Source organism: Aythya ferina (genome assembly GCF_964211825.1).
Source record: "Aythya ferina genome assembly, chromosome: 2".
In the NCBI taxonomy this organism is placed as follows: domain Eukaryota; kingdom Metazoa; phylum Chordata; class Aves; order Anseriformes; family Anatidae; genus Aythya; species Aythya ferina.
In genome coordinates this window covers 26,908,376-26,980,464 of record NC_140297.1, presented here as the reverse complement: position 1 = coordinate 26,980,464, position 72,089 = coordinate 26,908,376, and the positions used below count along the sequence as shown (strand labels likewise).

At 40.7% G+C, this 72,089-nt stretch overlaps 1 protein-coding gene across 1 annotated transcript; it reads right to left on the bottom strand.

Moving 5' to 3' along the window:
* Positions 1–33,359: 33,359 nt before the first annotated feature.
* Positions 33,360–59,156, bottom strand: SDHAF3 (succinate dehydrogenase complex assembly factor 3). Its single transcript, XM_084507672.1, has 2 exons — positions 58,948–59,156; positions 33,360–34,201 (listed from the first exon to the last, which is right to left on the bottom strand). The coding sequence occupies exons 1-2, from the start codon at positions 59,116–59,118 to the stop codon at positions 33,998–34,000; spliced, it is 375 nt and encodes a 124-aa protein (XP_084363798.1). The 5' UTR covers positions 59,119–59,156; the 3' UTR covers positions 33,360–33,997.
* Positions 59,157–72,089: the final 12,933 nt, after the last annotated feature.

Below are 72,089 nucleotides of genomic sequence, written 5' to 3'. Positions count from 1 at the left end.
GGCAGGCATTTCACCCTCTCCTTTTATCAGTGTCTTGCACTCCTCTGCTGCAGGTTTGAGCAGATGGAGTTTGGAATTTCAATCCACCAAATCAGTAGAGCTGCCTGTGTAAGAGCGAGGTAAAGGAGGAGGAATTGGGACCATTGGACTAAAACACACCCAGTAGTGACTGAACTAATGTTGAGGAAAGTAGAACATATTTTGTACTTCTTTGCTGTTGCGAATATTGCAGCCACCCTTTTGCATTTGCTGGTCTTTCTGTTGTTTCTCATGGGCTGTGGTGCCAGGCAAGGCAAGCAGGACTGCAAAGGAGAGACAAAATGGTGACAGCTACAAAGTACCTGTCTGTATGAATGCACATGTCCCCTGATAGGTGCAGTGTTATTTATGGTGGAAATAATTTCTGTTCATCTAGGGCCTGGAGCTCTGCTCATTTATGTAACTTTGATATTCAAGGGCTGAAATTGCCTTAATAGAGCAGGGAAAGGATATTTTAATGTAACATTTCATATCTGCACACTGCTTGCTCTGTACAGAGGCATCTGTGCCAACCCAAATGGAGTCCTTGGAAGTGCCTGTCTTCTAGATAGATGGAACTACTAGAGTATCACGACTACTAAAATTGCTTGGATATTAGATTCAGATAATGTTGCCAGTGCTCAGAGATCGTATTCAAAAAGAGGAAAACAACAGGCATACTAACGCCCTGCCTTTCTGAAGAATATCAAGCTTTCACTGTAAAGGTACTATGTCATTTGTTTGTTTACCTAGTGAGATCTAATCAATATTAGCTTCAAAAATCAGCTTGGGTAATATTAGCAGTTGGCATCAGAATACAACCCATACAGTACGTGGCTCATGAAGCCCTTTGCTGTGGGAAGATCCCATTTTGCCTTCTTAAAACTAATTGCCAGAGGTGCCACTGACAATAGCCAGGCTCATCAGCCAAAGCCAAAGTGATGTGATGTGCACTATAGCCTGGGTACTCCACGGCCTCCCAGCCTCTTCTGGTCTGCCCCAGCTTGCAGAGGCAGAGAGCTGTACAACTCCCTCAAAGGAGAATCCTTAGAGAACCTCTAAAAGAAGAACCCCATGAGTAAGCCTAGTCCCAGCCCCCAAGAGCCTGGCAGAGCACAGTGGGGAGAGGATGCATCACTGATCAAGAGAAAAAAATGTTCTTCAGCCTTGTCAACTGGAGAAAGGATGGGAGAAGAGCTGCTGTTTCTCCTTATCTGGTGACAAATTGGAGGATACTTCAATTACCTCTCCTGCCCCATCTTTTGACCCCAAATGGCACTGCTGATGAACTGGTACCATTTTATTTTAATGTACACAGTCTGAGAACGTAGCTAAAGCTAACAATGGAAACTAACTTTTTTTTTTTTTTTTTGAGGATTTTTTTCCTGATTGACCTAAAATGATTTTTTTCCAGAATTTTCTTCCACAATAAATTTTAACCTTAGTTTTGCTTCATCTCGTATCTTTGTTTGTTGAAGACAGAACAAAACTACAGAGATACCACTGAAATGGAAACATGATTCCCTCCCAGCTTAAACACCTCTGCTCTTCCCTGAGGAAAATTCTTTCAGCAAGAAGTCACAGCAGCTCAGCTGTCCTAGCTTTAGGACAGAGGTAAACTCAGCCAAAACAATTGCTTGGAGCTGAAACCTTCCTTCTCACAGGCAACCCAAGGATTTCTTTCTCCTCAGCTCACGTTGTCTTTGGAGGACTCTTCCTTTCTTCTCTCTTCAGTGGATAGCAAAGGCAATATTTGCTAATCTATATTTTTCAGAAATGGTTGAGGCAACAGTCACAAGCTGAAGAAAGGGGAAGGCCAGTTGCATACAGGAAAAACAAATTCACTACAAGGGTGGTCAAGAACAGGAGTACATCATCCAGAATTGTGAAGTCTCCAGACTTGGAGACATCCAAAGACCAACTAGAAATGGCCCATACAACCTTGAACTTGCTTTGGAGCAGGGCGTTGGAGGAAATGGCCTCCCTTCCTACACAATTCTGTGATCTTAAAAACCAGTAAAATACAAAAGTTTTTTTTTTTTTTGCCTGATGTATTCTGATACCGTGCAACAGGCTTTTAAAATTATAAAAATAACATTAGGTAAATAGAACTTCCCCCAGTTCTCGGCTGCTTTTGCAACAATAAATCTGTTAAATGTTATTTTTCATTGGAAGACCATGAATCAGTGTCCTTGAAAATACTCTATCCATTTTGTCAACAAACCTTAGTCCGTCTGGTTTATGTTAGGCACGCTGGTTTTATTAAATAAAACTTTGGATATGCTATCTATCCAGCAACAAAGAAAACCATTGCTAAAGACAATTGGCCCAGTCTGATCTCTTGTCCGTGTAAGTGAAGAGCAACTTCACTGAAGTCAAATGAATTTATACTGGCATAATAGTAGTTCCTTGGGGAACCAAATGAATCTTGGCTGTCCAAGGCTGTTTGACAATAGAGAATAGCAGCTCAGCAGAAGCTTATAATTTTATAGTGTTTACTTCTATAGTCCCTGGCAGGGCAGAATACCTCTGCAATTCATGATTTCATGCATAGGTACATTGGGTCAACAGCACAAAGTCATTTCTGGCAAGAGAAAGACCAGTTCACCAGGTGGTAATGGGAATTGCTACCACGAATAGGCAAAGCATTCAGGATGTTTGGTGTAGGGCGGCTCAGAAAACAGTTGATCTCATCTACCTTTCTTTTATTTTCATTTCTTATGTCTGTACTAAAGTGAGTTAGCTCTATCACTACCTGAGCCAATAAAGATGTCTAAATGCAAGACACACCTGAAACCACCACAGCAAGCCTTGAGGTGCCAAGGAGGAAAGAATACTTTTGGGGCTCCTTCCATTCTGTGGGTAAAATTTAATAAAGCATCTGCTTACAGGCTATTGATGACTTGCTTTGCTGAAGGCAGATGGAAGGAATACAGCTGTTTTACTTTGGGGAAGGACGTTGACAGGAAAGTGGTACAGACACCAGCTTGTGATAAGTTTCTGTATTGGTCTGAGTTTTCTGCTAAGATTAAGTCCACTCTTAGTCTATAGAGTCATTGTAGTCATTATAAATCTAATCAACATGCTGGAATCGATGAAAGGAAAAACAATTGAAGCAGACATTATTTTTTTTTACTTTTTTTTCTGGTCAATGAGAGCTGAAGCAGAATGCAAAGTTCTTTTGCAAATTGATATAGACAAAGGGGTTTAAGACTAGAGCATTGGTAGTGTGCATGCTGCCTCAGGAAAACAGCAGAAAATTCTTTTATTGTGGGAAATAAAAGATCTTCACCATTTATTAGGATTTCTTCTGAAATATAAAACCTTATGTCAATTTAGGTTCAAGAAATGCACTGCTTTGAAACTTCTGTAAATCTTCATGAGGAAAAGAATATATGTAATGACTTCAGAAAACAGGGCTGAAAATAACCATTCTACAGATTTGTAGAAGCTTATTTGGAGGAGGAAAGAGGGCTGTAAAAGATTGCCTCCATGAAAATAGCCTCGTAAAGAACTCTGCATTTTTAAACTAAATCAGCTGAAGTTCTGTGTGTCTTTAAGAAAAGAATCCAAACTCTTTTTTTTTTTTTTTTTTTTTTAATATACACTTTTTTTCAAGCATATTTAGACTAATTTAAATTACAAAAGGTCCTTTCTGGCTGAACAACAGCTTTCAGTCTCTAAAACCACCTTTGTTACAATATACTTTCATACAATTCAAGAGTGTTTTTTTTTTGCAGGGCCCAAAGCTAGCTTTAGTCATCACTGGGTCCTGCAGCATGAACCATTATACTGTATAGAAAATATACATATAAACTCATTCTGCTTCTGGTGGTAGTTCTGGAGCCTTCTTTTTTTGTGGTTTGTTTAAATTGCTTTTTCTGTTATTTGCTCACATTGCAGCTGGTGTTTTCCTGATGCTGTGCTCCTTCAACATTCAGTGTCTAAGAAGAGAAGGATCATCACCAAGACTGTGATGGTGGCCAGTGGAAGGGGTCAGGTCCGTGCAGTTCTGCCTGGTTTTTGCCAGGATAAGTGGCAGAGACATTACTTTTGCAGCTGGGGGCTACTTGTATCAATGGTCCCCAGCTGAAAACACCCCTGCCCCCTGAGACACTGGGTTTATCCACACGCGAACTGCGGTTAGGTTAGCAAAGTACTGGTTACCCCTTGTTCAAAACAATCCTATTAAGTGTCAAAGCAAAATCTCAAAGGCAGCATTTGCACAGAACACCTCAGCTCTCCTGCTAACAACAAGATATGTTTTAGAAAAACAATAGCACCTTTGAAGTACTTCTTGAGTGTTCTAACAATGCACAGGAAAGTGCAAGAGCACTTAAAGTGTGGATCCATTTGAGTAATGCAGCATGTGCATCTGACAGCGTCAGGTTGCTGTGGAGAGCCCTGAAATGATTCTAACTTTCCTGTCTCAGTAAAGAGCCAGGAGAGCCTTGATTTCCAAAAACAAAAGGCAGTTTACTGGTATCAAGAGCTAATATGGTATTATTGACCAACATAAGCTCTGTTCCTATTGATGTAGGTAGAAACCTGCTTTTGAAGTTATACCTCCAGTATAAGAGTCTGGCTTCAGTCATTAACATCTTAGCCAAACACAGACTATGTCCACCTAAAAAGCTACAATGCAGGCAGGAGGAGGGGAGAAATTATAATGAAAATGATATAACCATTTCTCAGAGCTCATTTGCCCATCCTAATAATTCAGGCAATTATTCTTGTGGAATTTGGCTGGATATTGTACATGGGCAGGTCAGCTCTCCTCCTATCCCCTAAAAGAGCTGCTCAGGTTCAGACACAGTTAAAAAGCTTCAGCTGAGAGAAGTCATCTCATATGAAGGGTACGGTGTGACCTTGTAATTTAAAATTAGACATAATGCATAGGCAGATGAGAGCCAGCTGCTGGTGTGAAGGGCACACAGCTGTGGCAGGACAGTGCTGCACTCTCTCAAGCACCTCCTGGTTCCCAGCACAGCCCAGTGGCTTGAGCACATTGGGGCTCAAAAATTTCCTTAATCAGCTATTCCCTAGCTTTCTAAAAAGTATAGGTCATCTCTGAAGTTACGCCAGTCAAGAAAAAAGTTTTGATTTCAAAGTAGTTATTTTTCTTTTGAAGTTGTAAAATTTCAGAGGAGCTGGTGTTTTGTATGCAGTCTTAGCCTGCTCGGTGAATGCCATTATAGCTAGAAACAATCCTACAGAACTGATAAAATAAGACACTAATTGTTGTATTTATTCCCCTGTGAAGGTACACTCTGGCACTATTAATTGTACTTAGTCACAATCTGTTCATCATCTAATTGTTCTCCACAGAGCTGAAGAGAACCAAATATTTACTCACATGAATTTATTAATACTAAGTCATGAATCATAGTTCTACAAGGTGGTGTTTTTTTTTGTTTTTTTTTTGTTTTTTTTTTTAAATAAGGCAAGAAAAAAGTGCAGAAAAGGAGATGGGCAATGTGGAATAAGGTTTAGGAGTAGGGTTCAGGTGTTGGGCTGTCATGCAGGCTAGGGGCTCCCTGGAGTCCAGGGCCACAGGGGTCCCTTGGGAGGATGAGGACAGGGATGTGTAGCCGATGTCTGCCCCACTGCCCCAACCAGGAGCAAGGTAACTTAGTGGCACCAGAACTGCCCTGGCCCCAGACATCGCTGTGGGTGTCGTGGGCAGAGGTTCCCCAGCCTGCAGGAGCTTGTCCTGCCAGGGTGGTTGGTCTGAGACTGTCTCTGAAGAGGAAAGTTTGGCCCCAGCTGGCTTTGAGCTCTTGTTTTGGCCTGCCTGTGCACTCAGGGTGAGGTTTCTACTGCATTTAACTTTAATGCAGAGGAAGCTTTTCAGTGGCACCTCTGGAGAGACACCTTCTTTAAGACTAGCCTGAATTAAACACATGAGCTGGCACTCTGGTAATCAACCAGTAGGGTTAATTGGCTTTCCCTGCATGTCCTACAGGAAATGTACTAAAAATACTTTCCTGATAATAATGTGGGATATTCTCAAACTCTGAAGGCAGAGGCTTCGAGTCACTTATAACACACCTTTGATGTAAGGCTATGGGGTGAGCTAAAAGCTCACATTAATACTTGTTTCTTCCAGATAGATCTTTCCTTTTACACTTTACAGCATGGATTATTTGTTCCTATATGTGACAGGTGACTGGGTCATCTCACAGGGATAAAAATGCCTCTCTTGTCCTTTGATGACAAGGGACACTTACCTTTTAGTACACTGTAAAATATGTAAAAGCGACAGGCTTTGGGTCACTCTCTTTTCTTTAATCAGAAGATTCCAATTTGCTTTAAGAAGTTCAGAGTTTTTACAACTTTTAGGCTGAAAATAGTGCAGTCTCTCTAGCTGGGCAGAAGTCAAACTCAGAGTCAAAAAGTCGGTACAGGTGCCTCTGTATTACAAACTGAGCCCTACCCAGGCACACATACACCACAGACATTAGATGGGATTCTCAACCACAAGAGACCTGAATGCACATGATGCCTCCCATTTGCAGTGTAACTAGTGGGATCAGGGTCCACGATGATCTCCTTGAGATCCCAAATCAGCAGTGTTCAAGGAGGGCTGTAGTGCCCAATCTGGCTGTATGATAGCATCATTTTTCCACTTTCAAAGTGGAAAAAATGAGGCTTTTAACATTTTTTCTTGCTGCTGCAGTTTCTGAATACAAATGTGTGTTTGTCAATTGAATACTTAACCTCTGGATTGGGGTCTAATGAATTTTGAGATGATGGCACATTTAAAATATGGTGTGAAACCAAGGAATTTGGCTCCTCCTCAGTAAAGTTTAATAGCTAGGCTAAGTTTCATGCTCTAGTCAGGTGGGCTTGACTTTGAATGTTTCCTTTTGAAAGTAAACCAGATTTAATAAATATGTCATGAATACAATTTACCATTATTTCTGCCACTTAGTGAAATTTTTCACTATCTTTCAAGGAAATATAAACACCACTGAAGGTGACTTCTAAAGTAAAGCTCTCATAGCTTTATTTATTACAGGATTATTCTTCATTCACTAAACCCAAGACATATTTTACAAAAATAAAAACATACTCCTATACACAGTGTGGCATATAAAAGCCCTGTGTGCCTTTAAATTTGGTACTTTAAACTCTTTCTTATTCCCTTGGAAGCTATTCAGCTCAGAAGACACTAGAATATATAGTATAGGAAGAAATGTCAAGATTCCTCTGTGAAAAAATATCTTCTCCTTGGTCTTGGTGTTTGGTAGCCTAAAATTACAGATCTAAACATGCTAGGAACATTTTTTTTCTATAAACTAAAATAAAATTTATCCTGTTAAATTACTTAAAATGCAAAGCACTAGAAAACTGAGTGTGGTTATACAAGTCAAGAAAATTAAGTACCTTGCATAGGAAGTTTAGAAATATGAAGGATGGTAGTTTTTCATTCTGGTGATACTTCAGAGCAGAACAGCAGCCTCATCAGAAACAGATGAGCTACAGAAAACAAATTTTTATTTGTAAACACTGTGGGTTCACCTCATTAGTAATGTACTCCCCAAGAGACCATCTCAAAATATCACTCGATGTGTTGAAATATAGTTTTCTTTCACCACAGCTTGTGGCCGTTTGTGTTGGATCTTTAGATTGACTGCTTCCACGTTACAATTGATGGTAAGAATATATCACCAAAATAAAATTTCCTGGAAGAAAAAGTCCCTGGAAGAGGGAAAATGTATGGAGCTTTGAGGATATTTTGGTTTCTTTTTACTATAAACCCAGGGTGCTGGCACATCCAAGTGATTATGCACCTGCTTCACTGAGCTTTTTTTGTTACATATTCCTTGCTGTTACTAGAAAACTTGTTGACTAAGTTCTCAAAGGGAATCAAAGGGAATAAAGCGTGAGCACTGCCCATGGAATCACAGATAACAGGCTTGCAAGCCTTCTGCATGCCCTCAGTTTCCATCTCTCAAAAAGACAGACGTTCTACTGTCACAGTGACATTTCTGACACAAGGTGTTGTCCCTCTCTTGACCTACAATAAAGTGTTGACACCATGCCCTGTGTGGTCCTTGCTGGACCAAGTTCTTGTGAACAAAGACAGTCTTTCGCTAAATCTTTGTGAGGGTTTTTGTCATGAACAACACTGAACTGGACAGAGAGCCAAAACCCAGAATGTGCCCCCTCAGGGCATTCAGGTGAGACTTGAAATCAGATCTTCAGATCAGATCATTGCAACCTGACTGTGTCATCTTGTTTCTCCTCTTTTCTTTTCCTTTTTCTTCTACTTTTTTTTTTTTTTTTCCCCAAAACACCAAATGGTTTATTCAAGAATTTATTTAAAGATATTATTCTCTGTGGATACATCCTCTGTTCCTGCCACCAAGCACTGAGCCAATCACTGTTCTCTAATTTAATGTTGACGTCCTTTTACTGAGCTGCGTACATAATGGGGAAGTTGGGAGATGAGTGAGAATTTTTGTTAACTTACATTATTAAGTAGATTCCATTAAGTCTTGTATCTTTTACTTCAGGGATGTCAATTAGATTCTTCTGAAATGCAAATAATCATGCTGCAAGACAGGAGCCACTTAAATGTGAAAAATGTTTGCTGCTGAGAGAAACCAGAGGCAGTGAAGAACACAAATCATCAGAGCATATGACACAGACAAAACCTTTGGAAAAAATCCTCTGTGATGCCTTCATTTGGATCAAAACAACATACTGGGTATGCACGTTACTGATACATGTTCTTTCATGTTGGCAAAAGTGAACAAAACCAGCAATAGATATTCAGTTGATAGGAAGGTAGTGGTGAAAGAGTGCACAGATGTGACATAATAGTTTTTAATATGAATAGGTATGCTCCAGTTTTTCCCTTTAGCACAGTTATTCAGGATCTGTTCTAGACTTGTTGGATCTGCAGTCTGGGCCAGTTTTGCTCCCTGGTGCTGCTCAGGAATTTCTGTGATGAGCTGTGCAACCAGAGTGTCATGACTCCGGGCAGCAGTCTGAATGGAGACTGGGAGCTGAAAGCCAGACTGTCCAGCTCAGACCTGGCAATTTAATGAATCTAATCTAATCCTCAGCCTTCTCATGCACATTTACATTGATATAACATGAATTTTCACCCCCAATAAATAAATAAATAAATAAATAAATAAATAAAGGGCTAGAATTTTTTACATTCTTTGCTTCTATTTTTCATGATAACATATATTACAGAACTCTCTGTGGTTTACAGTTTATTCAGTGTGCTTGGTACCCTCAAATCCAGACAGGCTGTTTAGTTAGTAAGAGGCATTGCTAATGAAATCAATTTATTTCTCAACTCTTGTCATTGTTCCCACTCTAAAAGCCAAATTTTAGTTTCTAGTGCCAAAAATAATCATTATGTATTTAACACTGTTCATTTTTTCCTGTTATATTCACAAAATGTTTTGTCCCATGGATTTCCTTGATTATTTCCTTTTTCTCTGGGGACTTACAATGACAAAATGAACTGCAGAGTTTTCCAGTAGGTCGCATGGTTTCGGTCTCTTGCAGTCCTGTATAGAGACAACTCTACATGGTTTCAAAGATGGAAGACAAGAACAAAGAATTTCCAAGATGACAGATATAGCTGGATTTTTGTTTGTTTGTTTCTGAATACCCTTAAAACTATGTGTCCCTGAAAATTCCTACCTTTCTATATTTGTTTAAAAAACCTGACATATGTGATTAAAGGTTGGGTACATGATCCTATACCCAAATCCAGCAGGAAGGCACAGAGTACCAGAGCTGTATGGTAGCCACACATTTTCTGAGAAGGAAATCAGAGGGGTTTGTAGGGACCCACCTTCTTACTACTACTGTCCTGAATCAGACTATTCAGTGCTATGACCCATTTGGGTAATTCCTACACCTGAACTGGTGAACGAAAAATAATTCAGGTGCCCACGCAGATCCATACTAACGCCCAAACTCTTCTGACCCCATCTGTCTTGTCTGTAACATTGCTTCTTTCCAAGTACCACGTGGCCAAAAAACTCTTCCTAAAACTTGCTGGTGTCAAAAGTAAAAGCCATCAAAGCATTGCTCCCTCAAAGCATCGCTATAATCACAGTGAGGCATATGACAAGCAGCAATAACTTTGGCACATTCTCATGGATCAGGTCAGTCAGGACCTGCCGCCACTTTCCAGAAGAAGGTTGTGCAGCTCCCGTTGATGGGGAAGTGAATAGCAGCAACCAGCATTCAGCACTGATTTCATTGCGACTGATGTTTTTCAGGCCAAGCTTTGTTACAAGCTGTTAGGAGATGGCAGCGAACTGTGAAGATGAGATTTCACCGCACTGTGAAACTCCCACAAAAGAGTGGTAATTGAAATTGCAGGTCTGCATTGAGGACTGTTTGTTAAGATGCTTGGCTCCACTTAGAGGCAGGCCTTAGCAGCAGATGACTGTTATCAAAAAATGACCCTCCCTCCATTTCGTCTGCAGCAATTTAGAGAATTTAACCCACCAGAAACTTGTGAAGGTTTGGGGTTCTTCAAGCATGTAACAGGTACTGGATACCTGATTGGTGACTGATCAGGTGGAAAGTTTGAGGGATCTTTGCAATGAGGAGGAGCAGGAGTTAAAAGTCAAGACATTGTAACTTATTCTGTTAGTAGGGAAGCTTACAGATCTGTGGCTGGCTTGGGAAACATTTGTAGAATTGCTTTAAGAAAGTGAGAAAGTAGCGTGGTCTCACAGGCATGCTGTGGGCCTCACCAGCTCATGGAAGGTGCCCATCCATGATGACCCCATCGTTCTGAGATGAGATTCACCGATCAGGTAAGTGGGTGAAACCCCACAAGAACTTTGTGACTGCCTGTAGCCCAGTGTTTAAACCTACAAACCATAGCCTCCATAAGCGACATCCATCCACCAGCACTGGGTGAGCTTGTACCACCCTGAGTCATGAATGAGATACCTCCTGACCAGCATCCAGTGTGCTTTCTCTGGGCCTCAACTATCCAGTCACATGAGACAAGTAAGGAAACCAAATCCACCACAAGGCTTTCCTTCTCTCTGTGTTTCTCTGAGCTGAGATTTTCGCTGCTTTAGCTCGCTTGCATGGAGGCATGATAACCTGGGGACCACACTTTGGCACTGAAAGTAACAATTCTGGTCAGAAAGAGAGGGAACAAAAAAAAAATAAATCTGAATATTTCTATGGTTTTGTTCCCTAAAAAAATGGTACCACAATGATATCATTCCTTCCAAAATCCTTGCAAAACTGAATTATAAGGGGAGACATAACCATGCCCTGTAGCTTGGTGGGATGTGTCCAAGCCTTATATATTTCTCAAATTCATATTTCAATAACTGTGCCAAGACACAGAGGATGACAAAAAATCTGTGAGTATCTTTGCTGTCTTCAGAAACTTTCCCGTTTTCTGCAGCTTCCATTTCCTTGGAGCTTCTTTAAGGCACATAAATGAAATTCCTGGAAGCGACATAACAGGGGAGTTTCCACCTTTGTGGAAGATTAATACAGTCTCATGCATTTATATTAAAGAGCAACCTCAGTGCTTTCTTAATGGAAGTAAGGTGCCTGAGCTGAGTACGATCTGCTTTACAAAATAAGGGAAAACATAAAAAGTTTAAAGTTAAGGAAAAAAAATGGTGAAAACTGAGCTGAACTCTGGTCCCACTGAAGTCCAGGATGGACCTGACATAACTGTTTCAGCCAATGCACTTTGCTGATCCAAGCCGTGCTCATCAGAACACTGGAAGAAATATCAAACCTGACTGGGTAATAAACACCTCAGACCGTTTTAGTGGTATCACATTAAACAGCTTGTGAATCTGTTAATGATTCCCACTCTAGCTCTTTCACTTTCCTTTCTCCATTGTTAAACCCACACATAATAAACTTCAATGCTGGGAATGTATGAAATTGTTGCCATTGTTAGGTCCATACGGCTAAAATTGTCTCCTTTTCATAACCTGCATGATTCTCCACTGCAAAGCAGCAGCCTGTAGTGTATGCTTTGCTACTGCAGTTGTGTATTTCAAACCATTTCCTTCTTAGTGTGGGTGCCTCATCATCTGGTAAATGGAAAAGATGTTCCATCATTTCCAAATGTAAAGTACTTGCAGCTCTGTCCACTTTCACGAGACAGGGTTTGGGTGTCACAGGGAGTCCTGCAACCATCTGGAAAATAAAATTACAAGGGGCATTGGAAAGCAGCATTTGCAACAGGACTTTGCAAGTGATGAAGGTCTAGAGCTGTTTGGAGTGGATAGCTGAACAAATACAAGAGTAAACAATGAAAAAACCTGCTTTGTTCAGAGAGCACTAGCACCTTGTTAGAGGATTTCAAGACTATACCGTGGAGTTAGATTGTAAGAGGTGTGCCTTTGTTAATTTCTGTGCTAAGAAGTAATTGAGGTATTGATTAAAATCTTGAGTGGCAGCATATCAAGGGAACATGGACATTTTCATTAACTTACGGTCTTGTTCCATGTGCTGAAGATCAGCTGCTGGCTTTGTCCCTCCAGTCCATGGATTTGTCCCCCCATCCTGTAGGGATCTAGTCTTACTCTAGGCTACTGGTTTGTGCCACGTGGGAGCTGTGGGCTCAGCTGTCCTGTGTCCTCCCAGGAGGCATCCCTTGGGCACAGGGTCTCCCAGTGGGACCATGCAAAAGGCAAGGACAGGCTCAGGTCCTCCATTCTCTTTGGGAAAGCCAGGTGATGCCACACTTGCCTCTAATTAATGGCTCTGTGAAGTTTATGCACCTTTGCTCTAACTGCTTGGACTTTTTCTGTGTTCAGAGATACTGTGCAGCACTGCAGCAGAGGACAAACTGGCAGAGATGTGGTATCTGACCATGAGAACTGCTTATATCAACAAAGTGACTGGCCCCATTTGTATCACAGTCACACGTTTATTAGTTATGAGAACCAATCTAGTGTGTCTCAAATATATCCTGCTTTCAAAATAATACTCACCAAAAAAAATATATATATATAGGTCAGTGATGATTTTTGTTTTTCTCTCACTTTATTTTCTCTGCTTTCCTCCCCCACTCCCTTACAGAATAAAATAGATCATGGCAGATGGTTACATTTCTCATGTTCATCAAGGCAAGTAAGAAAACCAGACATGAGACAACAAAAGTTTTACAAAAGGCAAGTGTTTAGTATTTTGCAACTGAATATATTTTATGGAAGGCATTAATTTATGGTGTAGGAGATGCAAAACTCCATGACTTATAAAGGAAATTAGGAGAAATACATTTCCAGGGCAGAACAGAGAACTCAGAACCCTTTATTCTTTGCTTAAATTGTGAAAAATGAGAAGCTATCAAGAGATTTGTGTTAAATATAAAGAACAATCTACATTCCTTTAACTAATGGGGGAGAAAAATAATAAAACGTAAACACATTTCAAAGGAGATATCCTCAGTCAGGTTTTCTTTTCCATCTAAAGGCTTCATCTACAAACCTTTGAAGGCACAGAAGTCTCAATTCATTGTCATTAAGAAACACTAGAAACTTGAGAAAGACATGAAGGTAAATAATAACTCTTTCTGTGGCTGAGGATAAACTTTTTTATTTAATATCAAATTTGAGTGTTTACCTTTGTTCTCGTCAAAATGCATGGCATAGTACTGAACAACTCATTATACTCTGAAAGAGTGGGATTTTTTTTCTCTTGATTTATATAATTTGTTGCAGTTCTCCTAAACTTTCTGAAAAGAGAAGCCTTTCATCAAGTTTTTTGTTTTGTTCTTTTAAATTTGGGTGACTTCTGCAAGGTTTAAAAGCATAGACAAGACCTTGTCACATTGTATATCAGTCCTGATGTTGCACTGGGTGCTTTTCAGGACCCATGGGAACCAAACTCCAGCCCACACTGAGGACATCCAGCTCTGGCAGACAGCTGGGAAAAGGTCTTATTTCTGACTTTCCACAGAATGCTTGCATTTGGATGCTACCAGGTCTATTGGCTCTGCACACATACTCTTATAACCTCTTACAGCACACAACTTACTGTCTTTTCAATAGTTATCTTCTCTGTGTTGTTCAGCAGTGAGGTTAAGATCCCAGATCTTTGTTATTATTCTCCATTCCATCACCAAAGGGAGTTGTCTTCCTTATTCATGGGCTTTCCATACCACACTCAGTTGCCACAGCTCTGTCTGTTGGGAGCTACCCTTATAAAAGCTGGAGAGTTGTAATGTTACTTTTCAAGAGGAACAAAATTTTTCAGATATGGAAATGACAACATAATCTAACTTCAATTCAATCCAAGCTTGTTCTGATGTGTGAAAGGGTTGGATTCATTTTTTTTCTTGCAAAATATTTCCATCCCTGAATTTTCAAGTTCAAATTAAGCCAGAAACAATATAATCCTTCAAGACAAGCTGTTCTTTCTGGATTTCTAATGTTTTCCAAATGACCAAAAATCTTGAGACAGTGTGGGTAAGGCTTACCTGCTCAAAAAAAAAAAAAAAAAAAAAAAAAAAGAACACAATTTTTGTCCATGTCTTGGCTTATTTGCACTCTAAAGTTTCTTGCCAGGAGAAGGCAGGAGAAAAAATTATTTTTATTTTTGGCTCTCAAAGAACCAAAATTTCATTTTCTTCCTCAGTCAGAAAGCTCTTACCCTATTGTATGGAGACACTTCTGTCACGTGAAGATAGTTGTCAGAGGCTGCCTTAACCCACCAGGACACTGTGCTTGACAGGAAAGGCTAGACTCTCAGGTTTCAGTCAAGGAGAAAAAAAAGTAAATAAACAAAACTCATGGAAACCATTGCCACCACTTAAAAAAAAAATGTAGAAGAATGTATAAGAGTGTCTGTCTCATACCGTTAGGTAGGCAGCAACGCTGAAGAAGACTTCATCACATCCCTCACTGATGTAATTACATCACTTGGGGATGTCATCCACATGCCTCATGATTAAAATATCTCATAGGTGATTTAACTGAAACTTTACTTGTGTACAGCACAAAGAGAACAAATTAATTTGTCCACACACAATACAATGATGCTTATTAGCTATAATCACAACTACTTACAAACTATAATGCATAATGAATACTAAGGGAAAATACTAAAAGCCAAACAATTTGCTGTAATAGAAACATCTTATTTTATAGCAAGGCCTTAACAATTCATACAGTACATTCACATACTTTAAAGTAGAAAGTGGCAGTGTTATTCCACTGATGTGCAATCGCAAATGAACTATATTTTTTTGACTATGTTAGGTGCATTCCTGGTGTCTACTACCAAAGCACCAAAATATCTCCCACATTTTCCTAAGCCTATCTCCCAGTATCAAGTAGTGTCCTAATTTAACAGTTAGACACAGAGAGGAAATGCAACTTGGCCAAGCTCATACAGGAAGTCCATAACAGGACAAGAACCTGACAAGGGTATCTTGACTGGTCAATTAAAATTTTAACAATTTCTGAAATACTGTAGAGTAAGTAATTTGGACTGTATGATGAAGGCGGGGTAGTGCAGTTTTAACAGTGTTGATTACAGCAAAACTTGTCATGCAGCATGGAAGATACCCTTATCTGTTTATATCGGGGATCACAGATGCCCCATGCTGGTGAATAGAGGTGTACCCCAGTCAGCCCCCCGGGTACCAGTAGGACGATTTGCAGAGGAAAAGAGAGCAGTAGTTCACATTAGCCTGGCAGTACTTCTGGCCACAGTGTGCATGTGTGCAGATTCTCTTCACTGTGTAGATAAGAGCAATGAAGAATGCTGTGAATGAGGTACCATTGTTTAGGCTGCAAACGATGCTGTGGTACCTTGGGTTTGTCCTGATATGAAGCAAAGTAGAAGGCTTCATTTAAAAAACATCTTTTTTTTTTTTTTTTCAATAATCTTTTTGTTCTTTTTTGAAAACAAGTTCATTTTGAAGTGAGGAACAGAAGAGTACTTCATACCCCCATACTTGTAAGCTGAGCGTAATTTATTTCATCGTGCACTGCCTGCGTGCTGGTTTTCTCAGTGCTAGATGTTTCCCCTCGGAGTTTTAGGTTGCTGTTCTCACTAATCTCATTCATACAAAGGTAGACTTCAACACCTGCTGTCATGCCATTAGTGTTACTATTTGATTTTTTCTCTCTGCTGGTCTATACCTTGCAAAGTAATAATTACAGACATCCTTCCTGTGAGTCCTGGTCTATAAGGGATTTCTCCCTAAAGGCAGTCCTGTTTTCATTAAGCTTCTTGTGCCTCGCTAGAAGAAAAGCTTCTTGTCACAGTACAGGAGACAAAAGTGAAAAATGCCTGTAAATCTGCTTAAATGATCTGCTTAAGAACTTGTTCACACCTCTAAGTTTGCAATGTAAGTAATTCCCACAGACTGTAAATTAGGCTTTCCAATATAATTTAACTGCTTCTTATATTATTTTTAAAGGCAGTTGAATTTGCTGCTTTGAAAGATCTTTAAAAATAAGTCTTCTTAAAGACTCAAATTGATGCCTGGTCAGTGTCCAATGATCTGGAAAATTGCTGGTTCAGAACAACTGACTTCATGCATACCAGTGCAGTGGAAGCTTGTCCAGGCTGGTGAAAGAAAGGCTATAAAATAGTTACATGGTTAGGCTGCAATCCATCCCTATTCGGATGTAAATGCATTTTTAACATGAGGCACAGATTTTAATCCCACTTAATTCAGTGGGTCTATCTGAATGAGATCTTATTGTCAGAAAATTGCAATTTCCAGTGATTAATATCCAGTGCTTATTGATATCAGCTTAAGGATGTGCAATTAAGGATCCTAATACATAGCAGTATCCTGTTCATGTCTGTAAATCTTGCCTGGAGCCATACTAAAGGTAGATGTCTCTTAAAGACTAAAGCAATATTGTTTCTCATAATCACATAAATCACCATTTCCCATGAAAATCTGAGTTGAAGAAGTTGGGTGCAGGAATAACAGCCACAAAATACCAGAAAGACTGTATTAATAAGACCCAGGTTATATCAAATCTTTTTTTTTTTTTTATTAAAGCCTCTTTCATATTGTTTTTACATCAATTATATAGCACTCTCTCGCAGTAGAAAACATAACACTGTCCTGTTTGTAAAGTATAGAAATGCATTAGGTCAAAAGGATGTGTTCCAATTTCAATAGCTACCATTTGTTTAGAAATTAAATAAAGAAATCATTTTAATATCTGTTCTTTACTCAAGAGTAACCTCTCATAAAAGGTCTATTATTTATTCCTTCAGACTTTATTAAATATACAGCATTGCTTGCATCCTGCAGGTTACTTACTTCAGCTCATGATTAGAGAAAAATGCAATTACCTTAAAACAAATTTGATACATATATACATTTTTGGAGGACATAGCCATTGTCATTGTGCTGGAAAATAGAATTAATACCAGGTTCTTCAAAACAGAAATGCTCAGAGATAATGACCTTAAAAACTAATGGCAGCTTGGCTTCATTTACTGACTTTCAATAAGAAAATAAATGCAGTTAGTGCTGCCTGTCAAAATACATGTTTGGGCAGTGGGCATGAATAGCTATGTTGCAAAAGCTTTAATATTTTTGGCCTTTGTTCTTGTCATAGTAAGGAAAAAAAAAAAAAAAAAAAAGGATTTCTAAATATTGTTTAAACAATCAGCATGTAATACTGTAGGTAACAGACACACCTCTCTAGATCAGAGCAAGGATGTCCTTGAGCAGCTCCATTCAAATATCCAGAACCTGACTCCACAGATCAGTTTTCCAGAGACCATTACATGTATATGCCTGCAACTGCTACAAGTAATTTACTCCCTGGCATACGTTTTTTTTTTTCACTTTTATGTCAGTGACATATTTCCTGAAATATCTGTTCCCATAAAACTTTAATTTAGTGAAGCCATTTATCAATGACAGAGTCACCATAGTTGAACATGGACCCTGTGCATTGCAGTTCACCAAAACAAATCAAGACTTTCTACCTGCTTCAGGGCAGGCAAATATCTATATCAGCCTTTGCTATGAGCAAGGTCCCCTGTGCACAGTTATCTTTCAGCTTTATTTCACACAATTTATTTTAGAGTAACCATAACCATTTCACAGAATCACAGAATCATTGAATTTCTAGGTTGGAAGAGACCTCAAGATCATCAAGTCCAACCTCTGACTTAACACTAACCAGTCCTCCACTAAACAATATCCCTAAGCTCTACATCTAAACGTCTTTTAAAGACCTCCAGGGATGGTGACTCCACCACTTCCCTGGGCAGCCTGTACCAATGTCTAACAACACTTTCGGTAAAGAAGTTCTTCCTAACATTTAACCTAAAACTCCCCTGGCGCAACTTTAGCCCATTCCCCCTCGTCCTGTCACCAGGCACGTGGGAAAATAGACCAATCCCCACCTCGCTACAGCTTCCTTTAAGGTACCTGTAGAGTGTGATAAGGTCACCCCTGAGCCTCCCCTTCTCCAGGCCGAACAAGCCCAGCTCCCTCAGCCACTCCTCATAGGACTTGTTCTCCAGACCCCTCACCAGCTTCATCGCCCTTCTCCGGACTCGCTCGAGCACCTCAATGTCCTTCTTGTAGCCAGGGGCCCAAAACTGAACACAGTACTCAAGGTGCGGCCTCACCAGAGCCGAGTACAAGGGGACGATCACCTCCCTAGCCCTGCTGGTCACACCGTTTCTTATACAAGCCAGGATGCCATTGGCCTTCTTGGCCACCTGAGCACACTGCTGGCTCATATTCAGCCGACTATCAACCAATACTCCCAGGTCCTTCTCCACCAGGCAGCTCTCCAACCATTCCCCTCCCAGTCTCTAGCTCTGCTTGGGGTTATTGCGCCCCAGGTGCAGGACCCGGCACTTGGCCTTTTTGAACTTCATGCAGTTGACCTCAGCCCATCGGTGCAGCCTATCCAGATCCTCCTGCAGAGCCTTCCTACCCTCAAGCAGATCGATACACGCACCTAACTTGGTGTCATCTGCGAACTTACTGAGGGTGCACTCAATGCCCTCATCCAGATCATCGATGAAGATATTAAAGAGGACCGGTCTCAGCACCATGCCCTGGGGAACGCCACTAGTGACCGGCCTCCAACTGGATTTGACTCCATTCACCACGACTCTTTGGGCCCGGCTATCCAGCCAGTTTCTAACCCAACGAAGTGTGCGCCAGTCCAAGCCACGAGCAGCCAGTTTCTTGAGGAGAATGCTGTGGGAGACGGTGTCAAAACCCTTGCTGAAGTCAAGGTAGACCACATCCACAGCCTTTCCCTCATCCACCTTTCATAAACCCATGCTGACTGGGCCTGATCGCCTGCTTGCCTTGCAAGTGCCACGTGATGACTCTCAAGACAATCTGCTCCATGAGCTTCCCTGGCACTGAGGTCAAACTGACAGGCCTATAGTTCCCCGGGTCTGCCCTCTGGCCCTTCTTGTAGATGGGCATCATGTTTGCTAGCCGCCAGTCAACTGGGACCTCCCCCGATAGCCAGGACTGCTGATAAATGATGGAAAGCGGCTTGGCCAGCTCCTCTGCCAGTTCTCTCAGTACCCTCGGGTGGATCCCATCCGGCCCCATTGACTTGTGCACATCCAAGTGCAGTAGCAGGTTGCCAACCATTTCTTCGTGGATAGTGAGGGCCACATTCTGCTCCCCATCCCCTTTTAAGATTGAACAACAGGCTGTATGGAAAAGGTGCCTTACTGTGAATTCAGACCTTGCTTTGTGGTAAGAAGAAACAGATTTGGGTAGATACTGGTGGCGTTATCATTACTTTTGCAAAGTGTTAATTGTGAGAATGTGCTTTTCATAAAAGAAATGCTGTTCTCACAATACACAAGTCAAAAGCCTTTAAACTACTAGAAGTTACAGTTCCAAGGAGATAACTTGAAAGAAATTATTGTTGGCCATCTCCACCTGACCCCTCCATAGACCAGCTACCTGAAGAAAGTGTGAAAGGTATCATTGTAAATAGTTTCTGAGGTAGGGTCAGAGGAAGACGTGTTTTCCTACTTGTTCATTCTCCCTTTCTTCTCCTCCAGGAGAGTTATGGCAGCCTTCCAAAGCTTCTGCAATCCTTGGGATGTTCAGACGAGCACGTTCTCCTCGGTATTTCTTCAGAATGCACTTGAGGTTTTCTCTAAGGTTAAAGAAATCCTTAGGAGTGTAATCCAGAGATGTGTCAAGAGGCAGGATAGTTATAAGTGGCAGGGAGAGTGGGAGAATATATGGTCCCTGATCTGCAGTCCTGGTCCCCAGTCCCGAGTGACTGTTTTCAAAGATTTTTTTCATTATTTATTTGAATTTCATCACCGATCCATTAACTTATCAAGGATAATAGGGAACATGTTGCTTCTTGTGTTACAGTGCTAATGTATAGCAGTTGTCAGATTTGGTAATTTTCTGTTTCCAGGAAGTCCACATTTATCAGTCATTAGTCTTTATCCTTTTCATCCTTTTGCAGCAAGGAGTGAACTGTATTTTCTCCAGTGGAGTCACTGAGATTTGTAAGGCATATAGCCTTGAATCTGATATTATTTACAATGGGAACACTCTCTCAAATTAACTTATTGTAGAGAAATGTAAATCAATTATGTTTACAGCTCTCAACAAACAGAATTAAAACCTTCCACCAGTCTGCTTCGAGCTCTTAATCATCTGAGTGATTAACCCAGTGTCTGGGATTTGCAAGGGAGCATGAGATGAATTGGCTTATCTTCGTTATCTGATGTGGTTCGGTTATTCCTGGTGTCCTGAAAGAAACAGGCAAACAAGCAACCCCCCTTAAAACAACTATCTTCAAGAAATGGATAACACCCACTGCCATACCTCAGGACCAGTGCACAGGGTATATGCATGTCCAAACGCTGCTCTCTCGAGACTGCAGATGAAGCAAAATGAATCATGGGCCAAGAACAAACGTATGGCTCTGGTCAGGGTGCTCACTGGGGAGTGTGGGTGAAGGAAAGAGGATAATATAGAGAAATTATATATAATGATGATATATAGAAATGTGGCTCTTAGAAATAAGGAGCAGTCGCCATGCAGGTGAAGCTCTCAGTAGTGTTACCTCCCCATTGCAACACTTTAATATTACCCCCTGAAGCAATCCCTGTCAATCCCTCCTTGCTTGGACCCATGTGATAGGAGACTCCAATGATCCCCAGGGTGTCAGCTTTTGCAGCAGTGTCCCACACCAGCCCCATGCCCAGCGTGGTTCCTGGCCACAAGGAGCTCCTTGGGGTTGGGAGCGTGCCTGTGGACAGAGCTCGCTGCCCTCGGCAGCCCATGCCCACCTCTGAATTTCAAGAGCTCAGATCCTCCACATCCTTATTGAAACCTCTGCTCATTCATGAGTTTGAGAAAATGTATACCCTATGTGCAGTCTGTACTGACATCTACAAATACAGCACTTACTGGTTTGGCACACTGATAAAATATCACCTATTATTTATTTCAACCTTATAATCAGAAAGTCAGAATTACAGTAAGTGGAATCTTTTCTATCTTCTGTTTTAAAAGGTCTAATTATTTTATTACTCAATGTATGTACATGTGGATAAGTAATAATTATTCTGAGTATTATCCTGCATAGTAGAGCCAGTTAATGCTCAGAGATAATAGCACAGAGACAGCTCATTATACCAATTTGTACTAAAATAACAGATTTTTTTCTTCTGAACAAACTTGATCTGGTTTGATAATAGCAAGTTTCAATCACTTCTTTATTTGCTGGAAGATTAAACTGTGTGCAGCCAGTATAGTGATTATTATTTCAGAGATGAATCACTGCATGCTTCTATATCAGTTTCAGAGAAGAATTAGCTGTCCAAAAGATGTGAAGACAAATTCATATAAAGCTACACTGAAATAAGGATGATCCTGGAATTATTGCACACCTATTTGTAAACAGCCTGCTTGCAGGAAACATCATTTATGCTTTTGTGTTATTAACAATTGAGAAAACTGTGATGTGAGTGGGGAGGAGGAAAGGGTGATGTTTTCCAGCATCACAAACCACACAAGGTTGAGATGCAGACAACCAGTGAGGGCACCAAACAGGTTTGGTTTCAACAAGGCTAAGGTTATACCACAAAGCAGGAGAATGGCAACCCACAAGGTGACTTTTCTGCACTGAAAAATGACAGCCTTATTCCCTGATAATCCAGATGCTCAAAGTATTCCATCCTCCAGCCTGCTGCCCTCGACCTGCATAAGGAAGGAAGTCCTGCAACAGGGCAAAAGACCAATTTCATCTGCCCAAAGCTGGAAATCCAGACTAAATTTTTTGTCCAGGCTCCTGTCAAAAACGCAGATGAGGGAGATGGGATGGGATGTCTCACCCTCAGCAAACACCTTGCTGTTGCATGCACTGTGGCATGAGTCTAGATGGCCAAGGTATTTAGGATTTGCAGTCATTCTCCTTTTTCTAATTAAAATGTAGGGGAATTCTGAACAATGGAAAACTGACTTTCTTTTTCTAAAACCCCACACATTTTTCTGCATTTGTGTTGCTTTGAGATGAACAAACTGATGATGCCAGGTGCTGACTCCCGAGAACCCCCCACCTGCGAGCTGGCTGTCACAGACTGGTGAGGGCAGAGGATTGATACGACAAAAAAATAAGAAGTTGTCCTTTCCTGGGTGTGCTGGAGCCCTTTGCTGAGCAAAACCCCTTTCCTGGAGGAAAGCCACTGTGACATCTCTTGTTTTAGCCCAGGGACAAGAGAAAATGCAAGTGCCCAGGTCAAAAAGAGTGAGCCCCTGGAGGTTTCCCAGCTTGCTGTTAATCCTCAGTATGCAAAGTGTAAACACATCAGAGGGCTTAGCATGAGTAAGAGGTTTGGCTTCCAATTGAAACTCCCTTTCTGAATCAATTTAGTATTAAAGAAGGAACAACTGCCTCAGTAATTAGTTAAAATTACCAATGATTATAATCTTATACAATTAGTATGATAAAGGAATTGCTCAAGGAAAGCAGCAATGGCTTTGGAAAGGATTCAGAGCTCCTCCTAAAGACGTTAACGGGGACAAGGTGGTGGCTAACGAGGAGACAGAGGCACCTCACCTCTCAGCAGACAGATGAGGGTGCTCACCAGAAGTAGGTGTCTGCTGCCCCAGATCTTGTCTGGTCAGGACCTTCAGTCATTCAGCTGTTTTTTTTTTTTTTTCCCTACATGTCTCATCGGCTCCTCTGAAGCCTCCTGGTAGCAATTTAACCCTGTTGGTCCACAGGTGTGTGTCCTACAGCAGCAGAAGGACTTGGCAAGGTGGCCAAGGGATGGCCGCCCCTTGGCCTCAGATCCACACTTAGAGCACTGGAGGAAGCTGGGCCCACCTGTCCCCTCCAGGTGATGAATGGTTTCTGACTTGGGTATTTACATCAGAAATGGGGTGAACTTGACTGTTTGAGACTTCTGACATGTACCTGCTTGATTTATTTTCAGTTTACATTAAAATGTTTTGAAAAACCTCCAGACTAAGGAAACCTATCTATGGCAAGAGCCTGGAGCCTGCAGCCTGTGCCTTTCCCTAAGAGGGAGTGTGCCAGGGGCTCCTGGCTGCGCACTGACTTTCAAGGAAGGAAAATAACTCACAGAGGAAGAACAAAAATAAAACCTCCATAGGCAAGGAGGACTTTAATTCGGAGACTTTCTATCTTGCATCCCTTGAGTCCTGTTCTGCAGAGAAAAGAGAAAATCACTACTATAATGAACACAGCTTCATGGCTCAATTCTGTTTTTGATGAGAACTCATTCATTTGTGTATTTTTCTGCACCAGCATTTATCTGTGTGACCAGGGAATGGAAAGGGCTCCTTTAAACAAATGAAATATTGTTCCTGCCTCTGGACAGACATTACGGATTTTGTGATTTCTATCTCCCACCAGGGAGGGTTGTGAAGTTATTTGCCTATGGCTTTGCTTTTTTTCTCCATCAGCCACTGCCTTTGCTTTGGCTGGCTCTGCAGCACTGACCCATTTTCCTCGCTGGCACGACCAACACCAGCCCAGCTCCACATGCACAGATGAACTTTGCCATCGCCTTCACTGCACCAGGGATTTATTGGAGGAAAGATGGTTTCCTATTTCCTGGATTCCAGATAGTGATGGTGTTGGTTACAAATCTTATTTCCATGGTGCTGATGAGTTCCTTTTCTGCAGATTACAATGGACTTTTTTATCATCCAAGCTGCATGGGCCAGCAGTATAATTCACTGGAATATATTGCCTCTATAAATATTTCATAGGAAGATGCCAAGCACTATAAATTGCTCATACGACCACATTTAAATGCTTCAAAGTATGTTGCACACCAAAAATATCACAAGATCTTTGTTCTGCAGCCAAAAAGGAGGTGTTGTCTGTCCCACCCACTGGCAAAGGGATACCCAGGAATTTTTTGTTTATACAGAGACTACATCTCTAGTGACCAGCTCCCTTCCTCAGGTTTGATCCTATTCCTCTGTGCTGTCTGAAAGAGGCAGATCGGGGATGTCACAGAGCTGGAGGGGCACCCTGAAAAGCACCAGTCAACAGGAGCCAGCAGGCTCATCTCACCATAGCCTGGGACCAGCAGAGTCCAGAAGGTTCACTTGCAGCCCAGGACAAAGAGATGAGAAAAAATCTCCTTTCTGTTACCCTCTACATTATATTAAAAATATCAGGAAAAAAAAAAAAAAAAAAAACAACCCTTGGAGGTCCCTGCTCATTTGGATGGAGATGATCTTTTACGCGGTGTGCTGGGCACTGAGTTTCCTGAATTTTCAGATATAGTAGTAAAACTGTATCAATTTTAAAACTCTAAATCTGTGCTGGTTCAGCCCTCACTATATGGGAAGGGGAGAGGGATCAGCCTTCCCCAAAGAGGACAGTGTGGCACTGGCTCCCTGTGCCATGGAGCAGAAGGTTTGCAGGCTCTCCGCAGTGGTGTGTGGTGGCAAGACAAGAAATGACAGACAGAAATTTAACCAGAGAGGTTCCAGTTCTGTATAAAGCGAGAAATGTTCATTATGTGGGTGGAAGAAGTTGTGGAGGCTCCATCTGGGGAGGTTTTCAAGACTGACCAGGTACAGAGCAGGAGGTTGGAGGGGAGACCTCCCCAGGTCCCTTCCATCCTGAGCGGCTCTGCTATGCTGTGACACTTGTCCTGACCACATCAAGCTGATCAACTTCACCGAGTACTTTCAAAAGGGTTTCCCGAGGGGAAGATAAATGCTGACTGCGGGTATATCACGGAGGTGAAGAGGCAAACCCTTTGCAGTCCAAACCTCAGCCGTCTGAGGACAAAGCCTGTCCAGGCTGAGCAGCTTCAGCCCCAGCAGATAACACTGGGATTTCTGCCAGTGGCTTTCTGTGCTGTGCCAGGAGTTCCCTTCCCCACAACATGGGAAGGGTCCCCTCTCCCATATGGGGATGCACCCTTTGGGCCATGGAGGTGCTACAGGGGTGTGACATCCCAATGAAATCTGCTTTAGAAGGAAGCCAGAGCATGTGGTTTAGCTTTTAATCATGGCTAAGCATCATGCCTTGCATTCCCAAAGCATCCATGCTGCAGAAATACGCTGTATAGCATCCTGTTAATCATATCAAGCTACTGCAGAACAGCAGCTGAATCCCACTGGTAGCACTGGTATTTCATCTTTATAGCTCTCCCCGGTTCCCTTTCATCAGGAAACAAAGTTTTGCTCTTACAAGTGATTACATCATAGCCAATTACAGGGTGATCTGTTTGTTTTAGTAGAAGGGGCTATGTGGCAGTGGTTAGACCCAGAAGAGATTACAAATCACACGTAGCGTCCCTGTGACACAGCCACAGAACTGTGCACGCATCTTGTTCCGCACACTCTCTTTAGGAACAAGCAGTGACATTATTCACTGTCTTAAGTCTTTTTCTTTTTTTTTTTTTCTGCGGTATAGCCCAGGCACTGATTTCTAGCACCTCAGGTTCTTACAGGAACTTTTTTATGGTTATCTTAGTAGCCCAGGTGTGGTTGGTGACCCTGGCTGATGCCCACCCAGCCGCTTGCTCACTCCCCCTCCTCAGCAGGACAGGGGGAGAAATAGGATGAAAAACACCCGTGGGTTAACATACAGACAGGGCTATCACTCACTGGTTACCAACACGGGCAAAACAGACTCAGCTTGGGGAAGGCTAATTTAATTTACTGCCAGTTGATAGGAGAGTAGGGTAATGAGAGCTAAAAAAGAAACAGAGGGAAAGACCTGCTGGAAATTGGCTTTGAGAGAACATCACAGGATGTCAATAACATGTGGTCAGCTTTTACAGGATTTCCTCCAACTCCAAATACCCCCTGGCATTCCAGGTCAATATTCCTTGTTTGTTTTGCCTTACTGCATAGATTTTACTAAGCTATACAATGAGCTCAGAAGTGAGCTTTTATACCGATACCTTATAAAATCACTATCGCAGTTTGAGACTAGGGTTCAAATTAGTAAATTCCTATAGTGTGATTCCTGTCACTCAATTCTGTTTATTTTTCACTCCGAGAGTCCTTTAAATCAGTGCCAGTCAGCACAAAAGGCAGTACGTGGTCAGCCTGACTGCCCTCAGTGCATGGTGGTTATAGTACATGTTTACAAATAGCCAGGAGGACAGCACTGTCCAGGACAGCCTACGGCACTTTGCAGAGCCAGTGTGAGCAGATGAAAATTAGAGAAAACCCAAACAGTAATTCCATATCATTTGCTTATCCTGGAGCATTCTCATTTGGCGGATTGCTTCTTCTGGGCTCACACAGACTGGTGGGACAGCACGGTGATTCAGGTATGTCCTGTGATGGGGTCATGGTGACAGCCATGGATCTGAAAAGTCAGGGATGGGGCCACACAGCCCTCCCGTGTGTTCCTCCAGCACAGGACTTCAACACTTGTCAACCAAAAGGGGTGATTCTCCATGCTGCTCTGAAACCTCTTTGATCACTCTGTCAGCGATGTCTTGTGCCTCTGCTCCAGCCTTTGGATCCCATAACATCAACATAGCTTTAGTCTGGCAGGGTCTCACTCGGTGGTATAGATGTAATATTTTTTGAAGGGGCAATCTGTTGTGCTTAAGATGTGTCTTTTTTTTTTTTTTTTTTTTTTTTTTTTTTTTTTTTTTTAAGTTTCCAAGCTGCTTTTGAAACTGTGCCTAAGCAAATACTGCAATGATCTACTTAGTGTAGCAACATGATCAGGCATACTTCACACTTTGATCTGCAATACAGAAGGGTACAGACTTCATGCACTGTCATTGTACCGTACTGATCATGTACGCAAAAGGAATAGATATATACTTGTGCCTTACTATGCAGCCATGTAGTTTCTGCAGTAGGTTTTGCCTCAGATAGTGGGCTAGCATGGGAAGACTCTTCCACAGCCATTTAGAAGGTAAAGTCCCAGAATTCATAGCCAAGTTGTTTTAAAAATGGATTATAGAGAAAATACGTGTAGGTCTGAATGTTATAAAGCATCACGCAGCTATCTGTAGGCATCTGATCATGACCTGTGCATGATCTGAGGGGCCCGGAGCAGTGGCCAACACTACACAACCTCCAGCCTCTGCAGCAACAATGGGAAGTGCTTTCCTCCCTCAGTTTTACAAACCCAATGCTATAGTCTCACAGGCAGGCTGGGTTTTAACCTATGAGAGGTGGAGTTGTTCCCCACCTCACTTGTGAAGTTTGCCAAGCAGGCTATGGAGGAGAGGGGTGAGGGGCCAAGTGAGGTCATGAGGCCTTCCTGAGCTCTATGGTGTGACACGGCGGCTTGGAAATGACACACTGGGGACTTTTTTAGCCCTGCAGGACTCGTATGTGGTAAAGCACAGTACTGTGACACAAGCCAGCTAGGGCAGGGAAGGGCTGCCCAAAGTGATGGAGATGAGAAAGCATGCAAGGACTGTCTTGATTACACTGACTGCCCCACCTCTCTAGAGGAAAGTACCTACAGGTGCTTGGAAGACCTTACTGTTTGTAAACGAGTTCTTCCTAATTTTTTTTTCAGTTTTTCAGTGATAAAGGATTGCAAGATTTGTCCTAGGAGGCTTAGAAATTCTCATTTAAAGATATTTAGGTCAGATCCATTTTCCTACCACTTGGTAGCATGCACTTGCATTAGAAAAATCAATAGAAAGAAATACAAATTCTCAAATCAGCTTTAAATAGATCTTTGAAAAACAGCATTATTTTTTTCTGCTTTGAAAAGTTTAACTTACTGGAGCATAATCAAAGGTAACAGCACTGATGACAGACAGCACGATCCCGTTAATCTGCACTCAAACAGTAGAAAGAATGTCCTGGGAAAGAATCCCTCTCTGAATAGGAAACGTGGACTGTGATAAATGGGATCAGTCTACAGCTCCTTATGCTTTTCTGCAGTACCAAGAGAGAATTCAGGCTCTTTTAGCAGCCCTCTCAACCCAGAACAGGGACACATACCACAGACTTTAAGGTGCTGACAGAGCCGTGGGCAAGTTAAATCTCAGTCTGGTTGGCAGAGCCTGGTGAAAGGTCCTGCCCCAGGCTGTCACCCACTTGGGTTACTCACCGGTTCCTCCACCTCACCATCCATTTCTGATGTGGGTCTCTTGTACAATGGTTGAGCAAAGGGAGCTTTCATTGCCTTGTTGGACTTTCTGTGCTACAGGTTCTGTGCATTATTCCTCCACAGCAAAGCGATACCCTACCTTTCTACAACCCCAACAGCGTACGTGGCTGTATATATTTTACCACTTTTGCTGTTGATCTACCATGATAAATGCGTACCGCCATTTAGATTCTGTACTGGATGTTTTACCAGTCAAAACAGAAATAGTAACCTTCCGGAAATGAAAAATGTTAAATATGTTAGCTCTCTTAAAAGAGGATTTAGCAATTTAGCTTCCACTTCAACCCTCCATAAGTGTAGTTGGCATAAAACAGAAGGCTCAGCTTTGCTGGAAATGGTGTTGCAAATGGCAGTGTTTCAACAAACTACTTATTAAGGGCTTTACAGTAACAACGCACACTTGTTTCTATGTTCCTCAGCATTTATAACACGTTGGCAGACACTGAGTAACTCAAGGTCAGCTTATTAAATAAGGGATTCTTGTTTTACAGTCTCAAGTACTGGCTTTGAAATTGGTAGGGAGCAGATAACCGAGTGAACTCCCCAGGCACAAGGACGGGCTTGGCTGGATCATCTATCACCTAACAGGGCTTGTTGAAACACCTGGCATTTACTTGTAACACTGCTACAAGCAGCAAAATCTCATTTCAATTCTTGGTCACTCAGAAGTTGACTTACAGCTTGATTTTGATGAACAAATACTTTGTGTTATTTTTGTATAATGGTTGTAGCCAAATGAATTTCAATTCTGTGACCTTCAGGAGCTTTAATCAATAGGCACAAATCACTGGAAAAGTTGGAAGAACTCAGCACTGTCGAGGCTGTTCCCAGGGCAGAGCTGTACCCACTGAAATGCTGAATAAATTCCTACCAAAGCCATGGTTTTGCATCAGGTATGTAATCCGTGAACATGGGCAGATCTTTTTCAAATGCCATTATCGTCACTTCTAACACCAGCCATGTAAAAATACCTGCACTGAAAATATTGTCAGCTTCTGGTGGTAGTAAACACAAACCACCTGGTCAAAAAAGGCTCAATTTGAAATTACTCATATTATCCTAATGGATTGTTTGGAAGCACTGTAAACCAGCAGCTTTTCTGGCACTTTAATGATGAAAAGGGTTACTTTCCCTCGGGAGGCAGCACCTTTGAAAGTATTTCTGTTACCCAGATTCCATCGTTGGGCAAATGTAAATGGAAAGACGATTCCAGAAGTGTAAAGCCCCTTACCCGGCAGAGAAATGAAAACTGCTTTCTTTTCTAAGCGCACATTCGGTGAATTCCATCACCCATTGAAAAATGCAGGGGTGGCATGAGAAATGTATAATGCTCTAAGGATACATAGCGTACTGGAAGAAGTCGAATCATTTGATTTGTGCCAGGCTTTACTGAGAACTTCCCGATGTGGTTCAAAACGCCTGGATTTCCAGCACCAGAACTCCTCGTCGTGGGGCTGCTTGGTACCAAACACTACCAGGGCTGGGTCCAGCACAGCGACGTGAATGGGAAGGAGGTGGATCAGGTTTTGAGGCTCAAACCGCTTTCAGTTTCTGAAATGGGTAGAAAGTATTTAAAGGAAAGGCAACGTCTGCTGTGTGAATTCCTTTAAATGAAAGGTATGTATGAGGGCTTTCAGGAATCTGTGGAAAACCAGCCAGAAACACAGCTATTGCTAGGGCAGGTGACTGAATTGGGCACAAACTGGAGTCTGCACCCTCTGGTATATTCAAAAGCCACAGGGATCAGATCAATCTGCTCTAGCCAATCCAGCTGTATTAAATCACATTCCTGTCAAGAGCAGATCTCATAGTTGCTTCTCTGAAAGAAGTAGCTAGCAAGCCATTCATCAAATATATGCTAAAAATTATGTTCTTGGGATGTCTATGGGCATTAAAACTGTAGTCCCTAAGACATGTTACAGGCAACAGCATGCCTGAGAGATCCTCCACTATTACCTTGGCTAATAGAGTAAAAAATAGACTAGATTACAACAGGCAGGGTAAGATCTAATTATTACTCCTTCACTCACTGTTCAACATCGTTACTTAGAAGACAGTGAAAACTTGGCTGCTAAATCATCCGTGGAGAACCAGCCTCTCATAAATACATATCCAAGATGAAGAAATGGAAAGCCCACTACTAATTCAAGAAGATTAAAGTAACTCCAAATAGCTGAGAAATGTAACTGCTTCATAAATTCTCTCTTCAATGTTATTTATTTATTTTCAGGAAAGAAAAGTCATGTTTTAACAGTTCTTGCTGGGCAGCCAGTTAATAAATGGATAAGCTCGCATCACTGAAATAATAAAACATTGGAGGAATGACATTATTTTGTTGTTCTTTTTGAGATATATAGCTGTATTTTGCACATCAAAAGTGTGGTAATTTTCAGTAAGACATATTTCTCAAGACTGTTTGCCTGTTGGCATGACCTCAGCCCATGTGTCTTTCTCAGCTCTCACAACCTTCCCTTCATTTTCATCTCCTGCCAGCTCCTACCAGTTGCCAGGCCATCACGTCTTACTACAGACAAGGTTTAGCCAACTTAACCAGTGAATTTTGTCACTCTTTTAGCTCAAGAGAGCCAATGACTTTAAGATCACCAAAATTCAAAGGATCTTCCTTAAGGGATAAGTTGAATGGCCTTTTTGAGTGCTAACAGCTTTTCAATCTTCAGCCGCGTAAAAGCAATCCATCCCACTACACACACAGCACAGCTTAAAACTTTGTACTAATTTCTAATGTGGCTGTAACTATTCTTCATCATCTTTTTTCAATACAATTAATTATATTTTTTCAGAAGGTGATTGATAGCTTTTTCCTAAGCAAATATTTTGCCACTCGAAACCACAAGCTGCTAGTAGTTTGGGGGTAATTTTGACGGATGCCTTCCATTGTGTAGAATTCCCGAAATTTATAATTTACACAAATAAAAAATTAAATTCCCCACAAAAAATATCCTATACCTTAAAAAAAAAAAAATCATCTTTGTCACTCTCTATGGACATCATGAGATGTCCATTGCCTGCCTCAACTAACAACCATTAATACATACACTTACAAATCAAATAATTTCACTAATCCTTGGTGTTGTTTGGCAGGCCATCCATGCCTGGTGTTTGTCTGAGTGCTGCTTGGATCATAGCATGCCTTACTGTTAGCATTGGCTGTCTTAAAGCCAGCAATCTTCAAAAACATTTTGTTCCCTCGTGAAATTCTGGCTTTTCTAAGAGTCGTTTGAAACAATAAAAATACAAACGCTGTACAAAATATTGGCTTCTATTGGTAATGAAAGAAAAAACTTGTCAGATTTATTAGAAAATGGGCTGTGAGCTTGCAGATGTTTACCTTATCAACTCGCTTTAGATCTCATTACAAGCTTAAATTTCTCATACCAAAGAACAATTTTCATTATAAATTAATTTAGCCTCTAGAAATGTGCATTATCTAGGTACAAAGGTACCTAGCAGATACAAAAGTTGTAGTTTCTATTTCTGTATTTTCTAACTGGTTTCATTAAACATTAATCGCAGTCCTCCCTATTGCAGTATTCCAAAGAAATCTGAAAGTCTGGATACTTACATGAAAGTGGAGTCATGGACTAGCAATCGAGGAACAGAACCAAACTATGTTGCCAAACACATGAACACTATTTCTGATATTAAAATTCAGTAGATCTACTGTGGAAAACTACTAGTTACTGTAAACCTGAAGATAAGTGCAACAGAATATATCTTTCTGCCCTAAATTCTGGAGATGGATTAGATTCTTACAGCCTTTGATATATTAAAAAAAAAAAAAAAGCTTCAGTTATGTGTAAATGGCAGTATCAGAGACAATTTTCAAGCTTCCTGCACACACATCCCATCGTCTTCCCACTTTGCTACTGGGCAAGATCTCAGTAGGCAGCAGGCCAGAAGGGAGCTGCACTTCTCCCCAAGAATCTGCCTGAAACACCAACACCTGAGACTTGTGAGCCCCAGCCCTACAGCCTGGGTGTCATCTCACCTCTTTAATCTGTTTGGATTAGGAACTCTACAGCCTGTCCATTATGCTAGACAATGTTCCTACAGCACAAACAGCAGAGGCTGAGGCTGCCACAGGAAAATGTAGTCTGTAAGCATACAAGAGTCATGCAATTGATCTTTTAATAGATACGAGCCACCTGCAAGCTAAAATCCCAGCAAAGGCTTCAGAACTGGGAAGAGAGGTATGGGAAATCGAAGCAGGCTGCTCCCCGTATTTGCCCCCTGTTGGGATCCAGGAGTGTAGCTTTGGCAAACAGCATGTTGTTACAACTTGAGACAGATGGAAATGTGCTTACTTGTCAAAGCTGTTATCCCCAACGAAGCAAGAAATTATGTTGTCTCGAACGCTCCACGGGTAAGGAGACAGTGAAAGGTCCAGAAATAGAACAAAACTAATAATATAAAACTAGGTTTGGAATATGAAATGAAAACTGTCTTTTGAACAGGGGGTTGTTTCTTCTTAGCAGATAAAGTAGGGTTTTTGTTATTTTTTTTAGTTACAATAATATGAGTATTACAATAGATATGCATTGTCCTGATGAAGACTTACCCGTTACCCCAAAAAACTGATGTCTGTTATACATTATTATGAACCAGGTGATTTTAGTGATTGAGGACTCCATAAATTTGGTCAATATAATATATTATATATGATAATATAATATAATAATATTGGATGCAGAGCTTATAAAGATTATTTGAACTCTAACTATAAACCAACCAACTAATGAATGTGTTTAAAAAAAAGTTTAGATATGAATAATAGCTTTCAAAAATAATTTCCTTCATAAACCAGCAACTCCTTACAAGTCAATTTAATAATGAATCATACCTTTTATTTTAAAGCAAATTTCACAATACAGCTCAATAAGAAAACCAACTTTCAATTTCAGCAGCTCTATGTGTTTCTAATACTGCTCATTTCTTTCTGTTGAAATAAACACACTTTAGCACCACACTTTTGTTCATTGTCTACTGAATTCACATCAGAAAACAAACGTTAATTGCATCTTTTCCATCATGGCAGAGGATGATGTACAAATGGAAAGAAGTTTTGCTCTATGGGTGCTTAAATTAAAAATAAAACTTTTGATTTTTTAAAATGTCAATTTAATGTTACCAAATTCTTTAAGTCTCCACCTTCCATTAGGAGAAAAAATGAAAAAAAAAAAAAAACAACTGCAATTAACATAAAAGTGTTATGATTCCATTTTAGCAGTCATTCTTGCACAAGAAGCCAGAGACATCAGCTTCAGATAAGTTATAGCAACAGCAGCATCCGTCATTCCACAAAAATCACATTCTAGCCCAGCTGGAAAGGGAAGTTGCAAAATGCTTCCGTATGAATTAAAAGAATCTTTAAAACCTTTTTAGCTTTTGTGTTCTGAGTCTTTAGAAACTGTTATTTCTTTATGAGGTTTGGTAGCCTCATCCATCAGTTCCTTCAGCTGCCCAATCTGCTCATCGCGGAAGTCATTAAGTTTTTCTTCTGTGAGCTGGATGCCAAATACAGTCTTTTCTCTTGAATTTTGTTTGTCCTCATTAATTTGTTGCCGTATCAGTGCCGCGTAGTTCTAACAAAGAAAGAATACAAAGGTCACAAAAATGACAAGTGCAGGATGTCAACTTTTTAAATACCATTTTACCATAGTATCATACTCTTACATAACCTTCTATAATAGTCTATTTACACCAAATGACAAAAAAGTATACTTTCTGTTAGAAAGAAAAGTTAAGAAATCTCTAACATCTATGATCAATTTTAAGTAGATAGTTTAAAATACATATATAATACAAGTACTGCCCCTAATGATGGGCTCTGCTTTGCATCACTCCAAAGTGGCTCCCATCTGGACCTGTCACCCCTGGCTCTTCTTCCCCACTCATTCTCTAGCTGAACAAATCTTCTGCACATGCCAGAAAGCCACAGTAGTTATGGCTTCACTTTGATTTAAAGTGTAAAGAACAAAAATTCAAAACTGGACCCTGAAAAATGCTGGGGTTTTGTTTGCTCATTACAGAAAATGGTTCTCACCTCATTTTACCAAAAGGCAATGATGCCCCCATGAAAATATCTTTCCGCCTTTACAGAAAGGCTGGAAGCAGAACAAATACACGCTATAGCTCGTTTTCTCCGTCTACAAATCCAGCTGAGAAACAAACAAATCTCAGGATGCCTCGTTGTTTACACATTATTGTGCTCTGAGAAATTCATAGTTTTTTCTGATATCAGGGATCTGTGGAAAGGCACTACATGTCTTGCTGGTACGTAGTTCTGTAATTTAAGATTCAGCTTCTGTATAGAAGATGCACCATTTTTCTAACTGCACATGAGCTTTAATTCAGATGAAGTTCAGAAATAAGCTGAAAAACAAAAAAAAACAGCCTGCAGACACAGCAGAGCCACACTTAGTACATGCACAGCACCAGAGGTGTTCTCCCTTGCATGGATGGCAAAGAGTGACAGTCAGGGACTACTTCTGCACCTTAGGATTTTTTTTTAGGTTGGTTGGTTTTCTGTTTGTTTGTGTAAGAAGCTCTGATAGTCACAATACCTTGTCTGAACCTGCTGTACCCTATCAGGCATTTATATGAAAAAAAAAAAAAAAATCAAACCAAGCCAAAGCAAAACCCACGTTTTTGCCTTGTATATGACTTACCCCTTGTATATGACTGCCACCAGAAACAAATAAGACCAGAATCAAGCCCAAGTCAAGTCAACCTCTCCTGCTGGTTTCACTCAAAAGACAACTATTTATCCCATGGTATGTGGCCATCGGTGTCACAGACAGATGCCCAACCATTAGTCTGCTTTAAAATCCTATGTCACTGTTAAATACATAAGCTTGTGTTTGCTACACAAACTCAGAAAGCAAGTATTTGCTCTAATCAATAATTTTTCTGAAAATAAATTAATTTCCTGAAGTGAATAAGTGGTGTTCCTCTTCTGATTCATAAACTTTCACAGAATGCACAAATTCATCAAAAGGGCATGGGACGGGCAACATCAGAAGTTTTAAAATACCACACATTGCAGAAATGCTGTAAGCCTTGCTGTTTCCAAAGTTTAGAAAGAATTAGATACAAAAATAAAAGTGACAACCACACACACACAAAAAAAAAGCCCCGTTCCTGACTGCCAGGTGCAGACTGCCATCTTGCCAAGTACCTGCTGGTAGATCTGATATGTTGATAGGAAATGTTGATAGAAATTTGTGATTTAATTGTAAGATTAAATGAGTTAAGAGCTTGTTTGCATTGGGAAGAGTGGCAATCGTCTTTCCTATCTTCTTCAGCATCTTCCTCAAAGGTAGGTGTAACATGTAGTACGTTACATCTTAAACCACTCCCAAAATCTCTGAAAGGCTTTCATTCATTAAGATAGAAACATTCAGGATGGATATGCCTATTCACAGTAACTACCTGTATGGTTCATTTGGCTGCCAGATTTTCTCTTAAAAAGGTCTAAAGATTTTTAATCTCCCTTCTACGTGATAAGCAGTTAAAGTATAAAGCTGACGTTTTTGTTTCATCCAGACGACCATCTTCACTTGCAGCCGAACTAATGACAGCACTGATCAAACAGCAACATTACTGGGGCCAGCTAGGAAGCAGCTGCTCTGTGCCCTGTTTGTTTAACATCTCAGCCAGGCACTGAAAAATGGTATCAGCTCATTTTAAACTGATTTCCCAAGGTGACATCAAAAAACAAGCATGGCCTGGCAGGCCACCCTCATCGGTCACCGTGAGTTAACTCAAAATCACAGCATTTCAAATTCTCGTTCTGCTGCTAGGAGCAAAACCAAACACATGCTGACAGGACTGTGGCATGAAGAAATGATGATGTGAACAAACAGCACAGCAAGGAACGACCTGTTCTCATCTTAACAGAAAGATGCTGAACGCATGATTATATGCGCAGATTGCTGCAGGTGATTTACTGTGTTTTTACTTAAAAAAATAATGTATTTGTTTTGTATTTTGTTAAAGTAATTAATTAACAGTAAAAGAAAGTCTTCGCAGAAGTGAATTTTAAATGGGGAATATACTTCGTGAAACTCCAGAGCATTTTCCTGTGATTTTACTTGCAGCTGTAAATATAGTTAGAAATGTAAGAGCAATCCCAGAAAAAATTTACCACACATTAGCTCAGCTTAATGCCTTATTTCAATGGATTTTCATACACTCATGTACACATAAAACCGGAACAACCTACACTTCACCCTTTAAAACCACTTAAAATATCCCATTAAACTTTTAGAAACTGCATACAGTTACTCATTCAAATACAATTACTCATTCAAATAAGTTAGTCGATCTGAATAAACAGCTATTTTAAGTCACACGTCCTCTAACAGGAATATATTAGACAACTTCACATCACCTGTCTTTGTGTAAAGGACACGCTGTGATGACTTCAGACAAAGTGAGAATCTACTAGAAAAGGTGGTGAGTAAGCCCTCCTCCTGCTTTTTAAAATACTCAGTTGTATTTGAATGATTCCAGAAAGTGACATATTCCCTGCAGCACTCAGGGTCCCTTAATGTGGAGAGTCAAAGCAGTAGTTGTTGTGAGAAGGGCACAAGAAGAACGAAGGCAGGCAGGTACCCAGCGCGGTCGTGGGCAGATGCTGGAAATGTCAGGCATTTAAACCACCTGAGCAGCCACTATGTTTGTAACACCAGGCCAGAGGCAACCCCTAGCAAAGGGAGCTGTTCACCAGCATTCAGCACTGGCTTACCGCTGCTCCTGCTGGGCGATGCCGTGGGATTTCACACGTAACGTGGAAAACAGCAACATCCAAAAGGTTCGAGGCCAAATGTTTCAGTCCTATTGCCACAGACAGTGCTTACATTCAGAGGCTAAAATAAAGCCTCTAAAATCACATTTAAATGAAGCACTAGAAACAAGCTGATCTTCATAAAATATAGCTAAGTATATACCTGTTACATTTATAACAGGCCAGAACTACTGGCAAGCTTATTTATGACAGAAATCAACGTTTCACCTTATGTTTTCTTGTTCTAGCATCTCCTTTATTACACTGCAAAATCCATCAACAAAATGCTTAATATCTACTAGAAAAGGAAGAGTTGTGTTAAGTTACACTAAGTTCTCCGGTTTTCAAATCAAGAAGAGTTTCCCACACCCCAAAACCCCAGCACAGCCCTTCATCAGCAGGGCTGGGCTGAATCAGACGGAGCTGCAGACCTGACACAGCACCGAGGCTAGCACAGGCTGCAGCAGGTAAGCAAGTGGATGTTCCTCAAGTGCTGTCTTCACACAGGTCCTAAATAATATGCTTACCCTCCCTGCATTCATACATAGACCTCTGCTGCTCGAATTCAGCAACACCATGAAGCACATGACAAAAATTGCAGTTCCTTCTTATCTTTACAGAAATTTGAATTCCGTGGTATTTTAATTTCTGAGGATGAAAGACCATGTTGCCATTTCTGATGCACAGGGGTAAAACAGATTTCTCCAGTACAAAGCTACGGTTGTAATGACTGGAAACAGCCAGAAAAAAAGTGTCCTAAAAGTTGAGCTGGAAAAAAAAAAAAAAAAAAAGCAATAAGAACTTTAAGATCACCAAGTTTTCCCTGGAGACTCGGGAAGGATGCTAGAATATGTGATTATCAACCAAAAGTTAAGGCTGGTGACCACAGCAACACAATGATGCACACACTGCAACTATACTGAACTGTCTTGGGGTTGGTTGGGTTTTTTTTTGGTTGCTTCTTTGCAGTTCGGAAGGAGTAAATTAAAAAATGTTCAGCTAAAATGGATCCAGAGAACATAATTATGCAATACCTAGTAATCAGCATGGAGAATTACTATTTGATCGGGAAGGTATAAATAGACTCTTTTTCGAACAGAGTTTACTAATGTTGTTAAACTGGAAGAAATGACATTTGTTGAGAGGAATGTGAAACAAGTTCAAGGACCAACTCAGTTTTGCTTGTAGCTTAAATAATATGTAATTTTAACGTCCTTTTCGCATGTAAGACTTATGAGATCATAATTTGAGGTAAAAGCGGAAAGCCCGTGGCTTGACCATCAAGGTAATCATACACGTATACCAATTCTATTCAGGCAAAAGAAAAAAGGAATGCAACACCGTTACAGTTCAGAGTGACTCTACTGTCACTTGTGGGAAAACAAGCTGTGATTAATCATTGCTTTCTGGATGTACAATACCGATGTAAGTACTGTGCCTCAGGGCCAAAATCTAGGTCACTAAAAGCTTTTTGCACCATCTGGTCACAACCACAGCCTTTGAGATCCATTCCACTTACATTAATAAGCTTCATCGCAGGCCTTAAATAGAAAGCTTGAGCTCATTCTAGTGAAGGAGAGAGGAAAATTCAGCACATACTGGGTAGGAAAAAACAACTCTAGAAAAAATGAATTGACCGATTAAGTTCTGAGAAGAGCTCAAGCTGCAATGTAGATACGGCACATGAAGTGGAGCAGAAACAAGAGATGGGAGGTAAGCCAAAAGAGATGGTCGCATGAATGGGTTCCAACAGCTCGCCACGCTCCTGCAGTGGTCTTCTTTCCTTGGACAGGCTGCAAAATTCAAACTGTAAGCTCCTACTAAGCCAAAAAATCTTCTCTTATGTAATAAAATTCTTCTCTGAAGCATAAACCAGTGTTTGAGAAGCTTTTAAGTTGGTACTTGGAGACAAAAATACTTGAAGAGAAATACGTTAAAATGCCATTGAACTGAAGGACAAAACACAACAAATTATTCAGTCTAGACCGTATCTGTAAGAATTACGATGAAATTACAGCGTTACATACGACAAGCCCTAAGGCTGTTGTGACTGGACAAATAAGCAACAGACCAGAAATGTCAAACTTCTTTCAAGAACATGGTTTCATATTTTTAAACAAATCCTAATAAATCCTCAACTATTTGAAAGATGGTTATTCCCTGACTCAGTTTATATTTTGATTTATTTTTTAATGCTGCGTGTGGCAGCTCTCAGGCTCATTAAACAGAGCTGTCCTGTGCACTTTTTTCTACTCCTGATGTTTTGTCTGGCAGATCTCATGCTACAAACTCACAGAAAAGTCAAGGATTTATCACATGCAGCTAATTTAAAGCAGGGTAAAGGAAAAGACCTGAAGTGATAGTCTCAGTACATACTTTAGGAACGTAACTTGTTCAATACATCCGTTATACTGTAATATTTCTATTTTAATATTGACCTAGAAAATCCTGGCAGAGTGGTTTACAGCAGGTAATTCCAAGACAAACATCAGCTTAACAAGTGAGTAGAGACATTTTAGGTTTTTTAAAGTAAGACTGTTTTAGCAACATAATCACACTACAATTAAAGCACACAATACAGACATCACCTACAGACTTCTGTACCAATTCTCTAAACAGGAGACAAACAACTGATTTTTTTTTTTTTATTATTTCTTTGAGAAGTATAACTTCCAGATTTTCAAGGAAGACAATGATTTCACATCTAGATATTTGCAAAAGGAAAATAAAGCCTGTTTCCAAGACAACCACGTTAGCTTCTAGACTGCTAGATACTAACCAAGAACATGTAGAAGATTACATATCCCAACTGATGACACTTGAAAGACTCACCATGCATGTTCTTCTACTCCGTTTATACCCAGTGAAGCACTTCAGTCGTACAGACACATACAAAGGATACTCAGCATTCTTATTTTTTCCATTGCTCAGTCTTGCACACTCATCAGAGCCAAAGTTTTCAATAAACTAACGATGAAAAACTCAAATATAAACAAAATTTTAATCCGCAAATAGGAATCTTGCACTGATTTCAATGACACCACAAATAACCTTCCTGCTGAAAGTGCACTGAATTTTTCACTGTAATGGACCTGCAGAAAAATAATGTGATTGAACGAATTATGTAAAAAACCATGGGTGCTATTTAATAAGCAAACCAGAAGGTCATTAGCATAAAAGTCAGATCCATTCCTCAGGACAGACAGAAGCATCCCCAGTTTCAACAGAACATTTTTTATGTTCCCTGTTCCCATGCAATACACCAGTCTCTCTCCTCATTTAGCAAAGCAAATTTGGCAACAGATAATCCTGAGTCAAAGTCTGTCCCAGAGGCTCATTTCCTTGGCCATCCCTGCTGTGGTCCCTCTGATAACTACAGACAGACACAAGCCCAGCCTGGCTGGAACTACCACCCTGCAGTGGCACTTAAAGCAGAGTCCTTCAAGTTTATCTACCTGCTTCTTCACCAGAAACGTACACTCACATTTCAAGGAGTGCTCTTCACAGAGCCTTCAATAAAAGAAAGCCTGAGTACAGGTGGACTCACAAGCTTTCAGGAATAAGAAATATATTGCCGCTAGGAAATGCAGGTGAGTTCCTATAAGGGTGCTACTTCGACAAGTTGGACATCCAGTCTAGTCATTTTTAAAATCCTACTCTATAGAAATAACTCCGTGTAGTTAATCACAATGATTTGGTTAAAGTTCAGTCCTTCTTGTTTTCAAATAGCACTAATACAGCATTTCTGTGAAAATAAATGCATACTGATATAACTGATGTTATTTAAGACAACTACAACATACTGGCTTGTATCTGTATACTCACACTTGTGGTAAAAAAGGTTTATTAACGCAATTAGCATGTATTTAATAAAAGGCAAAAAGATTAACTCACTAGTCTCTCTGCTAGACCTGAGGCATATTCTTTCAAAGTTCTTGCTGCTGAGCAACAAAAGATGCTAAATGACGTTCACATTTTAGACCAGAAATACATTTCGTATATACATAAACTTACCACCATTTAATGAAATTAATAAAACTGTTTACAAAACCTTCTACGCTCTCCACACAATAGAACAAATCACAGCACTTTTTCTTTTTTTTTTTTTTTTTTTTTTTTTAACTGTACTGCTCTCAAAATTGCAATAAAAGATTCTTTACTCTGTTTTGCTTTTCTTAAAACAGGTCGATATAATGCAGCCAGAAAATCTCCTGAAGCTGCAGACAAAAAGATCAAAGAAATTAAAAGTTGCCTTTCTAAACATAATTCTAAGATAGTGATGATTTTTTTTTTCTTCTGGTTTCTTGAGGTCAAGAAATTCTAAAGCCTGCAAATCTATGCAACCTACCAGGGTTTTTAACTCACAGTCTGCAGATTTCAATACAACCTCTGAACTGCTTCAGAAGTAGCCAGAGAAGTTAACTGAAGAAAGCAAGTGTGCTATGGCCGTGTTTAAGAGTAGCTATAAATGAGTACACATCTCTACTGACTACATCAGAGCCCCAAATCTGGAAAATGAAAAAAACCTGTGTAATCATCTGCAATCCACTATCTATTTATCCCTCTACCCAATGGCTCTGATTAGGAGGATTTTTATAGCACCTCTCACTTTACAGCAAGTATGGGCTGAGCTGTCACGGAAGAGCAAAAGACTGGAAGGATCACGTACAAAAGGAAAAAGGAAAATTCACTTATCGTGGAATCATAGAATAATATTCCAAGTTGGAAGAGACCCACAAGGATTACAGTCTAGCTCCTGATCTGCTGAACAAGTTTCAAAATTCAATAAAGTACTGTAGGGAGAGCTAATTTAAAAGTGCTTCTGAAAAACTCCATAAAATATTCTGTACTTTTCTTCCATAAAATATTTCTGTACTGTTCTTCTGAAAATCAAATACATATATCAAATTCATGCCTGAACATTCTCCAATAATCTCTCATACAACAAATACTTCAACTCATCTAAATCTTCTCTTACTACTTCTTTCTTGTTTCTGCCACTGTAAAAGGCTTTTCTACTATTAAAGGGAGCTTGCTTTGAATTATCAGATGAGAGGGAAAACAGGGTGGGGAGTAAGAAAGGTACAGAAATCAAGGAAGTCAAATCTTTCAGAGTTGTATTAACTTTGAAATGAACACTCAGTTACCAAACCTTAATCCTTTACAACAAAAATTCAGGCTGCCTGCTTATTCCTAAAAATTCTCATGCACTTGGTATATTCCTCCTTTCCTCTGTGCAACCAAAGGTTGTCCCCTACCAAGCCAAAATACCCGTCCGACTGGAAAACAAAGCAATTTGCTTCTATCATTTAAAGGAAAGGACAATAAGAAGAATGTGAAAACACTAAAGTCAAGAAAACATCAGGGCAACCTTTCAGGAAAGCAAATACACCCTGCGGAGATCGGTCACACTGGCTTAGTCCTGCTCTCTGGTGCTTTCCCAGCTGAGCGCAACGCTCTCCAGCTTCAGGTGAAGAGGTATTAACACTCAGAGCAGGAAGGGGCTGCCTGTATGTAAGATAGCAAGAATGGAAAGTGAGGTGTATTAGTTCTATTTGTGGGTCAAAGATTACTGAGATAAACTACCCCTGCTCTGAGTTAAGTGGTAGCATTTACTCATTTTGGTGTGGCACATCTGCATCCCTTTAAATTTCTCTCCACACTGATACCAAGATACTTTTATCATTAGTGCCAATGACAAACTGCTGCATTGTTTTATTTGTACTGTATTAGGAAACATGTCCTTCTTCTGTTGTGTATGACGACCTGGAAGAGAAGAGTTTTCAAACTGACTACATAGTAAGTCTACAAAAAAAATCTCTAGTTGTCATACAGTGATAATATGAATAAATAGCTTGCCTCAAGATTTCTACCAGGTAGAGAGTATTTAAAATAGTGAGAGGTCCCAGTTTGTGTTTCAAGACTTCTCAATATTAAAGAATTATCTCAACTCATATTAGCAAGGCTTTAAAATTACTCCAAAGTTGCTTAAAACTATTCAACACTATTTTAACATTAAAAACTTGAATTATTTTTGATCTGTTTATACATCAATGATTTCTATTTACTAATCAAGAAAAAAGTGGAGAAGGCCTGATGTGTATCTCAAGCTCACAAGCAGGTAGTTCTCACTCTCCACTCTGTAGGGTGGCTTTTGGACAACTAAATGTGTCTGCTTTGTAATTTAGGCACAGGATTCCTACAGCACCAGACCAAGACCTAGACCTAACACAAAAAACTCAAACAAGTTACCTACATACACCAGCAAGGTGATCTTGGATAACACTTACATCACCTACCAGAGATGCTTACCTTTGAACCACACTGATGGTAACTTACGGGTTTTTTCCATAACATGGCTTAACATCTACTTTTAATGTCCTAAAGCAGGGTGACACCGAAAACAAAACAGAACACTGGTATGAAAAAGAGACACTAGGAGACCAATTGCTCTCATGTTTCTTTTGCACACTGCTTACCTCTAAATGAACTTCAGGAACGTACGTATCAGAAATCAAATCGCATCACTACAACAACACAGGCTCGGTCAGGAGGATTTGCCTAATACCCTACCAAAAAAAAAAAGTGCCAAGCTTTCCTAAAATAAAGCTTAAGAGAGATAGTAGTGGGTGGAAGAACCAACGACAACACATCTTTTAAGGCCTTTTGTTCTGTTTTGTTTTCGGGTTAATAGATTGCACTTCGACAACTTGTTTTGGGGGTGAGGATAAAGACTGGCTGCCTTCTGAATTTCAGCCGGAGTGAATGAACAGACACACTGTCAATGCTGTTTTGAGAGACCAATTTGAGACATGGTTATAAAACCCAAACATTTTATTTAGTTAAATATGATTTAAGCGATAGAAATGTAAAATCCCTTTAAAGCTAATATATAGGTTTGTAGGCATATCCTTGTACATATTTTCCTTTTCTTTTTTTTCCTTTGGCAGAAAAGCAGTGGGATCATTTGTATTCTACTGTATTCATTTATGAGAAAAAACACCAAACAGATCTTCTTATCTTCACTGAACTGCTTGTTATACCTGCTATAGGAGTGATTTTTAAAATAATAGCGTTGCAAAACACCTTTCTTCGCAGAACCCAGCACCACAATGTTTTATTTCCTCAGGTGGGTGTTGAATTTCCCTAGGAAAGTTCTGCCACTAGTGCTGTCAAAATTATCACATGTATTTGAAATAGCTTTAGGATCCTATCTTCCCTCACAAACACTGCCTACAAGCATCTAGTCACAAACGAAAACAAACAAAAAATACTCAGGAGAAAGGAAACCTTTGGCAAGTAACTAGGTAACGTGCACTGATCCTTTGCTGTACCAAAAGCTTTAATCAGGAAATGGGATATGCTGAATAGCACAAAGGGCTTGAGAAGTCACCTAACCCAACAGATTGGGAACATCTGAAGGTGAAAAGAAAAGACAAAGCCAAATACAACAAGTTCAAAGTGCTCGTTCATACTGCAATTAAACCCATTACCCACTGTTGCATGCTTTCTGTTAGACTACTGCATGCGTTCAAGTGAAGCCCTGGTAGATATCAATTTAGCTAATGCATCCTCAAACTGTAATGCCATGAAAGACATTAACTGGAACCAGGTCTCTGATATCAGGGAATTGATTTTCAAACCAAAAAAAAAATCTACACAGACTTGTACACCTAATTTAAACCTACCTATACCTGTTGCTGTGCTCTGAAAGTTTGAATTTGTGCAAATAAGTGCACAAACGATACATGGAAAACAAAATAAAAGAAGTTAACAGCAATGAAGACAGCACTTGCATCCTGTATAACACCGTTTTCCAAGTCCTTGCTAACTGCCATAAAGGTTTTTTCATCAGAGCTGTGCTTCATAATAACACTGTAACCCTCATTGTTTGTATGTTGAAAACCCACATAATTTGTATGGCTGATTTTGGTGTCATAATATGGAATGTCACATACTGGCGCATACCAAACATCATTGAAACACACAGCCAACACACATCTACATCGTCACATTACACATAAACTAAACAAATGATTAAGCAAAAATGAACACAGCACGATTTCAGTTCTTAGGGACGTTGTTCTTGGACTGCAAACAAGCAATTAGCTGCCCCACAAAGGATGCTGATGTGTGCCAGTGACCGCATACCTTGAGAGTACCGAGTTTATGCTTGTACTTTAGCCCTACTTTGTTGTGAATGTTGATTTAAATTATGGCTTTCTGATTGCTATCATTGTAATTTATTTTGCTTAAACTCCAGAAACTTCAGCAATTTTCCCAGCTAACACCAGAAAACTATGCTTTAAGTCAAATCTCTTCTCCATGTCCTCTAAACCAAACTAAAATCACATGGATAGATATAATAGTATGGTTTGTATGTCAAAAAACAAGTACTATAAGCACCACAACAACATGCATTTCCAAAAGTAAACTCTTCAGATAAGAAAACACAGGTAAAATTGTAATCTTACCAGAATTAAATTACACCAAGGTTGTGCCACACACACACACAAAAAAAAGACTAAAACATTTCAAAATTCTATCAAAGATTTGAATGCTATGAAGCAAAAGCAGAAATGACTTCCTGCTGTTAAATGCTTAAATATTACATGCAATTAATCTCATTAACTGAAAAAAAATTCACATATTTAATGGATAAATATGACAGATCTCACTAAAACAATTTTTTAAAAGAAGTTGGAAACTAAAGCTACTTTCCAAGGTCTTCCCAAACTCTTATCCAATTGTTTATTCCTTAACAGAAGCAGCACCTTCCAAGTGCCAATGGCAACATGCCAACAAAATTCCTCATGTTTGCTCTCTAGGTGGCATTGTTGCAAAAAGCACCCTCGGTCTTCAAAACAGGCAAATTATTGAGTCAAGCACACATTCGGTAACCGATACTGGAAGTTTGGAGCAATTCCATTTAGCAAAGTTAAAATGAAACAGCAAGAAAGCTAGGAAGCACCTAACAGATCCCATCCCAACTTCTGTCCCTATTTCAGTCAGCAGTGCCAGAAACCACAGCACACTGGAAAGGTGCTTATTTTATCCAACATACGTAACAAAACTACAGTAATTTCAAGACTGTTTTCCTTACTAGCCTAAAAGCTTTTCAGACAAATCAGCTTCCTCCAGGTACTGCTGCATACCAGCAGTAATTCCCTGGCAGCCACCAACCTGGTGCGCTTCATTTGTCCCTCGGACTCCACTCACCACCCTGGCATCACCGCTGACCCGGCCATCTTCCAGCCTGAGCGACCCACAGTGTCCTCAATGCCAGACAGCTCTGCCCTGATGAACTCGGGGAAAGGGAAGACAAAATTGGCCAATATTTTGTGACTGAACTTACCAATCAGGTGGCCGCAGCTCACATACAGCAGGCAGCACAACGCCGCTGCTGCCCACAGAAAAGATTGCTGGTGCTTCAGAAGGAGCCACTGAAATCATCGCCCGACTTCCACATGCTTTGCTGCTGACCATGACCATGAAATACTCAGAGAAGTAAGGCACCAAGCCCCTGAAATATACCACACAAGCACACGAATACAGGGGGGAGAAAATCCTTAAGGGAAGGAATAAGTTAACACCTAGAAAATTCAGTGTGTAAAACACCCGCTAACACGGAATAGTCAACACTGGGTCATGCTGCAGGAAGTATCTTCAAAAGGAGAAGCAAGGTGGTTCCAATGCCAAATGAGGTCAGACAAAAAAACTTTGTCCTGAAGACAATGTGAACTAAACAAAATGCAGAATGGAAAATTTGGAAAAACTTAAACAAATTCAAGCGCAAGGTTTAGAACCCTAACCAAGCCCATGTTATCCTTTACGAAAACAGGTTATTGGTGAAGTAATTATTAAATGAATGCTGATAAAAAAAAACCTTGAATAGGTTTTCAAACTACACACACACAGAGCATCGCAGAGTATCACTTTAAATACAGTCAGTGGTCCCATTCCTGTCTCGATCAATTTGTTAAATCCTATTTCAGACCTTAAATTTTGATATAGAGCCAACCTCTACAGCTTGATGGACACATCGGTCACAGAGTACCTCAGAAACACTATTCCTGATCTCCCCATTTCTTATAAAACATCTTCATAGCTGTTCATCCAGAATCAGACAACATACACTCAGGAGAAGGACCTGTAGTTGTCAATACTGACCTTTCACTTAATCCTTGCATTTTAATTGTTTCATGGCTCTCCGCTGGACTAAAACATTTTAAGCATGTCTTTATTTACTTCTCCGTTCAGAATAAATCAAATAAGTATGACCACAGAAATTAAGTTTACCACTGGAAAAACATACACTTAAGATCATTAAAACACCCTAGCTTTGAATCATCTCCTGCACAGAAAGTTAAAATTTAAGAATCAAAGCAGAATGGCAAACTTTCACCTTGCAGTTACAGCTCTGTCGGCCAGCCAAGGGCTATCGATGCTCTAACACCAACCACGAGGGCTGCAGCAAGCGGGTGAGGGCTGCATCTGGACAGGCTGCAACTGAACAGGCTCTACTCCGATCCTGCAGGTTCTCGGGCTCCTTTCTAGCTAAACTTTTAGAGAACCCAAACAGTAATGTCACGGAGCCCTGTGGATCAAGTCTGGAAGGACAGCATCCACCACCTCAGTCTGGGGTCTGCCATTCTCAGCCACGTTTAAATTCCCAGCAATTGTGAAATCAGTCTTCTGCTGCAGGTGTCTGCAGGGACACAACAACCTCTATCGACATCCAAACATCAGCTGCTAAAGAATAATGGTGCATGTGTTTTTGTTTACAGTTTGGAGATGGCAAAATGGCATTATCCACAACCCAGGCCATCTCATCAAAGAAGAATCCCTTTCCAAAATTAGAAAGGACAAGAGTACTCTCGCCTAGGATTCCTTATTTTTAGGGCACTGCTTCCTAGTACTTTCTTGGCAGATACACTAACAACTTGGCCTGTTTTTTTTTTTCAATATGCCTCTTAAAGTTTTATACGGACATGTCCTGCTGAAATTCATTGAGACTTGGGCTTCTAAGTCACCTGCCTTGCTACAGGCTTTCAGCAATCTTGGCACAGGCACCTTTGTACCACAGAGAACCCCTCCATAAAGATGCTCCTGGAGTCCCAGGACTCCTGGGTCACCACCTACTCAACCAAAACAGTGCTCTACACCTCTACACCTCCACGCTGAAGACCAAAAGCAACTTATTCTGTGTATTGCCATCTCCCCTGCCATGGGATTTAATCCATCAGCAGGAAACAAAACTTTAACCAGCTCCTTCCTAAAAGATAAATATTTAATTGTTTACAGCATAAGCTGTTCTCATCAAGGAAAACAAGGGCAGCACCAGGCAAACTGCCATCAATATTCCTAAGAAAAAACAAGGTCCACCACAACTACTTTCCTCTATCTGGTCCATGTTGGGAAACTGGTCTCCTGCTTTGGAGTGGCATCTGCTGGCAGACAGGCACTCAAGAGAAATCAGATTCACCAAGGACAAAGTAAATAAATCAGCATTCACATTATTCACAAAGTATCTTTCATTTCCTTCTTGACTGAGGACACACATGTTTCTTCTTAACAACGTAACTTCTTTCAGTTATAACGCAATGATGGTGGAATTGCCATGAACCAGAGTGACACCCTTAACACTACCCATGAAATTTCTTTTCACTAGTCAATTAGCAGCAGAACCGGTGGGAAAAAAAAAAAAAAAAAAAAAACACAGCTACACAAGATCTCATCCTTGTAAAACCACTAAGGACATAATACGTATTTGTTATTTAATTAAAACTCTTCATATCACGGCTCTCAAATCCTTACAATGACTCACCACAACGGGTGTTAGAAACCTTGCCAGTATGCTGAGAACACTGAGAACAATCAACTGGATTTAAAAATTCAAGAGGTCAAGAAAACAACTGGATATCTTGTTTTGCTGTACACCTTATATTGAATTCTAAGCGTTAAACCAAACTTAAACTCCTGTAAATAAAGTACATACACAGAGCAAGATAAGTCATTTCCACATGAACCAGAATACACAAATGTGCTTGTAGCACAGCCTAAACCTGATCTACACTTTTCTTGTAAGCCACAGTTCCTGTATCTGTGTCAGACTACAGCTCCTTGGTCTAAAATATCACGGTGTTTCACTGACATGTGCCTGTATGCATTCTGGAATGGACAAGAAAAAAGTCCAATATTCAGTTTAAACGTTTCAGCCATTTCCAGGAATGAAAGCAGGAATAAATATATATATATATATATATATATATATATATATATATTTATTATTTTACCTTTTGAATAAAACTTCCTACTCTTAAAAACACCATGCAATACCAATGTACTTTGCAACAGAATCTAAAATTTGGTGTTTTTTTTGTTGTTAGGTTGTTTTTTTTGGTTGGTTGGTTGATTTTTTAGGTGAAGACCATACCCATACTGGGCTACACTTCCAGAGACATAATCAATTTAACACTCAGTGGATCCTTTAAATAAATGAGACTAATTAAAAAAGATTTGTGCCTACATACTGAGGCTCCATCTCCTCCAGGCACACTATGCTGTGGCCCACTGTGGCTGATGAGGATTTTTAATGACTCTTCTCAGTTGCCAGATCAGTCGGATGGAACCAGTTCAGGAAGCTACAGTGTAGGTCCATCTCCTTCCCGACACCCCGGGAGCAAGAAAAGGTGTGCTTTGATGTCACTCAAGTAGGACATCTGACACCAGATCCGCAGGCCAAGAACAGGATGGTTATCCTGCAGAGGACACCTGCTGGAGAACCTAGTAGTGGTCTAGATTGCAAGGTGAGAACTTGGAAATACTAACTGGCAAGGGAATAAAATAAACAAAATGCTACAGAGCGTACAAAAAAAAAAAACATGCATCTATTAAAGAGTACAGGAAAATGTAAGTATCTAAGGTAATAAATGTGCCATCAAGGCTTAAAGAGGAACAACAGAAGCAAACCTATTGCATTGGACCATTCAGTCACAAAATGATGAGGAAAAAATAGTTCGAAGAACTCCCAGAACTTTCCAACTCCAGGAAAAAAGGGACTCTTACCATATCAATGTCTGCTGTAAAAGTATTAACGCTGTCACACACTGGCAGTCTACTAAGTTCCTAGAAGGTGATGAGGATTTTTTTTTATTTTTTATTTTTTTTACATAAAGGCTAGCTCAGGGTGCTTATGTCAGGCTGGTTTTCTGTAGCAGGTTTGGCTCAACTGCAAATCCGATTGTGAAAAGCAATCTGAGTGAAAATCCTACCAAAATGAGAGACCAGAGGGAGAGTAACAGAGGGTGAGTAGGAGCACATTACATGGGATATCACTGCAGAGAGGTAAGACATTTCTCAAGTAGAGAAAAACAACCACGGGCTCCAGAAAAGCAAACTACAGCACCAACAGGGAGCCAGAGGATAGAGTGCCAGACAAATACTTTGAAGCATAGAAGGGTGGTATAGGTCCCCTTTTCTGTGACAAGGGATCAGAGAGTCACTAAATATTGCAAACTGCTCAGGTTGGTAACAGCTTTTGCTGCTGGGGAAGCAAACTACCCCAGTGCAAGTCAAAACCAGAAAGCACCGCAAGAGACAACTATAGCTACATCAGGTGGAAAGCACGGAACATTTTTAAAATAAAAAAGCCTTCTCAAAATCTGCCGCAGTGGTTTAGTGAATTACAATACATATTTCAAAACACATTTTAACAAGAAAGGAATCTGTGAAAATTCAACTTTGTATCAGAAGATTCAAAGCCCTACTTGTTTCTGGTATGGGAACGCGCCTTATAAATTTGAGTATTTGCTGCCACCACGCGCACACTTCAAGAACTGCAGTCTTATGAAGGGTACTCACTCCTGATGTATCAACAGTCAAAAATCAGCTGACTACATTATAAGGGCACTGCAGCCTGAAGCTTGAAAGTGCCAAACCCTGAAAAACTGCAAATGTAATACTAAAATATTTATTATATTTTTATTTAATATTTAAACTCAATTCAATTCCACTATGCAACTGTAAAAGGCAAGAGACCCATATGTGCTAAGTTATGTTTGGTGGTCTACAGAAAATAAACCAATCACTCTGATTCACTCCATGCAGACATTAACACCACCAACACAGTTCCATACCTCCAGTCAGGCCATCTCAAAAGAAACAATGGTGGTGGGGAGATGTCTCAAGTCTCACCCTCCTACCAGGCCTCAGAAAAATGGGAAAACAAATTAGACAACGCTGCAGTGACCTAATCATCTGCCCATTTCCTCTAAATTATAGAACAGAATAATTCAGGAAGAAAAAAAAAAAAAAAAGCATAAAACTAGTGTATCCATTTCATGTTGTCCAGGAATTCCCACATAGCAAGAGAATAAGCATCTACATTTTATGGATCAGTTGCTAGTCATTCTTGGAAGATGGGTGCAAGATCAATCTTAGAAGGTATTCTACAGCTTTACCTAGTTAAGAGAAAAAAAAAAAGGTATCATGATGTCTTTTACGTTATTCTGCTCTGTTGTTCACTAACATCCTTGTAAGAATAACAACAAAAAAATGGAACATATTAACAAGAGTATATTAAACTCCTCACATAGCCTTAAGATATAAAACTTAGTTAAGTCTACTTGCAAGATTGCTTGCAACTTACTTCTAGTATAATGATCATTTCATTAAAAAAAAAAAATCCCATTAACACTACTTCTGGAATTAACCTTTAAGAACATGCAAGTCCAACATTTTGTCAGACTTAAGTAAGATTTTCAAATCACAGCCTTCAAAAAATGTAGTTTTTAATTAACAGGCACGGAAATAAAAATATGTCAGGATATTTTTTCTGCTCAGTTTATTCCAAGGAGTGAGTTGCAGTATAATCACTAGGATATCAATTAGGAGATATATAACTGTAGACAGAATCAGCTTCAGCATTAAAACAGCCAAAGCTTTCAGCATCATGAAAGCCAGCAAAAAATAATAATAAAAAAAAAAAGATAAAAATGGTGCTAAATACAAGATTATGAAGTTGAAATTTGAGGTTGAGCTTCTTGCAAAAACACAGCTGATTAACTCACACTACTATTAGTGAACTGTATAAAAGAGCCTTGACCCTTTAATGGGTTCAAACACATTAGCTGTATATTCAGACATGCTATATACAAATCTGGGGCTTTAAAAATCCTCCAATTTGTGTATCACTTATGCAGATACCTCAGTATGATGCTGAAAGGTAAAAAAACAGTTCTGCAACAATTATTTAGATGTGCTCCAGATTCCATTTTAACTCACAGAAAAATATCAATTTTGTGTCTACACAGAACAGAAAAGCACATCCATACAGTATAGGCAATTACAGCACTCATAATATTATTGCAGTAATTACAAAATATGGTACTTGACAGCACTTGTGGAAAGTTGGCAGTGTTTATAGTGTTGATGGTGGAAACGCATTGAAAACACAGTAACACCTACCATGCTTACAAAACACTACAAGCTGACAATATTCACACAAGTACCAAACAAATGCTGCAAGGAAGGTCTCAGTGAAATACAAACAAGCAGAACTCCTGATAAATTTGCAATTCCAATTTATAGCCAGTTTGTCTGTTTAACCCACTACAAAGTCATTTGTCGATCAATTGTCCTGTTATTATCTCCATCTGAAAGCCTACACTGATAAGGATTTTTTAATTCTACTGTAAAACACTTATGTAAGAAAAACAGACACTGCTAGAAGAGCAAAATGAGGACAAAATAATCTGAATACCCATCTCCTCTTCTCTCCTTTTAAGTCATAGAGGAAACAAGAAATCTAACTAGACTCGTACACGTACAACTTACAGACAACTTTTAAGACTTATTTTTTTTTCTGTAGACCTGTACTGAGTTAAACTTTTTGAAATGGCTGCCAAGGAACTGTGAAAAAGCAGAACGAGGTTAATTTACAGCAATGAAATAAACTGTTAGATTAAAAACTACTCAGGGATCTGCGTGCACACCACTAAAATCACTGATTCCTGACCACTACAACTTTATTTTAAAAATAAGGAGACCCTCAGAGTTATGTGCTATTATGCATGTAATTTTTGTCCTTAGGCTATTTCCTGATTTTTAACCACATACACAAGTACTACGATACGCTACATAGCATGGTTATGCATATGCTGTGCCTCGCATAGCTTGGACAGAATTTTATACAGCCACTAGATGGAAACCTGAATTACTTTTTAAAAACAGCAATTCTGCAAATGTCATTGCTGGTTGTGTTTCTACTGGGTCTGACATTATTGCTAGTTTCTTATTTAGAGATCTAATCACATGCTGACTGTCACAAAGCTGTATTCATTTTAAAAGTGTCCATGAGCAGGCACACACAGAATTTCCTCTGATGTCCTTGAATCTGAAAGCACTAATGTAAATATGCCTTGCTGATTTCTCAAGGAGTGAACTGTCAATGCATGTTAGCGATTCAACCTGCTTAGACAGCAATTTCAACTCTTCAGCCTAAGTTATAATTAATAAAAATTGCTGTACAGTTTGGGTTTAATAAATACCACTCTTTAAATATCGAAGGCAAGCTATATGCTTTATAAATGGTAAAATCATCTGGAATTTATAGAACTACTAGCACACCATGTGTTTCTATGAAGTTCCATCACTTCAGTGGCATTCACCTCACAATTAATTTATTATAACCTAAGGTGACTGGCGTACGCAAGGGGTATAACCTGAAGTGACTGGCAGCCATGGCTGCCTGATGAGACCCCAATGGCTCAGATGTTGCTTCTGGCTGTGTCCAGCTCCCAGGCTCTCTGCAGCTTCCATGGAAGAGGAGCAGGTCCCCACTCCTGCTTCTAAACCTGTATTGGAAGGAGCACTGAAAAGATGAGAGTAAAGCCACAATATCAAAAGGATGCTTCACCGTGAAATTCTGTTATAGGGATTTTTGGGTTTAGTTGTGGTCAAAAGGAGCTTTACACATGAAAGCTGGCTCAGGGCACTCACCAGATCATGGGTGCTGCACCCAAGGGCCATCTGACAGAGGCAGGCTTCACATCTGACACCAGAGCAGGACACCCCTGGCAGTAAGGCAGAGCAGGGCTGATTCCCTGTGTCCAGCTATACCCAAATCCCACATCAGCCATAACTACCCAGCTCTCAGAAAAGTGAGAAGTTCCTTCCTGCTTTTTGAGAAATATCAGAGAGAATCAAGGAAATTGTCTCCAATTTTGCGCTTACAAATTAAGACCCAGTGAACACCCTAAGTGGGGGCTAAATACGTAAGTCTCAGTAGGAATTTATTCTTAATAAGAAGGTTTTCATCCAGATAGCCATAAAAATCACTAAAAGCAAATTCCAACGTATCCGGTAATGTTACAATGAAATACTACTCTTAAATCCTATTTCACAGTTTTTATTAAAGTCATAAAATGGGAAAAACCTTAAAGTCATATTTCACTTCCCCCAAAAAATGTATTTCTTTGTCAGGCAAAGAAAAGATCACTTATATAATGTACTTCACGGAAACTCAGAATACAGAAAGTTAGCAGCAGTTTCAGACTTATGCAACCTATAAATTTGCTGAAAAGGCAACCCACATGTCCCACTCCTATCCCTGTCTGATTCCTGTACTGGCCACAGCTTCCTCGTCCACCCACCCAACTTCGGATATTTGCTCTTCAAATTCTCTTTTCAACTTCTCAACTTATTTTTCAGTGCCAGAGGCTTAACACAGATCAAAAATGGGGAGGGAGGATCACACCAGCTGAAAGAATTAAGATGCAAAACTTTCAGTATACCCAACCACCAACAGAAAGAGATGCATCATGACAGCTGTGTCCTGGGAGACATTATGGGTCCATGCCACAAATCATCCAGGCAAACCAAACACAGCAAGCGAGAAGGTTGAAAACAAATTTGATGAATGATAATTATTTTTATCACACCTGATATCATACTGACTAGAAAAATTAGCCATTCTTGAGAGGCTAAGTGACCAGCTCCCCGGGTGGAAAGATACAGTTCCACCTTCATTTTTCCAATACAATGCCTGGACATGTTACCAGGAATGAAAAATGGTCACCTTCCTTCCAAGCGTACAACAGCAGATGCCAGCTCCCAAATCAGTTGCAGTTAATTTGAAAGCTTATAAAAAGGCTCTCTGAGTCAAGAGAGGCCAAAGCATTTCAAAGGCAATTTATTCAATCTCTCTGATGTGAGAAAATGTCATGTAATTCTGCAGGATGATTCTGCTCATCTCAGGAAGTCCAGACCTTCCAGCCTACAGGGTCAGACTTTTTAACAAGGTAAGTAAGAAATGACCTATTTCCAACTCAAAAGAAGAATTAACCTAAATGATGTAAAACAAATGATTACCTGAATTACTTAGCTGAATATTCTACACCATTATCATTTGTAACCCGGAATGAAGTAATCAATATTATCTTAATATTACCTATTCTTAAGTATGCTTTCTCATCAGCTACCACACAATTTAGACGACTTGAATGAATTCACTTACCATATCTGTCAACATTAATTCAATAGCATTCCAAGGTAATAATCACTATCAATCTAATTATATCAGCCACCTCCTGTAAATGAGTACCAATTATTTTAATTAAAATATTAAATATTTAGAAAATAGAAAGGAACGTATATTAATAATTTATATACTTAATTTCAATCTACCTGAACAACCATGATTCCTGAAAAACAAAGCTTGTTTTCTTTGCATCTCCCCTTCCTACTTCTCAGCGGGTTTCAAGAGGCAAAGCATTAATCTAACAGCAATGACAGGAAAAATGCAATTTTTGTATTGTTCTATTATTTTTATAACTTTTTATGTACCTGCAGACTATTTCTACCAGTCTTATTTAAGAACTATTCCAAGAATATTCAAAGAACAGTTTCCCCATTTTGTAATTTCAAACTGGTCAGTTTAGATTCCCCATAAAAAATGTCATTTGTGACCTGCCCAAACTGGGACAGAACAATAAATCCCTCACTTTTTCTACGTACGAAACAAGGAGATCCTTTCTCATCTCCTTTAATGGAAACTGACACTGCAGCAACATTAGGGCATAGACAAGTTGTTCTAGAATCATTCACACACCAAGGCAATTATTAATTGGGTGTCTTTTCACCTCTTTTTTTCCATTTCTGTTTAAACTTCATCTCAGAAATCTCTCTTTAACCTTCTACTTGTGTTTCTGCGCCCTGCACGTATACTCAAAATGACTGTACCCCTGTTAAGATTACACATCATATTAGAGTCCTCATTCAAAGTCAAGAAATGTCAGTGCAATCATCCTATCCACAACTTTTGGTCTATCCTATGAAGAATATACATTAGGATGCACTATCCTTACATAAATTCCTAAATACTATTTTTCTGTAACATCAGACAACGTGCCACTTTGTACCAGATAGCATGCACGCAAAAAAAAAGATGTGAGGGAAGAACTTTTCCCATTGAAGTTGAATATTTATAGCACTGAACTGCAACCATTAAGGTACATGAGTACTTTAATGAACAAGCTAATCAGGAAGAAAAAAAGCTTTGCATGCAATATGCCAAAATACTGTTATCTGAGCAGTAACTTTGTTTTTCCCCAAAAAAATGGTTAAAACTGGACATGATATATAAACATTTTGCATTAATGTAGCAGTGATTTAAGGTTTTTTTTGTTGTGTTTTACTCTTCTTTTTTTTTTTTTTAATAAAAATAGATATGTAGACAAGAAATACAAAAATGGTTCATCTATATGAAGTAGCATGTTACAGCTTCAGCATCACTGAGTGAGCAACACACACAGCCTTCAAGAACTGGGCCTTCACAGGTACGCTGCTGTGTTTTGCAAGAACTGTTCTGGAGCCTCCAGCCTATTTCTGATCAAAATTTAAAAAGAGTGTCCTGGTGCCCAAGAAAGGCAGAAAGAGGACTCCAAAATGAAGTGGAGCATCTTTCTCTTACCTAAAGCAAGTATTCTACAGGCTACCTTCCTCAGCTTCCTAGTTCAAGTCTTCAAGGTACTGCAAACCACAGCATGTTGTGAGAGGCAGAGATTCCTACAGGCCAAAAATCTGGAAGTCTGATTTACAGATTTCCCCCATGAAGTAGATAATGATTTAAGGGAGAAAAAATCCAAGAACAAAACAAAAGATTAAAGGAAAGATGAGAAGAGCCACATTAACTACATGCTAGCATCTCGCTAAAAGAGAGACATACTTGTAAAGTTCTTTACGCTGACACTCTCAAAATAGTTATTAAATTAGCTTCCTCTTTGAACATATCACAACTAATAGCACTGCATGCCAGGTTTCAAAATTCAACTTCTGTTCCTTGTAATCTATTTTTTCCCAGTTTTCCCTGTAACCTACTTTTAAAATACTTTTGAGAAACACATTCACAGAAATGGCTAATGCTTCTTCAATTTAAACATTGTCTTCCTTTAAAAAAAAAAAAAAAAACTATTTCAAAGAAGATTTTAGCACCGAAAATAGTTAACGTGCAACTTGTTTTTTTAGCTCATTAAAATTGGAGGCAGTGATGCAGAAACATTTTGGCAATATCAAATAAACTGCAACTGAGAATTATAATAGCGTCAGCCATTTGAGAAAATGATACAAAATTTCCGATTTCAGCATCTATCAGTTGGCAAGAGGCAATTAAAATATATTTATTCATTTCCCCTGGAGAGAAAACCAGGCAGCATTCTCCCTGCCTGCTCGTGACACCCCAGTGCAAGGCTAACGGAGCTGCTTTGCCCCCTGTATTTTAGCTACCCCCGTAGCTAAAAGCAGAAGAGATGGCTGGGCCAGGTGTCTCCCCGTCACTCTTCAGCTGCCCAGTCTGAAGCCCTGCACACTGCCCATTCGAACCAGCTCCCAGAAGAGAGGTCTATTGGGGTCTATTAGTGCGCTAGCACCTGCTAGAGCTGAGGAACGTGGGGGGGAGCACCCCGAGAGCCCCCCTCCTGTCCCATGAAGCCTGTCCCATCCCAATTACTTGTGCATTATCTGCCTGTCTCGTCCCAATTCCTCGTGCACTATCTGCCTTGCCGTCACTGCCATCCGGGTCACGGGGGGCAGCGCTCACTTAGGACTTGCTGCCTTAGGAACCACTCTGCAAAGCGAAGAACATTGCTCAAAAATGACCTGAAAGCTCACGTGGGAGCTATTTACACATACATATTAACTGTATTTATACGATTAGCTGCATATGGAGCTATACATACACATCTGTAATAACATATTATATGCAAATCACACGTGCGGCTGCGTGGCTGCTGTTTATAATGCATATATAGCTGGTTATATGCTTATAAACATATCGTCAGCTATACGCATATGTGCATACATAGCTGGTTATATGTTTATATGCACAGAGCTGCTACGTTTATCCACACATACAGCTGACGATACGTTTATATGCACACAGCTGAGGACACAGCCGCGTGCAGGCGGCTCCCCGCACACGGGACGAGGAGAGCAGCCCCCCGGGGCCGCCCCCTGCCCACGGGGCGCCCCTCAGGCACTTGCCTCCCATTCCCGCAGGAAGCGCTGGGCCTCAGCCGGCCCCACGGCCCTGTGCCTCCTGAACTCCTCCCTCACGTAGCGGTCGCCCAGCTCCCGCAGGGCGGGCGGCAGCGCCCGGTGCAGCCGCAGCAGCCGGCGGTAGAGGCCCCGCGGGCCGCCCGGCCCTCCCGGCATGGCGGCGGCGGCCGGGCCGTGAGGCGGAGCCGCTGCCGGCCTCCTACCGGGCGGGGCCCGGCCGCCGGAGCAAGCGCCGCTGTCGCAAGGGGGCGGAGGGCGGGTGAATAAATGGGGCTGGAGGGGGCGGAGGGGATGTGGAGTGAGTGAGAAGTCACTGGAAGGGGCACACGGGGATCGCCTCGTCCCTTCAGGGCTGACCGCAAGCTGAAACGTGTCGCCGAGGGCATCGCCCAAACGTCCTCAGGGTGCTGACAGGCACAGGGCACCCACCACACTCCTCTCCAGGAGACCCGTCTCAGTGTGTGACCACCCTCACGGCACTGACATTCCTCCTCACACCCTGGCACAGCTCTGAGCCCTTCCCTCATGTTCGAGCTCTGCTACCACCAGAAAGAAATGCAGAAGAAAACTGCATTTTACACCCGGGCAGAATTCAGAGCCAATAAAGCAGTCCACTAAAACCAAACTTCATCAGCTTAATTCTATCTGTGTTATTAAGCTTGTATCAGAGGGAGCTATGATAAGAAGCCCTCCCGTCTTCATGGGGCTGCTGAGGGTTCATGCCACCGCGCTGTTATCTCCGAGCTCCCGCTTTCTGCTGCCTCCCACATGCAGAGCAAGCTTCATCTCTGCAGCTCACAATACGGTTTTTTCAGCTGTTTAACATCATATCCAACCCACCCACGTGGAAAAATCTTCAACAGTCACAGATATTTTGACAAAAGAAAAAAAGTGGTTGAAAATCAGGCAGCAACAGCAATGACAGAAGTCCGGCCTAATCACACCGTCCTGTTAAGCTCCTTCCAGCCGCTCAAATAATTGACTCTTCAAAACAAAAAGGAAACATTTCCATAGGCCCACGGAGCATTAAGCTTTCCCCAGGATACCGAGAAATGTAATAAAAATATACTGCCTTGTCAAAAGCCCGGGTCATTATGTCCAAGCAATACAGAAAAGAGTGAACTACAAACTATTACTCCTTACTATTTTTTGATGTTTATTTATTCTCCCAGGCACTTCAGTGAAGGAAAACTGAAGTTCCCAGTAACTAACTGAAAAGTGGCTGAAGCAGCAGAAAGCTCTCAGAGTTCCAGTTTTCCTCACTGGCGGTTTCCAGTTCTCCTAGTGCCCCTGATGTACCCTGGGCAGGCCTAATCCTCAGTCAGTTTTGCTATATTCTCAAACTGCATTTTCTGCAGATATTTCTGTTAGGAAGGATTTCTAAACTTAATGCATTTCGTTCACACCTGAGTCCGTCAGGATTTTCACATTTTTGAAAGACCGGAGTTAAAAAACTGACTTGTAATATCAGTTGTATTTGCAATGGTGCAGTTCCCCTGAGTTACCTCGGGGTGCATTCATCTGCAGAAGTCATTTAAATATCTTTCATGTAATGACCCCGGCACTCACACTGCACACACTGACAGCAGTCTTGCTACATCCATGTCGTGTGAGTTTAGGAGTCCTTGTCCTTCAGTGGCCTACTTAAGCCCTCTGCTGGACACTTGCTTTGTGGCTCAAATATTAACAAGGATACCTCAGTGAAGTCTGTAATCTGCAATTATTTTTTAAATTTTTTAATTTTTTTTTACATCTTGTCTTTCTGTCCACAAGGACCAAGACATCTTGCCCATCTTTTGTATTATATTCGTGACATCTCCATGTGGTGAACTCTCAGCCATCTGTACATAGCACACCCATGCCATAAACAGCTTGGGTCCAGCTGCAGTTTCAGCTAACATGAAGGAGAGGAGTGACAGTAGTCCTGCCTCACTGTGGGCACTGGGATATCTGCATTGCCTTCCCCAGGTCTCCAGCACCTCCTGGCACCAAAGGATGGGCACCTCAGGGAGGCGATACATCCTGCCCCTCCTAAGCAAGTGGAGACAATTTTTCCCTACTGCGGTTTGTGATTTAGATAAGCCATAAAGAATTCTTCAGTGTCCAGTTGGGCTCATGAGCACTGGCTCGGTGTTAGTTATGCTAAAACTGGAGCAGATCCTACAAAGATAACAGCATATCTCTGTGCCGTAGTGCCTTTGTTTTTGGGGAGGTGATACCAGCTCTGCTACAGGGCAGCACAAAGCCAGACAAAGTGGTTTAGCCAATATACCGAATATTTATTTCCATGGCTAGGACTGCATGAGTAGCATCTCAGCCTTTTCCCAAGGGTGCACAAAAGAGTTGTAGTACAGCATAGCTGCAAAGTCCCAGCCCATTGCTCCAGGTGCTGCGCTGCTTCTGTACCAGCAGCCAGTAATAAAAAGTGGAAGACAGATTTTGAGCCTCTGAATCTGCCAGAGTAGTGATGTTGTTTGCTACAGTCCCATCTCCAAGGGTAGGAAGACTGGAGGAACTTTTCCATGTTTATTTTTTGCTTTTATCAGGAATGTGTTGACTAGAGAAGATGAAGCTGAACTATTTATTGAGCTCTTATAATTGCTGTAATTTTAAAAATTAACAAGACCGTCCCGAGAAGAGTTCTCTTTGTGAATCAAAATAAGTGATTAAATATAGAGTGTAATGACATGATATGCCTTTCCAGAACCTCTGGTAATCTGGATGAAACAAAACTATATTGTCATCTGTTAAAATAACAGGATAATCTGCAATCTTCTTTTCTAGACTGTAGGTTAAATGTCAAAGTACAGAACCCGGGGGTGTTTAATTTCCTGCCATGATCAAAAATAACCATACAGTCCTGTCCTATGCATCCTATCTTTTCATTGTGCAGGTCACAACCAAATTCCATCTCTTACTTCAGAGCCGTGAAGTTTGTAATAAGCCTTCTAAATATTCAAATAAATTCAAGACTGTTCCTTTTTGCATACTATTGCAGACCAAGGCAGACTTTTCTGATTCAGAAGCCAAGCCAAAGATCTGTTATGACAGCTAAATGCCTGCTAGATATTTTGTGGCATCTTCCAGTGTGCCTCATAAAGATGCAAAATTATCTCTTTGTGGGAATCAACTACAAAATGAATAGTTTCGTAAATGACTTAGAAAAAGCTCCTGATAATTGGAGTTCCGCAGAATGACTCTGCCCCTGTCAAAGTCGAGTAGAGCTTTGTCCTTGATTCAGCAGGAGTGAGATGAGTCCTAGCATGGGATAGCCTGCTTCAAAATTGTACGTGCAGGTGGGTATACATGGAAAATAGACAGGCTGTTTCCCCAGGACTTGGAGAAACCCCGGCCGGTGAAGATACCAGCTGTGGTTGCAGTTTGCAGGGGAGGCAACTGCCTGTCCGCTGTGAGTCTGGCCTGGGTGAGACCAGGGTTCCTCAAACAGGCTGGGCACGACACAGGGAGTGGGACAGAAATGGTTTGTGCTCAAAAGCTCCATTTCAAGGAGGAAAAAAGCTGCCATAATAAATGCTGCTTGATGTAACTCATCAGGATGGCCTCGGGTACTCAGGTATGTGTCTCACAGTGGGATGAAACCAAATAATAGAAATTATTTCTTATGAAATAAATGAACTACACTATGATTGTCAAGGGGAGACAGAGCCAGCTGTTTCTGGGCTTCTGTCAATTGAATAACTGGTGTGTCGATGTTAAAAGGAGATTCTGTCTTGGTTAAGCTTCTGCCTGAGCTGCTCATTCATCACAGGATTTCTTGTTCCTTTACCCAAAGCACGTAATTGGTATCATCCAAAACACATTTTTTGACAGTCAAAGCAGAATTTCCTGAGCTCTGCTTGCCTCCTGCAGACCTGAGAGATGCCAAGTGTATTGGAAATCCTTAGAGACTTTAGCTGCCAAACTCCACCAAGTTTCTACTTGAACGTGTGTGAACAGAGCTTTGCAGTGAGACAAATTTAGGCACCTTTAAGCCCAAGGAGGAGTGCTAGACTCAAACACAGACACTCGGACCCTCAAGTTCTCCATCTCCCCATTTTCCTCCCTGCAGCTCTCCTCTCTGAAGTCAAGAGCCAGGCCTCAAGTCCTGCCCATGAGCACAGAGCCACTAATGTTTCTGAGATAAGCGCTTCTGGAAGAGTGACGAACTGCGAAGAACCTGTGTTTTCATCTTTTTTTGTCCTTAAACTATTACTGTTTTCAACATTCAAGGTATACACGTAAAAGATTGCCTGGGTTGTAAAACAATCTTTCTACTTTTGAAAATTCAAACAGAAATTTAAAATGTCAATATTTAGAATCACTCGGTGTCTTTTCCTTTTATGAAGAGTCTTTATGGCAAACATACTATTAATCCATTTGGTTATTCTACCACATGTATTGTTTTGTTCAACTGCATTAAAATTCTATGAAATATGCAATATTCTCCTGTTAATTCACATAATTACAGTTTGAAATAGCATGTTTTGTTATTCCAACGACAATACGAAGAGTGCACCATTCATTGGCAAAGCTTTGTTTTCCTGGGCTCCTTAATAAGTCATTGTAAAACTTCAAGCCCTGCAAAGATGCTTCCACAAATACATTAAAATTCCTTCCAGAAGAGCACAAAAAGAGCACAGAAATTGTTATGTTGATGGTTGTAATGGGGGAGGAAACAGAGCAAGGGAGGAGATGGCCAAAGCAAATAAATAACTGTTTTGGAAATCTGCAGGGAAGGACCATGCGTGTGAATACAAAACAAGAGTTTAACCTCCTAAAGTCAGGAGGGGAGGGCCGGTGCCCCCTGTTGGTACTGCTGCTTCCGTGGGTGCTGAGAGCCCCAGGTGGTGCTCAGTCAGGGCCCCCCAAGTCCAAACTCAGGAAATAAAACTTGCCAGCCGACATCACTCGTAAGCTTTTAGCCCAGCTCCACATTAACCCAAGGGGAATTTAAAACACAACATAAACATGTGTTTAAACAAAGCTAGAAGAAAGCTTGTTGTCCTGTCTCCTGGTTTAATTAAATGTATTTTATATGAGCAGCACAGCTTACAAATGCAAGCTATGTGGTTTCTCTGGCAGCGCTGCAGCTCTAAGTAAATACACTATAGTATTATTTTGTTTGCTTTCTTCCCTAATTAAGTTTTAAAAGTTTCCTCAGCACTCTGTGTGGCTGCTGCAGTTTTGGCAGCGGTACTGTGGCAAAGGGGACTGGGAGGAACATGTGTTCTCTTTCCTCCCTCTCCCCACCGAGTAAAACAACCTCGGCTGAAAATCCCATATCTTTCGGAAGGATCTGCACTCCAGGGGTGAAGCAGGAGCCCTGTCACACAAGCATGAGAGCCCGAGCCCTCCTGCTGCGAGCAGCCCGCATCGGCAAGGGGCGGCGCATGGGGCTGTGCTGTGCCACACGCTTTGCAGCAGCAATGAGAGCTGAGATGCTAAATTGCAACCCAAACATGCGTTTTGTTGCACTTTGAGGGTGTTTGGATTTGTCGCTTTACTTCAGTGTGAAAGCAAGGGTTCAGATGTGAGTTTCCCTTAGAGGCTGTGGGTTTTCAGCTTCAAGGCTTTCTTATAAAAAGCTCTTAGCATTTGCTTATAAAATGCTCTTAGCATTAGCTTATAAAATGCTCTTAGCATCTGAAGAATCCCAATCGCTGTCTGCCGTTTAAAATGAAATATGCATAACCCAACAGCATTCAGCATTTGGGCATAAACAATATGCTATTGGCAAAACATTTTTCATATCTCAGACTCTTCCTAGCCCTCTGATAGAGCTCCGCATGCATCCGGTTTGTGCAGGGCAATTTGACCAAGCATTGACCAAGCACTGGAAACATTGGCCAAAGTGACAAGCACCAAACATTGATCAACCTAAAAGTCATCACCATGCTGCAGACTGAGGGGTATCACCATGGTCATTCACCCCGTTTTGATTCTTTGCTGGATCAGGCAATATTTGGAGATTAATTTCTTGGTAGCCAGGATTTTCCTTTGTGGCTTGTTGATTTAACGTCAGGTATTAATGGTTGGGATTCAGGAGGGAGCTGTAGGATACCACATGAAAAAAGCAGCTTTAGCATAAATAGTCAGGGTTCCTTGAACCTGTTTCATGTAACAGCACTATCACTGTTCATCAGTTCCTCCCTCCACCCCCCTCCCAAATCACCTGAAGGCAGGATTGGTAGTGATCAAAAGACACACTGCATTTCTTGCCATTGAAATGATCACATCTGTGAAATATGGATTTTAATAATGACTTTATTGCTGTTTGCTTTGTGAGTTACGGCTTTGTGCTTCTCCTAAACCAAAACAAAAGTTATTTACAAGGTGCCACAAGAGCAGCTTTTGGCCTGAGAAACAAGTTAGCAATCACAAACTCCCCACTGTTTGGTGAGAGTTGTATTTGCTTTCTACTTCTCTGAGATTTTATTTTACTAATAAATGTTGAATTGTTGAATGTTGGCTTCTTCTTATATGCTGTGGAGCAGCTCTAGGTGCTATGGAAAGAACAAAGCCCTTCAACTGCAAAAGCAAGGGCAGAAAAAAAAAAAAAAAAAAAAAAAAAGAAAAAAAAAGGTTGACTATTTCAGGCTGACATGTTTGATGGTAAGATGGCCACAGTCTCTTCCGAAGAAAAAATGAGACTTTCCACCAACAGGGGAAAGCAGCTACAAAGTGTCACAGCATCCTTTATTCCCCTGATCCTTTTATTGAGCAGATATCCACTACAACATTTTTACAATAATTAATGGAATAGATTAAAATAATATATATATTTGAAATCCCTTGACAATGTGTCTTCCAAGCAGAGTGTTTTATGGTGCAGTGATGTGCTGCTGCGGTTTCTGCTGAAAATAACATTCTGGAGACTGCCAATTTTTCTGTGAGAGCTGAAATTCAAACATTTCCTGGGTCACGCTGGGAAATCAGAGCATGCCACCCAGGTCTAGGGTACAGTCTGTGGTTCACATGTCAGGTCATTTAAGAAATGGATACCCAGAATGAAACTCACCTTTAAAAATATTCCAGAATTAATATCTAGCAAGTCTTACTGTGTTCAAGGGATCCTTTTTCATTTGTTTTTATGCATGGAGGAACACAAGCACACCATGAGCTGTACTGGAGGGGATCAATATTTCAGAAATTCTTTAAAGGAGTTGTATCCTTTCTGTTGTTCAGTTTCACATATCAAATGGTGCTCCTCACAGCTTCCAGAGGGCTTTGCTCTGACTCATTTACTGTCTTCCTGCATTCTGTTTTCAAAGTTATGCCCTGGGAGCAAAGCTGCTCCTTTAAGAGCTGGATTTCAAAGTTCACTAAAATCCACAGGCATCTCCAACATGTTTGGAAAATTGTTATACCTCATCAGAGCCCGGGGCAAAATTATCCATGCAAGTCTGAAGTCCTTTGGTTTAGCAGGTCTTTGGATAATACCCCTTCTTTTCAGCCTTCATGGGAAGGACTGCGTTTAGTACGCAAGTTGCTGTGAAATCCACTGGGATATGACTGTCCTGAAAACTCAGTCATGGCAATGACTGCAGGACAGGTTGCAACTGTCCTGTATATATCTGTCGTGTATATATATATACATGATGGTCTCATCCTGAGCTCAGCTCTTCTACTTACCGAACTAGGAAATACTTAACAGTACTGATTAATTGGAAAAAGTATAAAGCAAAGTCCAGATTTGCTTTTGTGATTCTAGAACACAAATCCCTTTTCCTGCTGCCCAAAAGTGCTGTAGATTCCTCTCAGCTATTGTCTGTATGATACATGGCTGTTGTGCAAGCAAAAGAGATGCACCATGAACCGTTAGTGTGTGCCCATATGTGCATACACCTATTTTTATATATACATATACACATATACATACACCCCCACATCCCTCCAAGCACACACACATTTGCCCGCACACGCACACGCACACGCATGCATGAATGCACATAAAACTGTTGTGTTATTGTAGCGGTCTGAAGTAACGCCCCGAAACCATACTTCCCTGTTCTACTTTGTAATCAGATTTTTGTAAGGTTTATAATTTGGTGATTTTTTTTTTCTTTCTTTCTTTCTGGTAACTCATGCCAGTAGTTCCCACAATATAAACTGTACCCTGTACTTGTATACTCAATGCTCACCGAGTGCTTTACATGCTTGCATTTCAAAATGCGCCTTCAGCTACGTGAGGATTGCCTGCCGGTCCTACATCCCCGTTCAACGGATGGGAAACTTGAGAAACCGAGACGTACTGCACGCCCATCATCCAGTAAGACAGTGGCAGAGACAGGACAATAACTTCAGGCATTCCTGGTTCTCAGTTCAGTGCTCTAGCCAATAGCTCATATTGTTTTTGAGGTTTTGCATAACTTTGTATTAATCCACGCTGTGTCAATGTGATGGCTTTTTATTAAAAACATTTCGGACAATGCCTTGTCATCGCGTGATAAGTTACCCACGAGACCAGTGTAAAGTATATGGCAAGCTTCGTAAAATCTATGTACAGACACTCTCGAGGTTCTCCCAATGAAGAGAGCACGTAGTTATTGAGGTTTGAAGTCTTAACCCTAAAATGAATTGAAAGAAGTTCCAGCAGCAGAGCCCCAGCAGCAAAAAGACTTGAAAGATGCTGATTGTCTCTGACTGACGTTGAGTAACAGAAATATGTCTTAAGGCAAGATTAAAACGTTCATTAAAGGAGGGAAATAAAACAGCATTACAAAAAATGAGGTTTCCCTCTTACACTCTAGCAGTTACAAACTATACTTCTGCGTCTTTAATAGCAGCTTGCAAAGGCTCTATAGCAAGTCATTTAGTTTCTGTAAGTAAAAACCCTGTCCTAGACTTCTTATTGGCATTTACTCCTATGCCACCCACATTGAACTCCAAATCTGGATCCAAGGATTGCTGAGCTGTGAACGCTGTATTTGTATAATTCTGCCAGTAACCACCCATTTAACCTCAGAAGAATCAAAGAGAACTAAAGATATGCTGAAACAGTCAAAAGCCATTTGAACACCACCTACCGGGAGATGCTTACAGGTCTGGGGATATTTTACATGCATCGTATTCCTTTCTCTGGTTGGTCTTTTCAGGGTGGAGGAGGACGAGAAAGGGTCAAAGATGGCTGTTTGTGGTCTGTCATTTAGCAAAAAAGCTTTGTTTTCCATCCGTTTCAACTCCAGACAGTGGTAAATCACATCTCGGCACTGCGCCACGCTGCAGGACCAGAGGAAGACAGCCGAGCATTGCCACAGGGTGAAAAAGCATGTTTAAGGACTAAAAGCTGCTAAGAATAATTAGCATGGCTGTGCTGTTTACCCATTCCACAGTTTGTTCATTCACTACCTAGTAATCTTCCCTTCCTCAGTGGGTAAGTGTCTCCGTTTTGCCTGCTTGCTGAAGAAAATGAAGACATTTACCCAGGGCCAAGGAGAGGTCAGTTGCAAAAGCAGAGCTCTCAGTTCCCATGGTTTGTCTGTCCAAGAGGAGTTTTGTCTCCGCTCTTCCCAGAAGTTGCTGTAAGGCTGGAAAAAGGATGCTCATCGCTTCTGCTGGCTGAGTTCGGCGTCCTAAAGGCTCTGTGCTCCTGAAAAGTGGGTTCTTCCAGGGTGTCTCAAAGTGGGCACCCAAAGGTGAAGAACCAAAACTTGCCCATAAAACGTCTCCAGATGGAGACTGCAGCTCTACGCATGCAGAGCTCTCTGGCTGAGCTGTACACACGTATGTGAAGAAAATGCCTATTTATACAGCCACATGCAAGCAGACCTCCATACTGAAAACAAGAGAAAAAAAAATAATAATGTAAAGGTCTCTTCCCCACTCTGTCTAAATACCCATAGCGTCATCTGGCACACCTAAGGACAAATGCTTTTCCATCTGTATTTTTAATCAGGGTGCTTAGCCCTTCCAACTTATTTTCTGAGAATTCATGAACATTTTTTGAGTATTAATCTGCTTTTCCATATTTCATCATTCTCACAACACAGGCACAGCACAGATAAGAAATGAATTTCTCATCATTTTCTCACCCTACTCCCATGCACTAGCATAAGGCTGCATTGTCTGAGATGCACTGGCCTAGAGGAAGATGTTTATTTGTAATAAAGAGACACCAAAATCCCCTCTGTCCACCGAAAATGATAAACATAGACATATCTCCACAAGTCTTTGGTTTGTTAAAAAACTGTGTTTACGATTACTATCTTTAGCTCCCAGCTTGACGTCACAGCATCCCTTAAAACAAATAACCCGGGCACTGCAATGCATCTCAGAGGGAGAATGAAAGTTACCACTGACTGGCCTTTTGCTGGTCAAGAGATTCAGCAGACTTTATTTTTTGTTTGTTTGTTTGGGTGGAAAAATAAGGAAAAGGAAAACAAATAAACAAACAAACAAACACAAAAACTTTATTCTCTGAACAGATATTTTTTTTCTTAATAGTTTGTATGTAGCCAAGTACATGGGAAATGCAAGTGGAGGTCAAACACTGGAAGACAATAATCAGGTGGACCTCAGAGACATACAGATGTACGCCCACCTGCAAATGTAAAAGGCAGAGGCCATCTTAAGGTTTGTGTTAGCACCAACCCGGGACACCAGTGTCACATATTCAGGCCACATCTTGGTTACTGCAGCAAGAAAATCAGTAACATGCATGAACACTTACAGAGGGCATGGGTGCTGTGGTAGCTTAGGACAGCAGACCAGAAATCTGCATCTGATTTATTGTTTTATTCATTATTAGGTGTCACTGTGCTTAACACGAAAGTTCGCCAACCGTAATAGCTCTGTTTAAAGAACTTACACATATCAGAAAATATGGAAAACATTTTCTTGCTCTTGATTTTTTTTCTCTCAGTACAATATCGCCATTCAGAACCGAGACCCAGGATGGCATATTCAGACGAGCAGCCTAGCAGATACACGCATTCCTGTTTCGTCCTGCATCCTGAATGCTGCTTGTCAGGGACCAAATGCCACATTCTGACACTGAAATTGTCTGAGGAGGGAAATTCAGCCCACAGTTGTCCCATTACAAGCTGCCCTGTAATGGGACAAGCAGGGGATATCCAATTCTGATGTACAGAGGGATAAATATGCTGTATATGGTCTGGTAAGAACTTTCTGTAATATCTGAAATGTCAGATTTTTATTTTATCATTGATTTTTTTTTTTTATTGCTCAGAGGAATACCAAATCTTTATAACAGCAGAGTGGACTACTTACACCTTATCATTCTTTTCCTTTCTGAATTTTGACTTTTATTCTCACATCCCCTTGTCTTTTCTTCCACTTCCCCTTCTCTTTTCTTTTCTTTTCTTTTTTTTTTTTTTTTTTTTTCCTTGAAAACAGCACTGTGAAAAGCTCATTGTTGAGCAGTAGGGTTGTGACATTAGGGTCAGTTCCCTACCCCTTTGCTCACATTCCCTTTTCTGCTCTGTAAGGGATATAAGTGAGAGAAAAACATATAAAATTGTAGAGCTTTAGACTTCTTGCCTGTATCATAAATGGAGCCAACAAGGTGATGCTCCATTTTGAGCCTGTTCTTGTTTCCTGGTGAAATCTATATGTAACTTGTCCTCCAGTCATCCTGGGTTAGGGTGGCTGCTTTTAATGCAGAGCTTTGTAACAGCTCATCTTTGCTGACCTTGCTCCAGGGTACAATATTTGGCCATTTTTTGGACAGCTTAGATTTTCTTCTCACCACCTAGAAGCCTGTACAGCCCTGGACTGAGTCTAGTCCATGCTGCACCCCTCAACTCTGGATTGATTTGCCTACTTCCAGTGGAGCCAAAGCTTCCTTTCTGCACAGTATGCTCCTCTTCTGGATGCTATGCCGATACCGTAGCTGTGTCATATTTCCACCCTAGTGCCTCTCGCTGGGTAAATTGGCACAGCCTACCAGTTTTAGAAAGCAAATATGATGATTTTCTAAGGTGCCAGTTCTGCTGAACTGCATCATCTTGGTGAGGCAACAGAACTAAAATTATAGGAGCAGGGCTGATGGAAGACAAGGGATTTCAAAATAATACACTTCGAACATACAAAGTGTGAGCTGGTAGGAAATCTATTCTCTCTCCTATCATTAGCATTCACGTTTTCAGAAACAGACATGTTTTGGTTGCCTCCTTTATTTATTTTAATAACATTATTTGCAAGAGAAACACCTTACTGCTGGAGAACCGTATGTTTGTGGTATATTATGTATAATTTTCTGCACAAGACTTACAAAGATTGCATCACGGTAAGAGAAAAACACGGTAATAGCAGTGCGGTGCAGAAACCAGGACTGTGTCATTTGGGGATATCAGAGACCTGTGCTTGCACGTATCTCTTGTTCAAGAGCAGTGGAGGAGGTGCGTGTGTGCATTTTGGATGTTCTTGGTGGATTTCTTGTGGTTACACCCAGTGTAAGTTGCTTTAACTCCTTTTTTTTCATCTGACAGCCAATTCCAAAGACAATAGAGAAACCCTGCACCATCTGAGGATTTGGCCAATGTTTTGTTTTTTTGGTGGTTGTTGTTTTTAAATAACAGTAAACAAACAATGCATGAGTAAAATACCTTGTATTTTATGTCTTGCACAGTTTCCATTGTTTGACTTGGAGTATTTACAGATATTCTTCTGATTTATTATCCTGCCTCCCAGAGTGATGACATCCCCTTTCCTCGCAGAGGCGAATCTGCACAGATTGTTTTGTAAGCCTCATGCAAGCACTCCTACAGCCATCCGAAGCGGCCAGCAGATGTCATTGTGTTTCCACCACAAGAGCACGTCAGGCATATTCGTCTGGCTGCAAATGCGTGTCCAGTCCTGCAAACAATGCTGTTGACTATTTAGGACTTTTTCTAGCCCGAGGCAAAATATTTGTTAAAGATGCTTAGCCAGAAAAGAGTGAAAATGAAGTTCAAGCATTTGATAGCTGTGACTAACTAGCCAGAACACCCTTGGTCTCAGCCAAGATAGTGCCAATGGCATTATACAAACACAGCTTTCTCAGCAGGACACAAATCATTGTTAATAGATTATGACAAAAGATGCCAGCAGAGGAGGGCAGAAATTATGTCTCCTGGATGAGCCAGCTTCTTTAAGGAATCAGCTTTCTTTGCCGTGGGGAATCTGCT

Coding starts and splice junctions, on each gene's coding strand:
- SDHAF3 (XM_084507672.1), bottom strand. CDS start 59,118: ATGCCGGGAGGGCCGGGCGGCCCGCGGGGCCTCTACCGCCGGCTGCTG. Junction 34,202..58,947: donor GCTTCCTGCGGGAATGGGAG/GCAAGTGCCTGA, acceptor TTTCTTTGTTAG/AACTACGCGGCACTGATACG.